This window comes from Ostrea edulis, chromosome 3, assembly GCF_947568905.1.
Source record: "Ostrea edulis chromosome 3, xbOstEdul1.1, whole genome shotgun sequence".
NCBI lineage: Eukaryota > Metazoa > Mollusca > Bivalvia > Ostreida > Ostreidae > Ostrea > Ostrea edulis.
In genome coordinates, this window is record NC_079166.1 from 68678298 (window position 1) to 68750386 (window position 72089).

At 35.0% G+C, this 72089-nt stretch overlaps 3 protein-coding genes and 1 long non-coding RNA gene across 6 annotated transcripts; all 4 read left to right on the forward strand.

Annotated features, from left to right (window-relative positions):
• The first annotated feature begins 15564 nt into the window (after positions 1-15564).
• On the forward strand, positions 15565-21232 carry LOC125674006 (uncharacterized). The gene is made up of 6 exons (XM_056158681.1): positions 15565-15645; positions 15933-16026; positions 16241-16437; positions 19789-19949; positions 20289-20464; positions 21103-21232. Exons 2-6 carry the CDS (start codon positions 15945-15947, stop codon positions 21147-21149), a joined length of 663 nt encoding a protein of 220 aa, XP_056014656.1. The 5' UTR covers positions 15565-15645; positions 15933-15944; the 3' UTR covers positions 21150-21232.
• A 7191-nt stretch (positions 21233-28423) lies between these two features.
• Positions 28424-31603, forward strand: LOC125657003 (uncharacterized). The gene is made up of 3 exons (XR_008801162.1): positions 28424-28737; positions 30683-30721; positions 31505-31603. It is a non-coding gene; the product is annotated as an uncharacterized LOC125657003 (long non-coding RNA).
• A 4538-nt stretch (positions 31604-36141) lies between these two features.
• On the forward strand, positions 36142-53096 carry LOC130052756 (uncharacterized). Of its 3 annotated transcripts, XM_056158671.1 has the most exons (9): positions 36144-36653; positions 42526-42597; positions 43561-43618; positions 43722-44392; positions 46461-46556; positions 48507-48557; positions 48863-48961; positions 50604-50702; positions 51335-53096. In XM_056158671.1, the coding sequence occupies exons 4-9, from the start codon at positions 43882-43884 to the stop codon at positions 51448-51450; spliced, it is 972 nt and encodes a 323-aa protein (XP_056014646.1). In that variant the 5' UTR covers positions 36144-36653; positions 42526-42597; positions 43561-43618; positions 43722-43881; the 3' UTR covers positions 51451-53096. The 3 variants fall into 3 exon arrangements, with proteins under 3 accessions (XP_056014648.1, XP_056014646.1, XP_056014647.1); XM_056158673.1 differs by lacking the exon at positions 50604-50702 and having other exon boundaries at positions 36142-36653; XM_056158672.1 differs by lacking the exons at positions 36144-36653; positions 42526-42597 and having other exon boundaries at positions 42852-43618.
• A 12764-nt stretch (positions 53097-65860) lies between these two features.
• LOC125667147 (uncharacterized) lies at positions 65861-71769 on the forward strand. The gene is made up of 6 exons (XM_048900507.2): positions 65861-65885; positions 66319-66409; positions 68101-68297; positions 69546-69703; positions 69811-69986; positions 71561-71769. The coding sequence occupies exons 2-6, from the start codon at positions 66328-66330 to the stop codon at positions 71605-71607; spliced, it is 660 nt and encodes a 219-aa protein (XP_048756464.2). The 5' UTR covers positions 65861-65885; positions 66319-66327; the 3' UTR covers positions 71608-71769.
• The last annotated feature ends 320 nt before the right edge of the window (positions 71770-72089 follow it).

Genomic DNA, 72089 nt, shown 5'->3' on the forward strand with positions numbered 1-72089 from the left:
TGTATTGACGAACTAGATCGTTATAACGACCATAGAATTTGCGAAATGCTGACTTCAATCGAGACTGTTGAAATCCTTGTACCATCAACTTGTTTGTCAGTAGCTTACCTCGATTTAAAAACTGACTATACGCAGAACAAGCTCTTGCATATCGAATCAGTTGAGATATATAAACACCATATGCAGGTGATAATGGAATATTGCTACATAAATGTGGGAAGTTGACGATGGAGTAGTTGAAATCGTCCCGTTTGTCATACAGTTGAGTTGTTAGTTTGCCGTTAATGTCTACTTTCAATAAAATATCTAAGTATGAAGCAGAAGTGGACGACTCTGTGGTGTCCTTTATTTCGAGCTCACAGGGATATATCAAATCGACATATGAATGAAAGCTATCATTGTTAATAGACAAAACGTCATCGATATATCTAAAAGTCGAATTGAAGGTCGCAGCGAGAGATTTTTTCTTCTCACGTAGAAGTTTTTGAATAAATTCTGCTTCAGATGAATATAAAAACAGGTCAGCTAACAAAGAAGCACAATTCGTGCCCATGGGAATTCCAACAGACTGTTGGAAGACCTGATCACCAAAGACCACGAAGATATTGTCAATGAGGAACTCTAGCATATTTTTTATTTCAACTTCAGAGTACTTGTGCGTAGAATCAGAGTGGTGTTTAACAAAGTAAGTTTTTGAATGACCGATCACTAGATATGAATATTTCCGTTTTCCGTTTTTGTTGAAGAAGCAACTGTGTATGATGTCAAAAAGTCTAGTCTTTAATTTATCGTGAGGAATGGTCGTGTATAATGTTGAAAAGTCATAGGTTTTAATGCTATTGATTTGAGAAAAATTCTGTGATTTCAAGTTTACTAAAAGTCTGGTCCTTGATCGTGAGCCAAAACAGCAACCAGAACCAGAGAAAATCAGGCACAACAGCTAAAGCGTAACAACATCATCTAAAAGACAAGAAAAACAATTAATCAGAACCAGAGAAAACCATGCACAACAGCTAAAGCGTAACAACATCATCTAAAAGACAAGAAAAAAAAAATATCAATCAGAACCAGAGAAAACCATACACAACAGCTAAAGCGTAACAATATAATCTAAAATACACAATAAATAAAATAAGATTCAATGGGAAGTACATTAAATTCCTTTAGCTGAAGTCAACTGTCTAAACCTTCATCTGTAGATTTTGAGATAATTTTTGAGCGCTATTCTACGAAGCCACAATGTTTAAGAAACTGGTCTTTGAACTATCGATGAGGTTTAGAATAAAAAAAAAAATTGAGCTTGCCTCTGACATAGCCACTGGTTTAAAATAAAGTCACCTTGTTGTACATGTATTTGTACGAATCGTATAGTTTGTCGGAAACAATGTCCTTACTTATATAGACTAATATGTTGACTCCACCTACTCAGAAGTCAGTCCAATTTCCAAAATCTACAATGCAATCTGATGCAATTACCACCCCTTGAATAAGATCAAAAGCTTCAATCATTTCCATCTTTCTGATTAATTTCTTATATCTAATCAATGTATTGTGGGACATAAAGACCTTTAATGAAGACTCGGGCGATAGTTTATTATTGATGTATGTAGTAAAGTGATGAACATTAGCGAGTAAAACAGTAGGCAGCCACTCTTTTGTAACACCTGAGCCGCAGATGGAAACATTAATTCTGATTTCATAAATTGTCCCCCCCCCCAATTTTTTCCCCATATGTTTAAAAGAGAGATGGTCCATTCATGGGAGGGCATGATTATTTATCCCCACAAATGAGTACATGTCAGATATTTTCAGATATTTTGGAACATTTTGCACAGATAACGCTGTCTTTAATGAAAACAGGATTCCAAAATATCAGACCTATTCACCGGTCATGATGGCTCAATGATATAGCTTTCGATTTTTAATCAGGAGTTCGAGTCTCGCACTAGTCTGGTCGTGTCAAACCTTTGACATAAGCAAAGGCTTTTGCTAAATCCTCGGCACTTAGAAATGAGATTCATGACAGAAAACCTCACTGCTATGGCCATGAGAGCTTCGTATATGTCTAAATTTGTGGCATTTCACCTAAAACTGGTGACTTCTGAATATGAAAGAAAAATTATGAAATGAACGTACAACAAACGGCGAAGATAATGGAAAGTTAATAATCTCATAACTCCTATAAGCAATGCAAAATAAAGGGTTGGGCGAACACGGACCCCTGGATATACCAGAGGTAGGACCAGGTGCCTAGACAAACAACTTCATACAAAGAAACGAGACCTATGCGGAAGAGCTATGAATCATTACAATGACTGAATGCTGCCTCTCTTATCAACAGCAGAATCAACAGTAAACAGACAAAAACAAATAAAACCAAGGTACCCTTCTCAACCAAGTTGTTCTGGTCAAACTTAATAGCGACCAAAAACGGGTACTGCTCATGGACAGTTGTACACGATCAGGCTCGCGCTTTTCATCTACTATAAAACAATAAGTATCAGTACTATTTTGCTTTTGGAAATATTTTGAAATATTTCCACGAGGAATCGACAAATCCACTTTCATCATGAAGAATGAAGAATGAACTTTTATACATATTTTAGTGTCCGATAACATGAAATAAATTCTAAAAAAAATAATGAGTTTGTTTATTTAAGATACACACTACTTGTGTTTAAAACGTAGGTATACATGTTGTGGGTATTCAAAGTGATAAAACTGTGGAGGTGAATTTTAGAATTCCTCGTTTTTCAGTATCAACACTGTTTATGCTCAGGTGAGCTAAAAATCCACACCATACGATGAGTACATTCTCGCTACAGGGTCATGGCTTTTCGGGATTTTATTACTTTGTTGCAGGAAAGTGGCTTCCATATAGATTTTTATAAGAAATTTAGGCATACCTGTATTTTGAATTATGACTTATATATAGATGCAATACTATTCTTAGTCCAAATTGTGAATGTGCACTTAAAGAGGATGCCCAAAATGTCTTTTTCGTTTGTAATAAATACATAAATGCATTCTTTTCCATGATGGATAATCTATTGTGAAGAAGTTTCTTATTATGAAGCTAATATATTTTTACTATTTCTTAATTTTCCCCCTCTTTGGAAAGTATGTTACCCTTCAATTGAACAGTTTGGAATCCCCGTCAAACAGGGATGTTTTATGGCAAGTTTGGTTGAAATTGAATTTGTAGCCCAGGAGAAAAAGCAAAAATGTGTTTTACCGATGGATGCCAAAAATAGGCGATAAGAAACTTTTACTTGACCTTATACATGTAGCCCAAGGGGGGTAAAACCGTAAGTAGATTAAGCGAGTTATGTGAGGTGCAAGTACTAGATATCAGTCTTAATTTGCTGTCAACAAACGGGTAGCGATTTCTATTATTTATAACCTGAAAGAAATTGCGTCTTGTTAAATACTCCTAGAGCGTAGGCTTGTACATGTACATGTATATCAGCTATTGCTATATCTCAAAACCTTTTCTTCCATTTTTATTGCTTATTCGTGGTATAATATGTGTTTAAATAGTTTTATTCCTTTAATTCCGTATGATTTTCAAAACATTTGATTTGTGTTCAATGTAGATAGTTTAATAACGTAGGAGAAAAATGAAATTGATTTTTAAAACATTTTTTTACATATCGTATGACGGTTTATTTAAAGATTCTAATCTATATAATATAAGTATACAAATTTATCTTTGTATATTCTATAGGCTGTGTCTGCAATAAACAAATTCATAAATTTGGTTTTACGACATTGGTCCTGAAAAAAGAAACACCACAGCATTGTGTTTACCTTGAATTGTGAAAGAGATGTACTTGCTAACAGTATTCCATATGTCAGACACATTATGTCTAGTACCTATTAACAGTGTACCCTATGTCAGACACATTATGTCTAGTACCTGTTAACAGTATTCCATATGTCAGACACATTATGTCTATTACCTGTTAACAGTATTCCCTATATCAGACACATTATGTCTAGTACCTGTTAACAGTATTCCAAATGTCAGACACATTATGTCTAGTACCTGTTAACAGTATTCCATATGTCAGACACATTATGTCTAGTACCTGTTAACAGTATTCCCTATGTCAGACACATTATGTCTAGTACCTGTTAACAGTATTCCATATGTCAGACACATTATGTCTGGTACCTGTTAACAGTATTCCCTATGTCAGACACATTATGTCTAGTACCTGTTAACAGTATTCCAAATGTCAGACACATTATGTCTGGTACCTGTTAACAATATTCCCTATGTCAGACACATTATGTCTGGTATATCCAGTGTTCTATGTTTGTCCTACCCTTCATATTGTATATGTTATATGTTTTATGGGATTGGTCACTGTTTGCAATGTTCACCTTTTCAGTATCATATTTCTAAACCAAATGTTGCATATTTCTTTACAATACACCCACTGCACTCTTCATAACTCTCTCACACCTACAATAATACGTTTTATTACATACTTAGTAATAAATACAGGTTTTTTGCATATGCAATACAGCCTACTTTACAATAGCCGTATCAGCCCCCGGGGCTGATATCCGTATCAGCCCTGCAGATCCGTATCAGACCCCCTTGCGGAACCCCTCTATCCGGAACTCCTCTGGTTTTTTCCACTTCAATATTTTGCAGACGAACATAAACAACATGAAGATGGACGAACGTGAAGGAAGAGAAAATACTTTTGAATCGCGGGCAAACAGATTAATCGAACTCAAATATATGTGTGGATTAAATATCGCTGATGTTGGTGAAAATTCTTACTGTATTAAATGCAAACACAAGTAGGAAAACTGATTCGGACTTAAGGAAATTTACTACTTACCTAAGGAAGAGTAACGAATTGAGAAAACCAGAGGAAATCCCGGTCGGGGAATTAGTTATGCATCTTGCGAGATATTTTATGAATGTAAAGAAATCAAATGGGGAGAGATATAAACCTGATACACTGAAGTCAATTCAAGGGATTGTAAATTGTCAATGTTGATTACGTTTTATTTGTTCAAGTAGACATATTTTGTATGTTATTACTAAGTATGTAATAAACATAATAAAACATACCCATTTCCATACCACACCCTGTATCAACCTTCGACCAATATCAGCCCTCGGGCCTTTGGCCCTCTGGCTGATATTGGTGTCTCGGGCTGATACAGGGTGTGATATGGAAATGGGTATGTGTTATTCTCTATGTATATTGTACAGTGACGTATATAGCTGATTTCCCCTCCCAGTTTGTCTTTAATGTATCTAATTTTACATACATGTTTTTTCTCCAGATTCACTCCTTGTATATTTCATATTCGCTAGATAGTGATACTTGAAAACAAGATTCGCAGATCTTTTTTTTAATAAGATTTGTGTAGAAAAGGGTAGTGTTTTCTTAGAGGGAAGGTGAAATCTATGATACATGTACTTTGTTTAATATGAATATTTGAATAATGAGGATAGAAGGCACATTCATTGTGAAATTAATCATAAATCAAAAGCTCTGAACAAGAAAAAAAGCCAACATTGACATCTTAATTACACTTTTTGTCACTCAATTTATTGATATTATCAAAGTTCAAGAAACAAACAAAATAACAATTACAGCACCATATGTGTTGTTATACATTTGAATATTATCTTTCCAATCAAATTTCAAAGGACGATGATCTCGGGATACGGGACCATGCAATACATCCTTGTGTTTATCATTACATGCGTCATGAAATTCTTGAATAATTACATGTATTGAGATGTAGCATTGAATACCTAACACGAAGGTAAAGGGACTGTGACAACAGATACAAAAACGTGTAAATGTTTATGTATGATATTTGTTTCTTATTCCAGAATAGTTAAAGGACAGTTAAGAGATCTTTCACTAAATATTACTTTTTCTAAATCCCAAAGGAGAGAAAAGAGAACAAAATATTTTCTGTGTTTTTCAAAGGACTGCCTCATTTAGTCGCCTCTTAAGACAATCAAGATGTACTGAAGACCTAGTCTAAACCGGATTCCCATGGGAGCTGATAATTATGATAATGATAATAATAAAGATAATAATGTCGATATGACCTTTATTTATACAGCATAACATAATTAGTTCCAAAGATATATACAGACAACAGCATTATAAAGATATTATATCAACTAGTATATACATTATGTTACAAAGATACATACAACTGAGAACAACAGTAACTCTAGATAATTTTATTTCCAAGGTTTGAAAAATTGGAGCAACACAGTATTCTATGCACATGTAAACAAAAATGAATTCCAAATTTCACTTCAAAATGTTATAATGGCTAGCTATTTTTGTTCAATTAGAGAATAAGCACATGTAAGCAATTCTATTTTTTGTAAACTTTGTGTTTTAAAGCGCACGAATCCATACAAAAGTAAAATGATGTTCATAAATTTCATTAATAATCTTTGGCAGTTACCGGTGCATATATCAAAATTTTATCTTTTAGGCTCGATTGAAATTTTTGTAAAATTTTTCTCCTTTGAGTCACTATGACATTTCATTGTCTCTGCAAATTTAAATATATTTTCCATTTAGGAAAAATTTAAAACACAGTATCGGTATCTCAATTTGATATTAACATATTTAAACATATCGTACTGAGGATTTAGTCAGACTATAAAATCACGAATATTTTTAAATGAAAGTTTTGAGTTAGCAGTACATGATGTTGTTATTAGCTATCTGTACTAGAACAGAAGCTATTCCAATTGGCATGATACTAATGCTTTGTGCGTGCTTTCAATCAAAATTTCAGAATTGTGAGATGGACCACGAGGGTTGAATTTCTTTTAAAGGTTGACAATGTTTGCTTAAAACAAAGATCTGAGTTTTATAATACAGTCAACTCTCGATAAACCGCCACCTTTTGTTCTTATGAAATTATGGCATTATAACGAATTTGGCGATGAATTGAATTACTGCCATCTTGAAGAAATAGAGTTACTGTTCTTTTATATGTAAGAGTTATCTTTCCTCTATTTACAATACTTATGTAAGTGAGCGATCCTTTGCTGCTAAGATGTCGCCGACTGTCCCTCTTTTTATATAGCCTTTCCCCATAAAACAGAAAAATAATTTGCAATATCCTGATGGGTACATTTTTGATGATGTCCTTGGTACGTAATGGTTTGCCTTTTCTCATCGAAATTTAACAGGACCCTCTTACGAGGCGAAGCCATAGTTAAATTGAAATGTGTTTCTTTGATGAAAAAACAACTTGACTACAGTTCATCTCGAGTATTTTTCTTGTTTATTCAATGCAACAGAAGGTCCAGGTGTATGCCGGAGATTGATAATGACCAATTTACTGCTTCACTGACCACGTGCACCCATGGCGGTTTATCGAGATAATTAACACGTTGAAATAGACTTTTGTAATGAAAACACTGTGGCAAATGGCGATAGCGAATTTGGCGTTTTAACGAGAGTTTTAAGTAACAGGAAAAATGTTCCTAGAAAAATGCGGCGTTATAACGAAAATGGCGATGAATTGAGTGGCGATAATTCGAGAGTTACCTGTATGTTATGGTGCAAAACGACACTAGTTCACGTGACTGGAAACTGTATAGAAACAGTGAAACGGAAACGAAGAAAACAACATGGGATGTCAATTCACGCTAGTAGGGTACGGAAACTACAATACCAAAGATGCTATAAGAAATGATTAAAACAACAATTAGAGGTAGTCTATTTTTGATTTTTTTGGTTCCATAGATGGGTGAATACCACACAATTCATTGTGAGGGGTGATATAGCAACGCAACCGTTAGTGTGTGAGTGATTATGTGCTGTATGTGTGTTTGCATGTTTGTTAACAAGATTTTAGGCACTCTACATGTACATGAGCACCATGTTACTGAAGATAATTTCATTTACAATTGCCGATCGTCCGTGTTTATGATATGTATGATAATTTATTGATGAAGTTTTAATTTGTTTTCTTAATGTCCTCTACTTGATTTATCGAAAGGATTAAATCTATAAGGGTATAGCGATACTTGCCTTTGATAGATAAAATGGGTAGAATATTTGGGAGGAACAATGTGAGGCTATAAGATCTAGCAAAGGGCGAATATTCTTAGAGGGTGGAGTTATCTTTTTGTATTTCTATATAAGTTAAAGCTGTTGTGGTTTAGGAAACTGTACAGTGGATACATAGTTAAAACAAGGTGAGAGTTTTTCTTTTATTTCTTTCGAAACAAATTTGTGAAAAGGAAAACTATTCTTATAACTACAATGAGTAGATCAATAATCAACGTTGAGCTGTTCAGATTTGTCCCCATATATATATATATATATATATATATATATATATATATATATATAGGATAGCAAATGTGTCCTGTAATCAACAGTGATGACAGCACTGCATCTCTTATCTGAAATTTTGCAACTTCCATTGTTGATTGATATATTCGATACCTCCCGGAAATGATGTTTTGAATGATCTCGGTAAATTCCATTATTTTATTTAGTTCACTATGTCCTCCTCATCTGGCGTTTTACGGTTTCTCGGTTTGATGGTTTTCTCGACGAGCGTAGTGTATGGACACGGAGATAGTAAGTGACGGTTTGTTGTGCTATACACAGTTTCAGAAAGTTGAGTAATTCTATAAAAATCATATTTATGTCTTATCCTGTTTTTCTTAAGATTTATTAAATGAAAGGTGAAGATAACGGACAGTGATCAATCTCATAACTCCTATAAGCAATACTAACACAAAATACACGACTCCTGGATATATCAGAGGTGGGATCAAGTGCCTAGGTGAGTAAGTATTTCCTGTCGACCGGTCACACCCGCCGTGAACCCCATATCTTGATCAGGTAAACGGAGTTATTCGTAGTCAAAATTAGTGCCAAGGATGGCCTAACAATCGGTATGAAACACGTCAAACAGCATTTGATCCAATGATATAGGTTGTATTGGGTAACTAGATCGACAAAAAAACAGAGTTCATAATCTATGAAGATTGCGAAAGTGAAGAAAGAAATTGAAAGTATGGTATAAAAACCCAAAAGTTCAACACGTCTTATTCCGACAAATATGTTGATTGAAAATCGAGTAGTAGTGCAACGATTGATCGATTTTGGATTACTGCAAACTTTACTGCTGAGCGTCTTTGAAATTTAAATATAAACTATATGATAATGCCTCGACCACACCCATCTATCCACTTACAATGTACTCACACACTCAGTCATTTAATGTCAAACATGTACGGAAACTTTGAAAATGTTTTGTCTGTATGTTGTTTATATTTTTAAACATGTAAAGACGTCACCAGTTGTGGGTGTAGTGCCACAAAATGTTGGTTTTTTCACAACGCCTCCTCCAACCATTGCTCGTTTTCACCCTTCATTATAGACCCATAATGAGACGGAAAAACGGAGAGGCGGGATGTTGAGTGTGACTAACCACTGATGATACTCAGCCACCGTGTTCAATGAAAATGCGTTAGTGTACCATCTCGCCTAACATGACGCCCAGTTTCCGTTTTGAATTTGAGGAGCTTGACGAAACTGAGGAGCAGTCACCACTACAAAAGATAGACACATTCTGACATTTTATTGACTTTCATCATGTGGTGGTCAATTGTTCATCAGCTCTTCACTCAAATAAAGTTTGCAGTTACATTCCTGGTGTTACCAGAAGTGTATTATTGTGATTTTAACGAAAGAAGCTATGACAATAATTACCGTAATATTTTCTAAAGCGGTTCGTGTATGTTATATATGTGTTGACTGACATGTATCCAAGCTAAGAATTCGTCATTTAGAGACTACAAGTTGATATACACCATTTCAATTCTGATATTCATTTTCAGATTGGAAATTAGTTTTTCATGCAGTAAGTGGTAACGGAAAGAGTGTTCTTCACGCCTGGAACACAATGTCCCCGGCAGTATGTACAACAGACTCAGGCTGTCTCCCTCTTAAATTCAATCTGGATAACTGGAGGGACAATGTGACGCATCTCCGAAGTCCTCTAATTGACAAATGGAATTCACTCAATATTGTGAAAGTATGTTTATATATTTGCTTACCTTATTCATTTTAGACTAAGGTCTAAAATTATTAAAGTCGTCGTTCAGTCTGTTCGAAATAACGTAAAATAAAGATTGTTATGATATCATAAAAACACTTAATTCATTCATGAATTATTAATCAATATTTTGATAACGTGAAAGAAGCCTCTCGCAAACTAACGTGAATATTGTTTACTCACAAAGTATTGCTGAATTCTGCGGTACTGAAAAAGAACCCCCCCCCCAAAAAAAAAACCCAACCCCAAACAAACTTGATTTCTGCTGCATTGTATTACATAAGACATGTATTTACATGTAGTTGAATAACGCATAGATACGTTCTATGTAATGTTTCTTACTGCTGATGAGAAATGCTAGATTATATGGAAATTCCAATATGAAAATGATACACTGCACATTCTTCTGGAATTCAAATATATATATTTTTCAAAAAAATATCTTGTCCTGTTTTATTGACTACTAGGCGCTTCATTTGCACCTAGTACGCTATTATTTCTAATAAAAAGATAAAACGTTATCATTTCTTTCGTGAGGAGACATTCAGATGGAAAATGTTCTTCAATTTTCAAATTTCCAAACATCGTTAGATGTATTCGAAAAACATGAATTTTTTTTCAAGTGTCGGCAAAACAATGTACATCAAACATAAATACAAGTACTTGGGACATTCAATTGTAAATGATTGTTTTGGGTATTGCATTTACAGATTCGAGTAACATTCGGTGGGCAGGGAAACATATTTGCGTTCTTAGAATTTGATGGAAGTGGAAGCAACAAACTAAACTGGTTTAGCAAGTCCAGACTTCTCCATAGTAGTTGGTCCGATCTCAAGATATCCAACACAACCTACTTCTCTATAAAAGGGTGAATACAATATTTTAACATAATACGCCATTTTGAATTAATACATTATGCAGTTTCCATGATCAGTCTCAGAGTGTGGGAATCACTGGTGATCTAAAATGAAATTCTTTACTTGTAAAAAAGACATCACTCTGTCAACAGGGATTCCCGTGGATGTGCCAGTAATGCTGGATGGTTTTTGGTGTTAGACAGTACTGATGGAGTGTGCACCTGGGCAAACAATGGAAACCATCCGCTCTTTATCTATAATAAAGGGTCAATAATTACTCAGTGGGGTCAGGGTGAGAGAGAGAGAGAGAGAGAGAGAGAGAGAGAGAGAGAGAGAGAGAGAGAGAGAGTTGTTTTAGTAGTATCATATAATTCTATATGTACTATACCTCGGTTGAAGACTCAAATTAGCTTTTTCCGCTTGTAGTTAGTTTGTCTATCGTCTTTTTATTGTCTGTAAACATTTTCCATCGTTCTAATAAGTCTTCTTAATTGCAAGAACTATGCAGACTGACAAGTTTGAACCAGAGTACCACAACGCATCTTTGGGCAAAGAAAATTGTAATTTGTACATGTATTAGTGAGGAACCGTTCGGTTTCAGGGAAAAATGATTCAAATATCTAAAATATGATTGGGCGTTTAGAAATCTTCTAAAGAGTATTTGTACCACAAAGCTAAATCTTATACATGTATATCAACTTCCCTATATTGATATCGTGATATAGAAATAGTGTAATATTTGAAGCGAACATCAGTGTCACCTAAGTGCACATTAATTGCTAAACCAGCCGAAGCTGAAATAAAAATTTCCAGACATGAATTATAAAGGATTGCTCTGAGATTTGGTTAAATCCGTTAGTCCAAACATTCAGCCAAGCCGAATCTTTGCCGAAATTAGTCAAATTGTTACGCATCGTAATTGTAAATTAGATTCAAACTTTTGTTTGAAGAACAGATTCAAGTATTCCATTTGTATAATTAGAGATTCAAACATGTAGTTCAAATTCCAGATACATATATTTTATACTTTTCAGCACTAGAGAACATGTGGTACTTTGTGAGGACACATGGGAATTTCATGTTGTAGATGTACTATTATGATATTTTTTTTTCTCAGATCACGGGTACGCAGACATTATGCACGTCTACATTCAGACAGTATGAGATGTGAGGGTGAAGTCTGACCGTTTCACTGAAAGACGAAAATAGATTATTGTACACATGTGAAACCATGACCCCAAAAATAAATTCATTCCAGCAATTACTTCGTATATTCTTAATAGCAGAAATGAGAGTGTTGAGTTAAGGAATATGAGGGAATAGGGAATACGAGGTATGGAAACTCAGATATATTTTTTTTATATTTTTCTCTGTAAGATCTATTTTCCTTTATTGAACAGAACATTTCATTTCTCTGCTTTCATGTAATTCTACATCCATCGATTCAGCATTTACATAGATACACGGTAAAACCTTTCAAGCTGAGTAATGCAATGTAATCTGTATAAATATGAGGATACTACAGAACATATATTACGTGACTCCCCCCCCCCCAGTGTCTAAGATGAAGGGTGCAATGTTATCAATTTTTGATTTTACTATCTCGAAGGTCTGGTATTTTTCTGTTATAGATTTGTTTCCAGTCACTAATATCATTCAAGATTATAATTGATTTCTAACGTCATGCTGTAGATCCACTCTGTTTCTGTCATGTTGAGGAGTTTTGTAAAGTCAATAACATTATTTGTGTATCGTCTATTCATGTACATAATTTGCATACAATGTATCACCTAAACACTGGCGAATCTGCTATTCATTTTTGAGTCAAGAAATAACGTAGTGTCTGAGAGATCAGCTTTACTGTGGTAGAAGAAGGTTGCATATTATTTTGAAGTCTTTAGAAAATAAACAGAGTAAAATCAAACCATTAGAATTGATGAAAAAAAATATCTGTTGATGATGTGGCTCACAGCTTATGTGACCGGTAAATAGGGGATGCCTTCCCCACCTAGGCAACTGATCCTACTTCTGGTGTTTCTAGGGTCCATGTTTGCCCATTACTAAAATTTGAATCTTTATCAAAAATATGAGATTGATCACTGTTCGATAACTTCACCTCTTCATGAAGAAATTGAGATACCCAGTTATTTACAACACATCGTCATGAAGAAATGAAAGAAATAAAAATTATGAAATATAATGCTGGTAACAAAGTTCTAGATACACGTACAGTGCGCTATTTCAAGAAAAATGCAGGTGGGGAAAACTAGTAATTATATCTTTTGTTGCTTTTAAAAAAAATCAGAAGACTATGTATGTATGAACATGTATCTATGTATGTATGTATGCATACAGATATGTGTGTGTACACATGTTGCATTAACATTAATGAATTAAAAATCCTTTTAATTCTACCCTTAATCTTTACTAAATTACCATATTGGATGAAATTAGATTACACTTGTGAATTTTATGTTTGTTAGTTATTATGACAGGTAAATTGATTCACAATACTTAGACTCTTTCATATAATGAATATATTTCAAACCTCTAATAGCTCTAAAACATTCATGGCTTCGATTACAAATTAATGAAAAAGTTCTTGCATTTATTTGCATAAAAACATCAATATTCAAAATAAACAATGAATAGTAAAACATTTAAATTCAATTTAGTAACCCTCCAAGATTACGACATTTTATAAATACTTTATATAATACTTCATAATTTCATATCGAGCCATTAACACATGTTCGCTGTAAGCCAACAATGAAAAATATAGATTATAATTTATTAGGATACACTAGATGCATGAAAAATGCAGGTGTGAGACGATAAAGATCCATTCCTGTTTAACGGCCGTAAGCGCCAAACATATGCCTTAAATATGCAGCCTGCGTTTGCATTGATATCCTTAAAACAACTACGCCGTTTCCCAATCTAAATCAGTAGCTTGTATGTCTACCTCCGGCTTCAGGCTGCTCTTACTCTTCTTAACATTGACCCCATCAAATTGTTTATTGACATCTGAGTGATATTATTCCACTCCTGAATAAAGACCTGCGTGAGTTGAGCGACGTTATGTGGGACGTTAACGCGCCCCCTAACCATTCTATCCGGCTCGTCCCACAAACGCTCGATTGGGGACAAATCGGGGGTGTATGCTGGTCAATAAAGAATTGGGACGTTATTTTGAACTTGAAACTCATGACAGACCCTAGCAACATGCGGTTTCGTGTTGTTCTGCTGCAACGTAAGGTTGCGTTGATGGATAAAAGGACGTGCTGTCCCAAGACCTCGATTTGGTACTGCTGTAACATTGCTGTGGATGACCATGTGAGGTGTGAGATAACCGTGCCCATACCATAACATATCATACCCCCAATTTTGTCGCTTTCCGTTACGAAAGCATAGAATATTGCTCACCGTGATGTTGATAGACACGTCGTGGTCCCTCTGATCTATAAAGTGTAAAGATATACCTGTCAATGAAGATCACGCGTCTCCAATGGGCCAAACAAAACCGATTACGTGCATGTGCAAGCAGGCACTGCATTTCATAGTGGCGTTGCCTTTGCGTAAGTGGCGGACCAACATAGTGCCGAGAACTTGGCGTGTAATCTCTGTCGCCGTATGAAATAGATTACGTGGGTGCTAGAGATATATGTCTCTATCTTGACGTCGCGACGTAACACACGGACGTTCTCTCCTAGGGCGATAACCCGATCTCTCTGTGGCTCTGAGACGCCCAACTAAACGGTATAGTGTTGTCTCATGTACACAATATTACTGAGCTATATGACGTTGTAAATGCCCCTGTATTATCAGAAGAATGACTCTATCCCAATCGACTTCATTCAGTCTCGGCAGTGTTCCAGTGGTTCGATTTGTAATGATTTACCAGCACATAATGGTGAAAGAGTACCCGTCATGTATGCTTTCTTGAAAAAAGAATGCTGATTGCACGCAACGGCGAGTGGGGTCACGGTCGGCTGAATTTCAACTAAATCCATGAAAGTAACATCAGTGTCAAATTTAATCAAATTCTGTCCTCGTGTATAAACATATTACACAAAACGAACTTTTTCTTTTTACTGATAGTACATCATATGAAATACATGATGTAAACAAGAAACCTGAAATATGATTAAATATATATAAAATAAAAAAAGATACGACCTAAAATTTTGTTTATGTTGACGGGATAACGTCTCATTGTTAGTAATATAATTTTAAGGAATCGACGACAGGATTTGAAAGGGTTTTTATTTGGTTTAAAGAGGATATTGTATGCAGAACGTCAAGAATCACAAAACGCAGGCTGTATCCCAGTTTTGAAAAATCTAATCATGAAGAACATTAATAGATTGATAGGTTGATTGATCCGATAACATACTGCATGTGACAGATTGTTTTAAATAATTAGATTGTGTACAAGTCGCTTTTAGAAGTTTGGTGCATCCGCTTTTGTCTTCAGAAACAAGTGTGTCACAGCATTTACTGGATATGAAATTGGACCTGTTTTACGAAATTCTATAAAACGTTTATGATAATCGAAACATTGAAACAATAAAATGTGTTTTAAATAATCACAGGTGTTTTCGATTACAGATACTTTATTTTGTATATAAGAAATCATTTTGAGTTACTCGAATTAACAGTTGACAGAGGAATCTTCTGAGCATACTAGGTAAGTGATATGGTTGTAATTGTTTGATAATATGATCTCATATGTGGCAGGTTTCTAACAATGTTATTTTCATTTAATTTGATATACTTAGATAGTGTTAGATTAAACATGATATCAATGTGTGGGGCTCGCGGCAGGTGACTGGTCGGTGGGGATGCGATGTCCTCCAGGCCACCTAATTCACTTCTGGTATTTCCAGGGGTCCGTGTCTACCCTACCCTTGATTAAGTATTCCTTATATGATTGATGAGATTGTTCACTCGTTTTTTAATATTGTTATGTTATAGGGTTAAATCGACATGATCTGGTTTTCATGGATGTTGGTTTGCGTGCTCTTTGCACATGATCTTTCCGGTAGTTATGGCATATCTGAAGAAGATGGTAAGTTTTAATTGATGATCAAAACGTTTTCAATTTCATTTTGTGAAATAATAATGTGTCCTTTTTGTAGTGTCAAATGTTCTATGAAATGTTGATATTTTCATACTTTACTTACTAAGTTTTTCTAAACAGTAAATTAATTGTTCGACTCTCAAAAGTAGTACATATATCTTAACAATCCGATAACATAAACTGATATCTACATCCATTTCAGACTGGCAGCTAGTTTTCCATGCTGTGAAAGGTAACAGACAGGATGTTCGTGCGGCATGGTGCAGGAGATCACCTTCAAGATGCACACCAGCTGTTGGTTGCATTCCGGACGGTTTTGATCTCGATAATTGGAGAGATACTAGAAAGCATCTTCGAAGTCCTCTAATTGATAAATGGAGATCTCTCAGCATTTTGAAGGTACGCACTTACACAGGTTTTGAATGCATGTAGAACAATTTGCACTATTTATAATTCCACCCTTGTAAAAGAATTAAACTTACACGTGTAGTTGAAATCATTACAGATAACACTATAGAAAACCATAAGCTCGATTACAATTAAAGATCAATGCGTTATGTTAATCTATATATCTCCAAAGACATCTGGGTGGAAAATGCAACTTGTGTGTGTGTGTAAGTGTAAAATTTGATAAGATGTACGGAAGTTCGAACGCTAAACATGGGGTGCACATTATTGTCCTCTTGCGTCCTAACAGTACCTTGTACATTATATTTGCTCTGGTTAATCAATGTTATCCTCACACACCATGGGAAAATCTAAGAGTTGACGTTCTTCTAACTTTGCTATTTATTTCAAAGTAATACAATCTATCTCCTAATGGAAAGTTATGTGGATCGGAACTGGAGGGCAGAATATATAGTATACCTGTATTCAGGTTTCTTTTCAGTTTTGGGGCAAACCTCGCCGCCAGTCACGTTCTACAGCGCACCACCTTTTAGTTAAACTGAAGATATGGTGTGAATATTTCCGTGTATATCTACCACTGTTACTGTTGGTCAACTTCAAGGTTTTTATTTGTTTGAAAAGCTACGAGGACAATAACTCCCTTGGTAATAACTGTTCTCCAAGATGCAGCCGAGAAGATTAGTTAATGTCTTTGAGGCATGAACTTGCCGTAGTATTTCTCCGATATGCCCCATAATCGGTATTTTAGTAACACCGAACATGAATTAAACGACAAAATAATAGAAACGTTAATTTTCTTCGTAGGAGAGTGATACAAAAGATGATGTGGCTATTGGATAAATTTGGCATGTTTTGCTTTACCTGTTCAACTGAACATAAATTATCTATAGAATAAAAAACTTCAGGTATATACATATAGCGAGCTTGAATACATGAATGCTACATACTTTAAATAATGATGCATTCAAATATGCAATTATTCTCAAGCTTCTGAAGATCTTTCAAATATCTATTCTAAAAAAAGAAAAAGAAAAACAAGAAAAGTTATGAAAATGCGTAAGTTATATAGATAATGGAAAAGGTGGGCGAGGATAGTTTATTACAACATGACAGCGAAACTTTGAATGGCTTAAAACCCAAAGTTTTGCCGTATATGTGAACAAAATGTGCCTGACCAACTTATCCTTAACAAGGACTCATTTTATTTACCAGTAAACATAATTCAACAATCGATATGTTTAAGTTAATGCCTAAGTACATATACCTCTCCATTTCTTAAAATAAGTAACGGAACAGAGGCCCTAAGTGGGCCACGATCTATTGTTTTAAGGAATAGAGAGGCATGAGACTATTGAATTACTTACAATACATCCTCAGACTAAATTTAACGATGATTTACTGATATTGGAAATATATTTGATTCTTTACAAATTATAAGAATGATTAAATATCCCATATAGAATATTAGTATAGAGTTTTGTCATATAAAACAGTGTTTAATTTTTACAACATTTCTCATCAGCCTACGTGAATTCAGTGAAAAGAGCTTCTGACCTTCATGAATGCGAAATGTCTTAGGTTCGAAGCAGTTTATGTCTTTGGATTTTAATTTCGAAAATTTCAAGACATTTTTTGATACAGTTTTAAAAAGCTCTATAATAAAATAACAATATGAATAGAGAATTTGTACATTAAAATAATAAAGATTGAACTCAAGCTACTCAATATATTATAAAGTAGTTGTCTGGAATTTTGTGTTCCTTACAAATAATAGGGCGCTTAAACAAAAGAATGACGGCACATAGATGGCCGTTACCAACACCCTTACCGATTTGATGACAAAAACAAACACGTTTATATAGTTTATACACTATTTTTGATAAGTTTATTCCAATAATTGCAATTCGTTACAATAGTTATGAGATTGATCAATCTTCTGTACCTTTACGTTTTTATCAAACTCGCTACGGTTACAGCGTGTCTCGTAAGATTTAGAAATATGCATATAGCAACATTCTATTATCACCTATATATGGTGTTAATATCTCTCAACTGATTCGATACGCAAGAGTTTGTTCTGCATATCGTCAGTTTTTTAATCGAAGCAGGCTACTGACAAACAAGTTGATGATACAGGGTTTCCAAGATTAAAGTCAACATTTCGCAAACTCTATGATCATTAAAACGATCTAGTTTGCCAATACAACCTATCATTGAGTCAAATGCGGTCTGACATGTTTCATGACAATACTGGTCATTTTTGCCACACTGGTTTTTACTACGGATAACTCCGATTACCTGATCAAGATATAGGGCTCACGGTGAATGTGACCGGTCAACACGGGGTGCTTACTCCTCCCAGGCACTATATCCCACCTCTGGTATATTCAGGGGTCCGTGTTTGCCCAACTCTCTATTTTGTATTGCTTATGGAATTTATGAGATTGATCAATGTTCGTTATTTTCATCTCCCATACAAACAATTCAATTTTCACAGGTTAAATGACCACCTAACAGGAAATTTTATTACACTGAACATAAACTGAACTACTCCAAATTTTCACCGTTACAATGGGATGATATATGATATTACACTGACTTCTTACTGGCATATGAAATAGCCGATTTATTTGCTAAGAATTCATACATGAAAAAATAGATATTTGTGTATTTAGGGGTAGAATAATACATGTATCGTGTTTTTTTTAAAAATAGAACTATTTGTAAATGTAAGGCATCTTAATGCATAAATCCAAATATATATTTGATTAATATCATGATCGTGTTTGACCATTTAAGATTAAAAGAAAAGGATATATTACCATTTCATATGAATTAGGTGATCTAAAATACACTTTATATGTTACGGGACACATATTACAATTCCTATTCTACCGGTCTCTGTCGTCTGGTGTTAAGGGCGATCATTTTGCAATCAGGACGGCCAGTCATCGATTCTCGATCACAGTACTTCTTCCAACCTAAGACATTTAACATAAGTAGTAAATGTTTCTTTGTTTAACACATTTAATTATATGTAAAAGTGTCGGGTCTTTCCGATATGACGTTGATAAAGTACACCGCTACTGCACATGATTCGTCCGTCGCAACTAAATGTACATGGTGCACGGTAGGCGTTAACACGATAAAGAATCATAACTGCTCCAGTTTTGGGTGCCATATATAAAAATTTATGACATTTCACCTAATACTGACTAGGTCTCTATTTGAGAAAAACCTTTCTTCCACGGGACGTGTTACAGCATTCAGATACAAACGAAATTGATTCTTCTTACAATTCCAAGCCATTTCGATTGTAGCCATGGTAAATATACCTTTCAGGTCCGGGTAGTACTTGGAGGTCAAGGGAAAACGCTGGCTTACTTGGAATTTGATGGCAGTGGGAGTTCTTTCATCAACTGGTTCAGCAAATCGAGATTGTTACACAGCAGTTGGTACGACCTAAAACCGAATTCACGAACAAACTTTTTCTCCATCGCAGGGTACGTATATGTTAGCGGAGTTTTATTTTATCGAATCTTTTCTGATATTAGGGCATGAACTGCGACGTTAAAAAGTCAGCATACTTCATGAAGCATGTATCTTAGCTCTTATTGAAAAGTATTTAGACGTGAAGCGCTGTAGTTCACGTCTTCATGAATGTTCAAAATTAAAATTGATTTTTATATCTGCATGTACATTCTATTTTCATGGATATCAGAACTTCTAGTCGTTACGATGGCTGTACTGTTTATAACAAAATACTTTTAGTGATGTCATCAGATGCAATACATCTATTCCGTAGAAATCTACAACATTTATGACTATTTTGATCTTTTCAGGCACCACACTCATGTCAAAAGACACTTCTACATCAACAGATACTATGGCGGATGTCCAAGGGATGTGGGGTGGTTTGTGGTGATAGATAATAAAGATGATTGCACGTGGGCCAATAAGGGAGTCTTCCCGCTGTTCATGTACAGTAAAGGGTCAGGACTGACGAACTGGAATCGAAGTAAATGACATTATAGTAAACACATTCCTCCTATTCTATCCACAACTTATTATATGATACAATGGCTGTAAAGTTTAGTTGAAGCACTTCAGTGATTTCAGACCGAGTATGATAATGTAAAATATATCAACCTCACTATTGTACATCTTACTTTACGACTACATACACGTATGTACATGTGGATTGTGTATATCTACCCTCCTCTTCCTCCCCGTCTCTCTCTCTCTCTCTCTCTCTCTCTCTCTCTCTCTCTCTCTCTCTCTCTCTCTCTCTCTCTCTCTCTCTCTCTCTCTCTCCATGTATCTATATGGTATCATTGAGATATTTTTTCTCTCTGGAAAAAATAAGGGCATAATTTCTTTTCTTTCTATAGATCATATGATTATACTATGATCCAAAGTATGAAACTGTCATTCAGTTCGCCCAGTTTTTGTGATTTAGTCACCTTTTATTCGCCGTTCAGTAATCGTTCTGTCACCTTTCAGTAACCGTTCTGTCACCGTTCAGTAACCGTTCAATAAACTTTAAGTTACATTTCAAGCTTATTGAATGCCATAGTTTCATCCTGTGATCACTGTTTCCAAAATGAATCGGAAATAATGCAATTTTTTAAATATTATTCTGTATTTTGTTTGCAGATCCCGGTTTTGCCGATGTTATGAACGTTTACATACAGACTGTGTAAGCTTCCTGCGTGCTGCTTCTTTTTGTCGAAAAAAAAAATGGTTTCATTCGTTGCAATGGAAAACATTAAAGATGTTCAATAAAGATGATGTGTTATTTTATGTCCAATTCAAGCATATTCACAAATATAGACGTAAATGAGTGTGGGAGAAGTGCCTCGACAATTGACTTAAGAATGACGCTCTTGGATGTATCAGTAAGGGTATTGATCGTGTGAAGGCCTACCGTGACATAGGACTACCGTTTTAAAGGTCATTGAGGCATACGACATTCTTTATCCCCAGACGATTTACAAATTAACAGTCTAAGCGCTATGCACTATGGGATTGATCACTGTTCTTTATCTTCAACTTTCACTGTATACCTAATGTAGGTATATAAATATAATAAAAACGTATACTTTATAGAAACGGGGATGAAGCTGATGATAGAAATTGACCCATATTTTGATTGTTAAATCTCACCAAGAATCTAGAACACACACACACACACACACACACACACACACACACACACACACACACACACACACACACACACACACACACATATATATATAGTGCAGCTAACGCGGACCCCTTATATACCGCGTCACCGCGACGGAAAGTAAATCCTTTCCACATTACACCGTCGCGGTTTTTCATAGCGGGGAATCGCGAGACCACGCTTATACCGCGGCGGAGTAAACTACCTGTATTTGCACAGTTGATAACTGGTCTGAATACTGTATCTTTTTCCAATGACAGTTATTTCCAATGGATAGAATCAATTGAAGAGTACAATTTAAATTTCGTACATGTATGTTGTGAATTAAAATTTTCGCAGTATTTCAGAACGAATATAAACGGGCATTATCCGTATAATCGTCAATGTAAAACATAATCTACTTCAGATATTTTGGTTTCGAATTGTCAATGATGATCACGGAAAAGTTAATTAGTATTTATAAACATTTTTTTAATAAAAATTAATTTGAAAGTAGAGTTTATAAAATATTAGATAACATGTCGAAGAGATCTGTACTTTGACAGTTCTGTCTTTCCTCTCAGATCATGGCTTATAATGTAGTTTTCTAGCCAACTGAGATTAAACATGCAAATTACACGTGTATGGACAAGTATAATTCTTCTGCATACATTTCATTTAATTGAATTTCAAAATCAAAAGAAATAATTGCATCGATTTTTAAGAAAAATCATTATCTCATATTACAGTATTTAATGAATGTGTTAATCATTAAGATACACACAAAACCCAATTCTGAAACTTAGATATTTCCTTGATGATTATCGCAGGAAAAGTCATGATAAGATAAGATAAAATACTTCTATTTGTAAAATTATGATTGGGCATTGAAATGCATGTATGATAATGTTTTATTCGTTGGAAAGCGAAACCATGGCAAATACATTAAACTGGGCCTAAAATTGATGGGGCAAGCATCTTTGTTTGATACATATATTTCTTTTGTTGAGTATTGAAGTTTTAAAATAAGATTATTGACCTTAACAAAAACTCGGTCTTCAATAATACATGTGTACATGTATTTGATGAATTGAGAAAGTCGTTTGTAAAATGAAACGTAAATTTAAATTATACTTGAATCTTCTCGGTTTTGCTTAGAACATTCATCTTGTATATCGGATTATTTGTTGGGAGATGTACATTTCGGTTTACGGACGGAAAGTCACAGGACAAAAAGTCTCAAAATCGGTAGGACAAAAAGCCGCAGGCCAAAAAGTCACTATGATGATTTTTGATCAGATAGGATAAAAAGTCACGGGACAAAAAGTCACAAAAATTACTTTTGATTAGAAAAAAAAGACAAACTCATTATTTTATAAAACATAGAATGCTGATATTTATACCAATCTTTGTATTTTGTGCATGAATAAAATCATGATGTTTTTCTTGTTCTTTGACTGTTTTAACTCCATAACTTTGAACCAACTTTATTACTCTGCATGAGTTCCACTGATTATTGGCTTAGCAAATGAGACTCCATATATACTTTTAAGCTAACAATTACAGGTAAATGGTACCCAAATGCATATATAGTTTCTTAAACTTTACAAAAAGAACAGATATGTTTTCAAATATATATAAAAATCAATAATTTCTTATAACTGTGACTTTTGTCCTGTGACATTTTGTCCTACTTTCATAAAATTTCTAACTGACTTTTTGTCTTATTTTCTTATAAAACTGACTTTTTGTCCTGTGATATTTTGTCCTATTTTCATAAAAATTCTTATAGTGACATGTCCATGGTCATTTTGTCCGTGACTTTTTGTCTGTGACTTTTTGCCCTTTGACCCTTTGTCCTACATTCGTCTCTAACCTTAAACTGATCACATTTTGGGTGATGATCCCAGAGAAGCCATACTGCTTGAAAGGGACTTTTCCTCGTAAAACCCGTGCGCGAATATTTCAAAACTGGGATCCTCGGGTAGACAGGAAATATTACGCATGGATACAAGGTCAAATACAAAAAATATGCCAATCACTAAAGTGACCAACGACAAGAAGAACCACATTGTCAAATTTCCGGGACGAAAAACATCAGTTGCGATGTCTGTCAGAAGGAGACCATAGGAGAAACAACATACCTTCACAGATGGATCAACACCATTTCTCCATCAGAACCAAAAAAAGATTTTCCAGTAGCTTCACATTTCAATGGCAATAACCACCGATGGGAGGACATGACAGTAATGGTTATTGATCATGACCCAAGTTGGTCAGATACCGAAAGAAAGCAGAAGGAAAAATTCTGGATGTACAGGTTGAAGTCATTTGAACCGCATGGCATCAACAAACCTATTGACTTTATCAGGATGAATACGGGCTAAGCCCTTACTAGATGTTAAGCTTCATCTAGACCTACTCGTCTGATCATGTCCCTAACAGTGGTAATATGACCAATTTTGAAAACATTTGTTTTCTTTTCAATTCTGTTTACAATAAGCCCCCACCCTAATTACTTTGACCTTCATAACCGATTGCTTACATGTAAAACGCATTTATCAGTTTCCGTGATTCAGTTTTTTGCACGTCTACCCTAGGAATGTCTGATGTTGATTCAATTTCCCACATGTACATGTAGGCTGCTTATTCTTTGTTTTTGTTTGGAGTTGGTCCACTTCGTTTACTTATTCAAACTTGATCTTTACATTATTTTTCTCACAAATTTTGTTCATTTCTTATTTCATTTTCATAGTGTTCATTCATTTACATAGTTTATTTTTAGCTTTTTTGTGTGTGTGTTGATATTTTTTACTTATAATCTTTTATATATTCTTTATTCTTTATGCATAGTTCAAATAGAATCTCTCTGAGTACGAGTTAGCTTTACTATTTGTCAACGTAATAGGGTTACTCGTTCCACTTGAGATTAATTAAGTCTATTTTTATCACTTCGTACATTTTGGATCAGCTCTTCGGACAAATAAGGCATGTCCTAATTTCGCTCCACTTTTAACATTGACTGGCAAGCATAAAGACCAAAAACATATAGTCTGCGTTGTAAATACGTTTGTAGATTAGTGTAGTTGTAGTGCTAGATGTATTTATGCAAGGTGAAAATAACGCACAGTGATCAATCTCATAACTCCTATAAGCAATACAAAATAGATAGTTGGACAAACACGGACCCCTGGACACACCAGAGATGTGATCAGGTGCCTAGGAGGAGTATGCATCCCCTGTTGACCGGTCACACCCGCCGTGAACCCTATATCCTGATCAGGTAAACGGAGTTATCCGCAGTCAAAATCGGTGTACCAAGAACGGCTTAACAATCGGTATGGAACACGTCAGACAGCATTTGACCCAATGCGAGGTTATATTGACGAACTAGATCGTTATAACAAATCGTTATAGAATTTGCGAAATGCTGACTTCAATCGAGACTGTTGAAATCCCTGTACCATCAACTTGTTTGTCAGTATCTTACCTCGATTTAAAAACTGACTATACCCAGAACAAGCTCTTGCATATCAAATCAGTTGAGATATATAAACACCATATGCAGGTGATAATGAAATATTGCTACACAAATATGAGAAGTTGACGATGAAGAAGCTGAAATCATTCCGTTTGTCATACAGGTGAGTTGTCAGTTTGCCGTTAATGTCTACCTTCAATAAAATATCTAAGTATGAAGCAGAACTGGACGACTTTGTGGTGTGCTTTATTTCGAGCTCACAGGGATATATCAAATCGACATATTAATGAAAGCTATCATTGTTAATAGACAAAACTTCATCGATATATCTAAAAGTCGAATTGAAGGTCACAGCGAGAAATATGTATGTATTATATATTTATATATTTTAATTTTATTATATATATATATATATATATATATATATATATATATATATATATATATGAAATCATGTTTAGATAGACCAATGGTATATAATTATCTGCATTAGGGAGACCGCAGGATTAGGGGAAAAAAATCTGGTCTCCCTAATATTTTAGCATCGTGCAGGTGCCAACTCGCTGTACTTTCAAGGATAAATCTTATGTAGTAGTATCTTTAGATTGTACTTTCATAGAATGCGTTATCAGGAGTAGGCGCTTTCAGGTTTTAAGGACAGAAAATAAATTTTAATTATAGACTTTGTATATTGAAAAATAAAGTAAACCTGCCTTAGGGAGACCATCAAAAATCGTTGTGAAAAATCAAAAATCGACTATATATTTTATTTTCGGTTTTTGAACATTGTTTCTATGACTAATAGGCACATATCTGGACACTTGCTTTATTTAAAATTTTATTATTTAAAAACTTTAAATTTTGTTGTTCGATGAGATTTTCATTTTCACGATTCCGAAATTAACGCTCGGGCTCGGAGTTTTGTGTTCCGTATCCAGTCACATTGAGGTAGCAGGGGACAATTTCGCATTATAGGCCCGGTCAACTTTTTCAAAAAATGGAATTACCCCGTATTTGAAGTGATATTACATGTGTAAAAATGTATACAATAATTTTAGGATGCATGTCAAATGTAGCTGAGTGCTTAGTAAAAATGTTGATATACAACATGTAGGTGTCACCATGATTCCTAGCATATAGATGGGTGCAAATACGAAACTAAGACACGTGGTCAGTTGCTGAAGAAATTCCGGTGAAAACATGCAGGGTCTAGCAAAAGGTCTGTAGCTGTGAGGGAAGGTGGATGGCCCCATATGAGAGGTAGATTTTTGAGAAGGGCAGATAGGGTTCTTGATTGTGCACAGTGTCTAAATCCCCATGTTTGGTACTGTGATGGTGTGGGGGTGGTTCGGATTAGCCCAAATGAGGGAAAATCAAAGCAAAAAAGGGGAACTTGCTCAGAGCATGTTTTGTGCACCAGCACCAGTATTTATAGATTACATGTAAGTTAGGGTCATAATTTATTAACTACACTAATATGAAATACAAGTATTGACATAAAAGGGAAATATGATTTTTCATTAGTCTGTCATAATCTGACTTTGGTGTATACCCCCTATCCACATGTTTCAAAACCAAAGAAACTGTCCCCTGCCACCTTTAAGAGAATGGCATTTTTTGAAACCCATGGAATTCAGTCCATTTCATTAATATTATCAAGATAAATGTATTAGATATGTAATACAACCCTTTATTTCAATAGATGTATCACATTAGTGTCACAATGGTAGACAACAGAGTCAAGGGGGGTAAGCTATGCTTTAGTACTATGGAAAACCAGAATCTGGTCAAGTATCATAGTGACATGTAAATAAGCTTAGTGGTTAAAATAATGTTATTTGGGGTACTTCATATACTGTGTATTCTTTTTACATAGATTACATGTAGTATTACATGTTCTACATGTAATTAACAAATTGTACTGATTGACAGGTCTCAGGTACAGTAGATCACATTTCTTCTCAGCACCATGATACATATTTATGAAAAAATACTTGCAGATAGAGAAACAAGTCATTTTAGAGACATTTTGTACACAAAAAACACAGTTAACACCATTTTCTCATTTATGGGTGGTACTTGTAAACAAGCCACCTCCCCTTTGACATTTGGCTGAATTGCATGAATCTTTAGTTTTCACTATTAGGATGGCATAGAATAGAATGTAAGAAGAGAACAGGTATTCAAAATCTTGTTGGGGAGTTGTTTACTTAATTAGAGCATATTTCAGGTTAATACATATACAGTATGTAAAGAAGTAGACAGTGAAGTGGGAAATTTTCTTGATTTTAAGAGCAGTTATGTCCCTTTATCTCTCTCTAATCCATCATTTTCTACATAGGTTATCATGATTACATGTTCAGCATGTAGCACCACATATAAGGTCACTTTTACCATAGATACAATATACTTGTAATATTATTTGTTAGGCACAGGGATCTTACTCGAACACTCTCATCACTCTAAAATGACAACATCATACACAGAAATGTAGGGTTTTTAAATAATTTTATTGCGTACACATTTAGGGCGGTCGACATGATGTATTGGTGTAGTTTCACTCAGAATAAGTCAGATTTGTCAAAAATGGGAGTTGACGTCAATGACATGAGATGTCAGAATTCTTAAAGGTAGCAGGGGACAGTTTCGCACTATAGGCCCGGTCAACTTTTTCAAAAAATGGAATTACCCCGTATTTGAAGTGATATTACATGTGTAAAAATGTATACAATAATTTTAGGATGCATGTCAAATGTAGCTGAGTGCTTAGTAAAAATGTTGATATACAACATGTAGGTGTCACCATGATTCCTAGCATATAGATGGGTGCAAATACGAAACTAAGACACGTGGTCAGTTGCTGAAGAAATTCCGGTGAAAACATGCAGGGTCTAGCAAAAGGTCTGTAGCTGTGAGGGAAGGTGGATGGCCCCATATGAGAGGTAGATTTTTGAGAAGGGCAGATAGGGTTCTTGATTGTGCACAGTGTCTAAATCCCCATGTTTGGTACTGTGATGGTGTGGGGGTGGTTCGGATTAGCCCAAATGAGGGAAAATCAAAGCAAAAAAGGGGAACTTGCTCAGAGCATGTTTTGTGCACCAGCACCAGTATTTATAAATTACATGTAAGTTAGGGTCATAATTTATTAACTACACTAATATGAAATACAAGTATTGACATAAAAGGGAAACATGATTTTTCATTAGTCTGTCATAATCTGACTTTGGTGTATACCCCCTATCCACATGTTTCAAAACCAAAGAAACTGTCCCCTGCCACCTGAGCGGAAAATGGCGAATTTATCTTACGGGAAACGCATGGTAAGTTTACAAGGATAAACAAATCAACTATTATTCTTTTATAGTGCAGATTAAAACACAGCTATATTTCTGTCGGCTTTAATAAGTATCAATGCGTTCAATGATCAGCTTTTCAAAAAAGCTTGCTGTCTTTTAGCCAAATTTTAAATATGCAACCCAAAGCAACTCTTCAAGAGCAGTAATAATTATAGAATGTTTTCATTATGCATAACTCCACGGTTTTTTTTTTTTTTTTTTTTTGTACGTTTCACCAAATCCAGAAATCTCAAGTTTATAGCTAGCACAGCAAGCGTTTATGGTAACGCGAGAAAATTCGGGATGAGGTCAGTACTATGACACAAAAGTTGAACATAGTCTTATATAGGAAAAGATCTCAGATGTATCTGACTGTAGATAAACACTATTAATTACTTTTTTATTATAATATTTTCCAAATCATTAGTTGATTAAATGAAAATTGATATTGCTTAAATTTGTTATTCATTATTGAGGTTCTAACTCTGCACCCAAAATAATCATACATATGTATAATACTTGAGTTACATGTATACTTAGTTATACTTATTGCATATTTAGTGTATTATTTTACATACATACATGTTAATCCTACACAATATGTATAGGAATTTTCGCCGAAGCGTACTGCGACGTCACGATTCAGGCATGTGTGTAAACTGGTTGGCAGAACCAAAAATTGATAATGGCACTTAGTATGAAGAAGTCTACCGATAACGATATTTTATCAACATATGCGAACTCTTTGTCAGAAGAAGCGAAAAGGAGATATACGGTAAAGTTACTGTACAACCGTGGTACCTGTTCTCTGCATGATCCTTACCATTTAACGTGAATTGGAGCCAAAGCCCAGGTACCTGGCCAGATCTGACGTTCGGTGATATTTACCTGTACCTGATCGACACACCATCTTTGTTTACAAAGGAGTCTATGAAGGCCTACAAATCATTAGATGCTTACAAGTATGGGACAATATAAATGCATAATTACGATAGTTGTTCTTGTAAATAATTCCTAATGGAATTCATGACTAACGTACTAGTACAGAAGATGTCCGCTGGTTCCCATGATTTACCACTGATGTGTTGACGCTTAATTGCAGATATCCAGAGCTCTCATCTTGATTCTTGCTTCTTGGGTATGCGGTAAAAGCTTTTCGGACTACTCTTATCAAATTTATTAGCACAGCCTATTACACAACATGACACAACCATCGTTTTGCTTGTGTTTACTCAGCATTCGGCCATTAAACTTTCAAATGTTTTGCCAACCAGTAAGTCATGTGACTGATTTCTGACGTCACGGCGAAAATTCCTATTTATAGAATATTATAATTATGTATGTCAGTTGTATATCGTATGTAGTTATGGTTATAACCTTAAGCAACTGTTATCAGATTAAGGGCATACACAACAGTTTTTTCCTACAATGATATTTTCTTTAAAATTACACCACGTATCATTGAAGATATGAATATTAGATATATGCAAAGAAAATTACCTCATAATGCGCGATTTACAGAGCTATGGGGCCGCCATAAGGGGGCATTTTTGAAAATACATGAAAAACAGTTTAATCATGTTAATGTTAAATAAAAACTTAAATTTCTTGCAAAGTAAAAGTCAGAACTGCCTTGTTTGAGGTTCATTGTTGAGAGCATTCATTAAATTTATTTTCTTGTAAAAAAATCATTGTGAACTGAATTTCCAATTTTTATGGGGTAAAATTGCAGTTTTTATCATTATTTATACCCTTTTATACAATACATAATCATGATAATGGCAAATTAAAATTTTTCCTCATGATGACAATTTGTTCATAATTTCATATGCTGTAAATGATAATACACGTATATTTATGCTCTTTTCAAAACATGGGGTCAATGCACTTGTTGGTTTTTTTTTTTTTTTTTTTTTTTTTTTTTTTTTTTTTTTTAGATATTTGGCATTATTTAACACTTTTTTCATCTTATTTTTGCCCATGCCAATGAATGGCGCGTTATTTGGCGGACGGTAGCATTGCCATTTACATGCAATTATGATGTACGTTTCCTGCTTTTATTAAATCACTGTGACATTAAAAATGAACTATGATGTTTACCTATTGTTACGCACTGGCGTTTGTTTACATGCCTGTTATGGCTTTGATTGTCCATATATTGTGACGCCATGGCCTTAGTGATAGAAAAACAGAGTTATTTCCCCCTGTAACTATTGTGTATGCCTTTAAGTGGACTCATCTGTACTTTTTCAGTTAAAAGCTGGACTTGAAAGTCAAGGCATTTTGCAAAAGGTGGGTACAATCTTGCATTAAAAGATGATTCCAATGTTCAATCACTTTCATTCTTTGACACCAGAGATATTGTAACTTTTTCTGTCAACTCGTCATTATGTGGGGGTGGGGATATGGTACATGTAATGTAAACAAAGAAAGGAGGCTAACACAAATGCAGAGCCCCCTCTCCCCCCCCCCCCCACACACACACACCACACACACACACAATTCGCAACATGTTTTTCACAGTATGGATAATTAAATATGTATTACTATATATAGATCTCTTTAGCAAGGCCCTTCTTTGAAACTGTATACATGTACATCTCTTTTCAATATTCAACATTTATCTCGGGGGGGGGGGGGTGTATTGTGATTGGTCAGCAGGTTGGGCAAGTGATTTTTGACATAGCTACTTGCCCTTTGGCAAGTGCATTAAAATTGTATTTGTCAGTCCTTGTGACACTTTTTGTCAACTTTCCTATGCACTCTGACTCTGCACCCATATGAATGAAATGATACAATTCATGTCATGACCTACCCTCTAGGTCATATCTTTAAGGTCACTAGATCATTTTTTGTTAATTTCTTGTGTGTTCTATATCTCCAACTTATTTAGGATATTTAAAACTTATGTCAACACGATGTGTCATGACTTGCACTATAATCTACTTTGAGACAGTGCACACCTTTTTATATCCCAATTTATTGAGTGACTTTCTTGAGATATTAAAAGATGGTTAGATGACCAAGTGTTGACTGATATATGATGTTTTCATTTTATGTTTTTATTTGTAACAGAAAGTAAAACGCCTGAAGCCTGAGGAAGATGCCAAATGGTGGTGTCAGGCTGGTCTTGACAAAGATGGGTTCAAAGTAAAATATATATCTGACTATAAAGGTGAGACTAAACCATATTTATATCATCTTTGCTTGCTCATTTGTTCCTATATTCCTACAAGGCTGAATTCATGCAGGAACAACTCCGCATAAGAAACAAGATCTTAGCCTCAAAATCTAATCTAACGTTCAGATACATAGATGACATCTTATCTACATGTATTAACCAGTCTTCACGAAAAACTCTGTAAAGCACAGGCCCTTCGGGCTTCCCAGTATAATAATTGTGCAAGCCCGAACAATATTTTACAGGCCCAAAATGTTTTTTTTCTAATTTGACCTCTTGTTATCTACTGATTCTACTCTATAGACACATGCACAGTTCTACTGTAGGAAAATACAGGTCAAGATGATCATAGTTAGAGAACAACTGACATTAAAAGGATTATATTATTTTTCAACATATTAATCCAGTGTATGCGAAAGTTTTTGGACCACACAGGACATTCGGTCCAGTGTAATCAATGAACACACCGGACCGAACCAAATTTTGTCAGACCGAAAAACCTAATGTAAAAAAGTGAAACACATGAAAATGCAAAACCAAGGGAATCTTATTTATTATACTAGTAATACTATACCAGGAATCCCTCCCGTATAATACTTTAGACAGTCCATGCGGTTTTAATCAATTCATTTACGAATTTGGATGTGTGCTATTTTTTTTTTACTTATAACAAACTCCGCATCAAGATAGTAAAGCTCAAAACCGGACATTGAGACATCGGACATTCTGGTCCGGTGTAAAAAATGATGCATCGGACCTGAGGCACTGCACATCGGTCAGGTCCGACGGTCCGATGTCTTTCGCATAGACTGATTAATCTTGCAGATACATCAGCAGCTTATGTTCAACTCTGTTTTGTATACACCATGTACAAAACATTTTGTTTTCTCCAGAATCACTTAAATGTTAGCCAAGGCCCACCCTCGCAGTGTTCGAAATTGGTTTAAAATTTGGTATAGACCACAGGTCTATGCCAAAATAAAATGACTTAGACCTCATCGAATTGGCATCTAGACCATAACATTGAAAAAATAATAACACAAATTTAAAACATTTTCATTTACTTCTAATATACTTAGAAAGTGTATTTTCTTTCCATTTCTGTAATATCCTTTCCTCATAATGTTTATCAGACATCGACTGACCATGCAAGGCCCTCTTGGATAACTTTATTGCTTTAAATCTAGAAAATTGGCATAGACAATTTGGTCTATCTCAATTACAGTTGGCATAGACCAGTGCCATTTGACATAGACTCGGTCTATGGTTAATTTCGAACACTGCCCTCGGTCCAATGGGGCATGAATTTTCGTTTTTTTTCTCCTCGTACGACAGGGTTTTTGGGTTTTTTTTTTATCGGATGGTTGTGATTGTGAAATACGCTTGGGTGGTTTTGAATTTCCCGGACGAGCCCCCTCCCTATACTTCAGAAAAGGCAGCATGGTTGATAATTTTTCTATGCGAAATTTGACTACTAAGTCATGACATTTAGTCTGAGTCAATCTCACGCTTTATTTGTAATATATACAGAACATATAAGAAAACATTTACAGGCCCACCAGACTCCAGGGTTTAATATTTTAAGAAGCCCGATCCCGATTTTACTGGCCTCGGGCATCGGGCCGCTGGTTAACGTCGAAGACTGATTAACAATGATACTGTTTCTAAGTATCTGCATATCATTTATCCTCCTGAACTTGAGATTAACTCGACTACATGTATGGAGTCGCATTGTTCTGCCTCATATTTAGACCTTTTTTTTTAATTTGACAGGCAAGGAAAATTAAACACGAAGATATATGATAAACGTGATGATTACAATTTCCCTATTGTCAACTTTCCACACTTGTCAAGCAACATTCCATCTTTTCCCGCGTACGGTGTATTTGTTTCCCAGTTGATTCGCTACGCTAGACATGCTAGAGGAAGCTCTTTGTATAAAGACTTCTTGAACAGATCTGTGTTGCTTGCCAAAAAACTGTTGACACAGGGATACCAAATGCCCAAGCTTATATCATCAATGAAAAAGTTTTAAGGGCGACACCACAAACTCGTTAACAGATACAGCATCAGTGTTTCAAAATTGTCTCGTGATATACTCTGCGCTACATAACTAATTTTTCTGGTCTCTTACCTGATTTGACTTTGAGAAATGCATGACGAGTGACACATGTGGAGCACTCACTCATGAAGTGCTCACTCTTCTGGAACACCTGGCCTCACCCAGGATGATTCTAGGGTTCATGCGTTTCCTTGTTTTTTGTGTGTTTTTATGTGTCGATCGTATTTATTTTCAATTTTGTCCCTGGTCTTTCCATTTTGATTGCCACATTTGTACCCTTTCTTGAATATACTTTAAATATAGATATTTTTAGGAGGTTTTTAGAAGGTTTGAAATAAGAATTTATCTGCTTGCTTGTGCTATTATAAATGCTCACCTACATGTAGTAGATTTTGAAAAATCATATTGATATTTTTTGGCACTATTGTGTGTTTGACCCATCAACTCAGACACACATAAGCTTGTAATTGCATGGTATTGTACATGTATGTGATCCTAATAAGTACTTGTATCACCAAATATTGAATCACTGAAATTGAGTGCAAATGAGAAAGAAATGTTATTGCTATACATACAGTGTACTGTTTACTTTAGGTGAACTAATGCTGAGTTGCTTGTGCTCTATTTGTATGAATGCACTTGTTCTTGCATTATGCAGGATTTGGTGTATTTGCCGAAAAAGACTTCAGAGCAGGGGATTTTCTTCTAGAATATGTTGGAGAAATAATTACTGAAGAAGAGGCATTTGAAAGGCAGAGAAAATGTGATGAAAATAATTTTTTTTTTACAAGAACAAAGGAAAAAGTATGTGGTAAGTTTTATACATGAATGATGGTAGACATCAGAAAGTGTTTTGTTTTCAGTTTGCAAAGCTCATTGTTGTTTTCTAAATTAAACGACATGTACATGTAAGAACATTATTGATCTTTATTTGGTTAATGCATAATTGAAATAGTTTTTTGTACCGGACTTGACAAAGTCGGGGTAATGTGATACCTGTACATGTATTTGCTTTGTGCCTGACTGTCTGTCAGCGTGTGTGCCTACTTGCTTATTGCGTGTCTGCCTGATAGTTTTTTATACGCCCGTCGAAGACGGGACGTATTATGGTATGGCGTCGTCCATCTGTCTGTCCGGACCTTGTGGGCAGGATACAGACTGAACCATAAGCCCTAGGACTTTACAACTTGGTACATTTGATCACCATGATGAGAGGAAGATACCTATTGTTTTTCAAGGTCAAAGGTCAAGGTCGTAGTATCACTTTTTAGGAAAACCTTGTGGGCAGGATACAAACCGAACCGTAAGCTCCAGGATATTATAACTTGTATATTTGATCACCATGATGAGAGGAAGATGCCTATTGTTTTTCAAGGTCAAGGTCGTAGTATCACTTTATAGGAAAACCTTGTGGGCAGGATACAAACCAAACCGTAAGCTCCAGGATATTATAACTTGGTATATTTGATCATCATGATGAGAGGAAGGTGCCTATTGTTTTTCAAAGTCAGAGGTCAAGGTTCTAAGGCTATCCCTCTTTATATCTTGATATCCATTTCTACAAGCATAATAATGAATTAGCTCACAGAGGACAGTGCTAACTTCACTAAAATATGAATCCCACTAAAATATGTTTTCCTTGAGCAAAATCTACGGGCGTATTATGCCACATTGGCGTTGCTCTTGTTGGTTTATTTTTCCTCAACTATTTTGTGCAGGATGTTCATGCTGTGTACATACTTTGTTACATGTAATACTCTGTCACATACCAAAATTAGGTCACTGCCTTTTGTATTTTGACCTTAACCAATTAAAGAAATTGGGTTTTTGGGAAATATCTCCTCAACTAGTTCAATCAGGATATTCATATTTGGTACATGAGTAGGTATATTGTGTAATATACCATAGTGTTCAATCTAAAGCAATTTAGCATGGCGCGGTGTCATGCCCTTTTCCTGATGCCATGTCCTTTTTTTCCGGCGCCATGCCCTTTTTCTCATTCAAACCTATCGACAACAGAGCGCCATTTATTTCTTTTTGGTAAAAGTAATCTTAAAACTACATTAGACCACTGGTCGTCTCTAACGAAAAAAGAAAGATACAACGAGTTAAGTTCATTGTATGAAATTTAAATTGAGGAAATTTTACATGACCTGAAGTTATGAAATAATGCCCCCCTCCCCCCTATATACTAGTATATTAAATATTGTTTTTTCTGAATCTGTGTAATTTTTTTTGCAAGGCAAGTACATGAAGATGCATATAACACTTTCTCAAAAAGAGAAAGTATATACATGTAGGATGTATTGCAAAGTTATATATATTACTAAATATTGTTGCCTTTAAAATCAAATAATTACGATAACAAAGTGCCCTAAAAATCCGAAAATTGCATAACGTGTGCCCTTTTAAGGCAAAATTTTGTGTGCCTTGTTTCTTTCTATACCAAAAGTAGGTCACCGCCACCTATATTTTCCATTGTTTTTTTTTTTTACAGAGTTTACAGCCCTTGACACTTAGAATATCTCCAGAATAGTAGATTAATTTTTTCATCGCAACTCCTCTTCAATGGTTTGAGGGAAAATGTTTTGAAACTTTGTAAAACGTAAAGGCATGATATGAAGATGCACATGGAGGAGGGGCATTATGGTCCATTGTTTTTAATTTTTTTTAAAGAGTTACAACCCTTACCACTTTCAATTTTAGTCAAAATATAGGTTAATCTCATAACTTTGCCATTTCTGCTGACTTGCTACCACTTTGAGATACATCTATTTGTTATTTTCAGTATTGATGCTTCATCAACTCAAGATCATATATGCCAGTATGTCAATGATGGGAACAAGATGGCTAATGCTGTCATGAAACTTTTGACTTTTGAGAGGCCTTGTCTATGCTTGTTTGCTGTCAGAGATATTCAAGAGAAAGAAGAAATACTGTATAACTATGGAGATACTCAGAATCTCTGGTGGAGAAATAAGGTACAGATATTGAAGAAAGCATAATAATTTCTCAATCTACTGTGATTGACTTGATCCACGATATCAAATGTTCAATGAACTGGATTAAATTTCTTTAGATATAAAGTTATATAATGATTTACCCTTGAATTGAGGCATTAATACAAATTTGAAATTTGATAACCATGAAGATGAATAGTTTCAGTTTACATTGTATTTTGAGTTTTTCACCTCTCAACCTATACTTGAAGTTTATGGCTTTTCTCATCCCATGGAAGGAAATGATATACAGTGGAGCCTCGTTAATCCGGACACTTTGGTTCCCAGCAAAATCGTCCGGATAAATGAAGCGTCCGGATAATTGAATCGCATATTTTCTAGCTTTGCATAAGTAACCGATATGTGCCTACTTTATTGATGCATAGTGAATTAAACATATTCTATCATTGGATTTAACCATTTGCATTAGTAAATAAATTATGATAATGTTAACATTTACATGTATTTCAAAGCACTAAAATTTAATGTACGTGTTCAGAGTATTTGTCTGTGCTTACATTGTACATACATATGATCCCTACAAATAAATATACAAAACTGTGTACCGTATGCACTAAAACAAATAACGAAGCACTTTATGTAACTATAAGTAAATAAATCATTAGTAACTAACATAATCATTTACACTTCAAACATTTCATCACACTTTTACTTCTTAAAGAGGCCGGTAATTTCCATCTGTCACGATTCACGGGTTCGGCGGTCTGTTAAAACAATCTTCATCGTCCAAAGTTGATATAAGAATTTCGTGATTATCATGTCAGTTGACAACATTCTTTAACCAAAATTCAATCTGCCAGAGTTTATATTTCTTATTCTATAATTATCCAAGACAATATCGGGAGAACAAAATCATTTAAGCTCGTAATATCAAGACCTACTACTGCTTTGATCTAGTCACGCGCACCTATTATTTTCATGATGCAATAATAACGGAACAAAACTCGGGTGAAACAAACATTACAGGTACATACAGAATTTAATTGTCATTTTCCTTAAAATGGTAATTTTCTCACTTCTACCCAGAGTTTAAAAATTCGAAAGCAATAAAGCTCTTCAACATCGTAACAAGAATCAATCGTACACAGGTACATTCTCCATGCGTGACATTCTAAACATTAAAAACTTACTACATATATATGTGCATGAACATACATGTATATTTCACGCCAATCAACAGTATCAAATCCAGAATCTAGAAGTATAATCTACACTCTTTAGATTTGAATAAGCCGATATCAATTTACGAATCAGTACAACTGATATGTGTAGCAGTTAAAAAATATCATTACGGCATGATGTTTAATTTATTAATACTATTAGGGTATTGATCAAGACTATAAAACGATATGCTACAGATTTATTTACAAAATTCAACACTACACGCAATAAAGATCTTATGTGCGAAAATTGGCAATACAATGTCTCGATCGGCACGTGCTATCTAACGGACTTATCATTACACACCACCTAATTGGAGGGAGGTGTTGACAGGGTACAGGTAATCACTTCAATTAGACAGTTGGCTTGTTTTCTTTATAATTTACGCCTTGCTAAACTTGTCCGACACAGACCTTCCCTAAACAAAATTACCGTCCGGATTAACGGTACGATTTTCTTTGCATTATAACGTTTTGTAGTAAAAAGTGACCGTCCGGATCTGGAACGCAAATTTCCGGATTAATGATGCAAAATAATGTATAAAAATTCTGTTCCCTAGAAAAATCGTCCGGAAGGTGAAGCGTCTGGATTAATGGCGTCCGAATTACTGAGGCTCCACTGTATATTTTTATGGGTGGTCAAGTAATAAGAAGTCATGGATTTTCCTTGCTCTCCTAGGGGGCTTTATAATTTTTTAAAGAATCTTCTATCATTCTGAATTTTCAGAGAGTTACTAGGGATGAATATGATTATGGTAAAGGGAAGAATTATTTGTTTTCGTTTTCATAGTCATTATGAACATACTTGTACATGTCAAATTTAATTAATAAGTGTAACTGAGAAATTGCATTGTTCATTTTTTTTTTATCACAAATAATCTTTTTCTGATCTACATCAGAGTTCTTGAAAACTTCTACCAATTAGCCGGACAACAGGTCCTGCTAGTATGAAATTGTTACAGGACCTATCAACAACATCTTGCAGGACCCACTGTTATTTGTCCTAAAAAAGTACACAGTGTATAATAACATTATACACTTTTTGTGTGTGGGGGTGGGGGTGGTGGTATTCGTCTTGTAGCTGACATACACATAAATTATTATCCTAACTTCATTTTATTCAGGTAGGAAAAAATGGTACTTTTCAGATGATGCAGATTATAAAAATGTTAGTTTTTAAAAATGGCAAAATATTAGTTCATGTATGCTGTCATGTTGAGTTTTAAATCTTTGTTTTTTCCAGAAATTTTACCATATAGCTTTATTGGCATCAATCATAATACGGATGGCCGCTTTCGACTAGGAAGCTTTAGATCACTAGTGTTTGTGTAATTACAAAGTTATCTGTTTAACTTGGTAATGGTATGACAAATTTTTTTAAAATTAGGTAATCAACAGTTAAGGGCATGATATGCAATCAATCAGAGGTGTTGCATTTCCACTAAAAATAACATACATTTACATGATGTAGGTGGTCAGCGCATGACGAGTACAATCTCTGGAATTACGTGAAACTCGTGAAATTCCAGGTCTTAATTTGTTTGCCTAGTACAATTACACATTTATTTCTCTTCAAAGAAACCAAAAAAAATCCTAAAGATATTGTATCATTCGGGAATGCCAAATAAAATAATTTTAAAGAAAATGTTAGAGAGTAACCTGTGACATCCGGGCATAATTTAATGGTGTGCCTTTAATATTTTCACGTGGAGAGAAAAAGAATATATATTAAATCCCAGCAGAATACTGCGCCAATGAGAGATGTTAATATATCTTCTTGTGATATTAACATACTGTTACAATAATGGAATAAAAATTCACAGGAATTTTCTATCTCATGTTGAAACTATCGTAAGAATAACAAATATTTGTCTGCATTTTTTGTCGGACAATAGGACCAACAATTATCAGAATTTTGCCAGATCCTATGAAAACTTACCAGTCAAGACTAGAGGTCCGGTGGTTTTCAAGAACTCTTCTACATCAAATTTAACTTGTCTGTCTGTCCTTCATTAAACAACTTATCACAGTTTCAACTGATCTGAAATTGATGGGCCAGTTTCAACATGGCATGAAATATGGGGATACCATTGTTATAAAAGAGGTGCTGTTAACGAGGTCCTTGCATTTCCATGATTTAAGTTTGTTGATGAGAAATAATTCCACAGGCAAGTCTATACTAATATCTCACTTTCCCAAATCAATTTTTCACTCACCCCAGGCAATGGGAAAGCACAATTCTAGACCCCTGAGTATGGGTATGGATTCATAATGACTATGGCCAATATTTCTTATTTATACTTCAAGCTTCAAGGAAGTGGTAATAGAGTTATTAATACTGCCCCAGACTTCTGAAAGTGTAGTGTAAATGAAAAAAAGGAGGTGATGTCCAAATAGGTTCTACCTTGCAAGAGCTGGGAACATGGCTTAAAATCTTCTCTCTTTCTTGAAGCTTGAATTTTTATTTCTACTTCATTGCTTAGTTTAATGCACGTTCTTTTTTTTTTATTAGTTAAATGCATGTTCTTTTTTTTAAAGTTTTTTCTTTAAATGAAATAATTATGTCTCCCCTTCATTGAAGGGAGACATATTGTTATTGTGCCCAGTTCTTTTATCAAGGTCATTCGACTTTAGGTCGGGTGACCTTATATTGATTCTGTAGATTTTTCTTGTTATTTTTCTTCTTCGACGAAGTGTTTTTTGTCGGAGCCATAACTCGAAAAGGCTGAAAGGATTTATCTCAAATTTTCAGAGAGTATTACTTCCAAAAAATTGTTGTTGATAATTTTTCTCAATTTTTAAAGATTCCTTTTCCTTCTAGAGTTATACCCCTTTTTTAGCTCACCTGAGCTGAAAGCTCAAGTGAGCTATTCTGATCACATTTTGTCTGACATCCGTCCGTCCGTCTGTAAACTTTTCACATTTTCGACTTCTTCTCTGAAACTGCTGGGCCAATTTCAACCAAACTTGGCAGGAAGTATCATTGCGGGATGGGGATTCAAAATTGTTCAAATGGTGCCCCTGACCCCTAGGGTTTTGTACTTAGGGGCCAAAAAAGGTGAAAATGTACCATTTCTTAAAAAATCTTCTTGTCAGAAGGCACTGGAGAGAATGATTTGATATTATGCATGAAGCATCTTGGGGACCACAAGATTTACATTTGTTCAAGAGAAATTGATCGGCCGACTTAGGGGCCCATAAAGGGGGTTCAAAGTTTGACATGGACTTATATAGAAAATAATACGAAAAAATCTTTTTCTGTAAAAATACATGGCAGAATGACTTGATATTATGCATGAAGCTTCCTAGCAACAACAAAAATCAAGTTTGTTAAAGGGAAATTGGTCTGTCGATTGACCTAGGGGGCGTAAAGGGGGTAAAAGTTTAACATAGGCTGATATAGGAAAATGTATTTTAAAAAAATCAACAAGTTTCAGGTGAGCGTTGTGGCCCATGGGCCTCTTCTTTTGATTTTCATCACCAGTTTTGTCCGCACAATATCTCTGTTACCATTCATGCTAAAAAGTCGTGATATTTTTCATTATGTAGGAAAATGTATGTACTTTTGCTGATGCTGTATCAAACATATTCTATCTGGTCCCAGAAAAATGCTCAGTAGGGAATGAATGCAAGGGGTAATTTTGTAGCATCAAAATCACAGTTTTCTCTCTATATAACTTTTTAACTAGAAATATTTAAGTTGACATAAATGGATAAGTTGTTAGAAATGAGAAGTTACATCATCTGAAAGTATTGGAAATTGCTAGCCCCTTTCTTGAGGGATCTGTAGCCCCTAAACTCTGAAATTCTGAGCCTTAAAATTACTATTTTTCTTGTGCTGGAGGAGAGGGTTCGATACTCCATGGTGCCAAACCAAAAGCGTTGAAAATGAAATTCGTGAAAAAATAAGTACAGTGTGTGAACATTTAGCCGAAGAGTTCAGTAAGCAAGTGCATAAATAATTGAATTATAGTTTGTTTTTTCGAATATAAAATAAGCAAGTTGTCCCAATCATAGGATCAAATGGATTTTAGTTTCATTTAGTTTTGTACATGAATCATTCTCTGAGGTCACTCCTATAAAAGTTCAAATTTGAAGTGAGCTATTTTAAGCTCATGGGCCTCTTTTAATTGTTTGGTGTGTTCAGGTGTGCTATTCAAACCTGTAATTTTTTATGTATTTGTTTTCATGAAAATATTTTTGTTTTTTTTCTAGAGAGTGTCAGCAGTCTGAGAATTTAACTTTCCCAGTAGCATAGACAATCGGTCTATGCCAAATACTTGTGGCATAGACCTACAATATTTTGTTATAGACCTGATGTGAAAAGCAAAATGTGTTTACTTCCTACTCAATACAATTACATCCAATGTCTTTAAAATTATTTTAAACAATAAATATCCATCAGAAAAGCAATATAGAATAACTCCCTAAAATGCAATACTATTTTAACTGAGACAAATTCAGGAGAAATGAATTAAATATGCCATACTAAGACAAATATAGTCTAGCTTAATCACAAGTGGTATAGACCTGATCCATTTGGCATATACTCGGTCTATAGGTCTACTACTAAATTCTCACACTGTGTCACAATTAACAGCGTCTTCATTAGAAATTAATGAAATATGTACTATACATTTGACATACTGTATCTTGTTTTTCATGTATTGAAGATTTGGAATTTCAACTACCCTATCCATCATGTCTGTCAGACATTGTTGAAGATTCCAACATACCTGAAATAGGTATGAATATTAGCTGTATTTAATCTCAATTGATGCTTCTTTGAATTACTGTCCTGAGTTCAATAAATTTTCTCTTTAGATATGGTAGAAGCTGGGCAATTTGTTTCATACTACACACATAGAATTTTTATACACCAAATTGAAAAACGGGGAAGTATTATTGTATGGTGTTATACCTCCATCTGTCTATGTCTGTCTTTAATTAGATCACACATTTATGTCTTTGTCTTACACATGACTGGATTGAATTTATGAAACTTGGTAGAAATTATCCCCAATGTAAGATTTATATGAAATTGGTCTTTCTAATATAACATTTTGTAAAATTTATCTCTCTAATGGTTGGTATATATATGTAAAATTGGTCTCGATAATGTTATGTATATTTATATAAAATTGGTCCCCCTAATGTTTGGTGTATATATATAATATTGCTCTCCCTAATATTATATATATTTATATAAATTTGGTCCCCCTAATGTTTGGTGTATATATATAATATTGGTCTCCCTAATGTACATATAAGATTAGTCTCCCTAATTTTAGATATGTAGAAAAGTTGTCTCCCGTATTGTTAGGTATATGAAAGTGATTTAATGTTACTAGTACATATAGAATATTTTCAACATTAAGTGTAAATGTTGGTTAAGGAATTATACCATAATGCATACTGAGTTAACTTCCTATTTTAGTAAATTCAGGGAGCATTATCATATGGCAAACATCTGTTTTACCCACTAAATTTTCATGGCAACTTAATATATTGCCCCAGTCTTGCAGTAGAAGATAGTTATACATGAAGCTGACTTCTACACATCATTTATACCAAAAAAAATAGACAGTATTGTTTGCTTTTAATATACACATCACATGTAACACTGAATATGTAAGGACATGTAGTGGATGGAAAATTATCAAAATGCCAACTCTTAATTTTTGTATAATTTTTTTTTTCAATTTCAGTGCCACTCCAGTGTCCAATCTCATCAATCAGACATTTGCATTCTGAGACAGCTCATGGGTAATAAGTTTCTCTTTTCTTTATGTTCCACCCCTTAAATACCAAATTATTTTTGCAAAAAGATGTACATCTGTCATGTTCATAATTTATAGATGATTTTTAGTTGTACAGGTGAAGATCTTAGGAAACTAAAAGCATACATATCAGCAGAGATTTCATGCATTCTGCAGAACTATACACTTAAGAGTTATGTTTGGCTTAGAAGTCTTGTCGTTGCAAGACTTACACTATTCAATGCAAGAAGAGGTGAGGAAGCATCAAGGATGCTTACAAACGAATGGGAAGATGCAAAGAAAGGTGTTTGGATTCAAGAGGATGAAGTAGAAAAAATTTCTGATCCAGCAGAACAATATCTTGTAGACAATTTCAAGATGGCCTACTTGAAAGGAAAGGGCAGAAAATATGTACCTGTGCTGATTCCTGTTGACCTTATCCAAGCAATAGACAGGATAAGCAATGATAGACGGGATTTTGGCATAAGAAAAGAAAATCCCTTCTTGTTTGCAACAAAAAATGGATTTTCACATTGTTCTGGATGGCATGCTGTAGCAGAAGTTAGTGAAAGGGCTGAGATCAGCATTCCTGTAACAGCAACCAAGATAAGACATAGATTGTCGTCAATCTATGCCAGTTTGGAGATGAAACCAGAGGACAGGAAAGTTATCCTAGAGTACATGGGGCACGAAGAAAATATAAACAGAGAAAATTACCAATGTCCCCCTGCAGTTAGAACAGCACGTGTGATGGGGAAAATGCTGACAACCATTGATGGAGGTATATATTATTACTCATTACTTGACTTCACCTAAGCCATGAATTGATTGCTTTGTCATTTCATAGAAAATTCAGTATTATGGACCATTTTATCTCACGTGGAACAGCAGTTTTATGTGAGCTTTTCTGATCACAATTTTTCCGTTGTCTGTCCTTCGTAAATTTTTTAAGTGTTAGACTTCTTCTCTGAAATTGCTAGGCAAATTTCAACCAAACATGGCAGGAAACATTATTGCGCGGTGGGGATTCAAATTTGTTCAAATGGTGCTCTTGGCACCTAGGGTTCTGTACTTAAGGGCCAAAAAGGGTGAAAATGTACCATTTCTGAAAAAATCTTCTTTTCAGAAGGCACTGGAAAGAATGATAAGATTTTATGCATGGGACATCTAAAGGACCATGAGATTCAAGTTCATTCAAGAGAAAACGATCTGCAAACTTTGGGGGCCCATATAGGGGGTTCAAAGTTTGACGTAGGCTTATATAGGAAATAAGATTAAAAAAATTGTGAAAGTACATGGCAGAACCACTTGATATTTTGCATGAAGCTTCCTAGCAACAAAAATTGTTAAAGTGATATTGGTTTGTCAACTTGTCGACTGCCCATAAGGGGATGGGTGGGGATGGGGTGGTGGTTTCAAATTTTACCCATGGGGGTAGGTTCAAAGTTAAACATATGCTTATATAGGTAAAGATATAAAAAAAAATATTCTGCGAAAGTACTAATAAGACTGGACATGAGAAGCCTCATGATTAAAAATGTGATCCCATAACCACTTTGACATGGAGGCCCCTATACAGTAAAAGATATAAAAATGTTCTTCTGTGAAAGTACATGTACTAAGCAGAATGATTAGATATTTTGCATGAACTTCCCAGCAACAAGAGGAGTCAAATTATTCAAGGGAAATCAATCCATTGACTTAAGCATGTTAAGGGCCTGCAAGTGGATGAAAGTTTAACAAAGTCTTATACTGGAAAAGATATAAATTGTCTTTAGTGGAAGTACTGAGCAGAATGACTTGGTATATTGCATAAAGCTTTCTAGCAACTTTTATGTTTAGGTGAGCATTGTAGGCCATTGGCCTCTTGTTTATATATAGCTGTATTATAGGTAGTTACAAATTGTAAATTTCCAATTTTTCTGCTGAAGTGGGGCAATGGTGTCACTTGGACATATCTAATACTATCTTTGCAGTTAGATTTCTTAATTTTTTACCCCTCTGCCAATTTTGGCCTAAGGGTATTGTCAACACAAAGTCAGATGGGAGTGTATTAGTGTTTGTGTGTGTGTGCATTAGACTATTGTTTCCAGGCCATACATCCTTTGATTTTGGAGTAAGACCACTGAATCTTACTAGGATGTTCACTTACATAGGGTAGATGTGCATTTCAGGGTCAAATGTCAGGTTGACATTTGGGGAGGTTACTATAACTTAAAATAGCAAAATTGTTTTAGGAAAATATTTCCTAAACTATAAAAGATGGATCATTGAACTTTGGTAGGATGTTTACTCAGAGAGAGTAGATATGCCTTTTGGGGTCAAAGTATCAATTTGACCTTTGGGGAGGTCAATGTAAATTAAAATAGAAAAATCTTAAGTATAGGAGATGGATCATTGAAACTTGGTAGGATCTTTACTGATATAGTTTATATTTGTTTTTTGGGGTTAAAATGTAAATTTGACCTTTGGAGAGATCACTATTATTAAAAATAACAAATTTGTTTACTAAAAATAGCAAATTAGCTATCTCCTAAACTATAGAAGATGGATCATTGAACTTTCTCAGGATGTTTACTCAGATAAGGTAGATGTTGGGGTCAAAATGTGAATTTGACCTTTGGGGAGGTCACTGTTACATGTACTGAAAATATAAAAAAGTCTTAAATTTAGAAGATTATTGAAACTTGGTAGGATGTTAATCAGATATGGTAGATTAGCCTTTTTGTGTCAATATGTCAAAATGCTGAGGGTTAATCTGCAAGTTTGGAGAACCTATTTTTATTTTACTCATGACCGTTCATTCCTTACCATGAGTTGGCATTGTATCATTTTGTACTCTTTTTCAGTGGAACATACATGTAATGGAAACACAGAAAATGATGAAAATGGACAGGGTGACTATGAGGGAAGCAGTAGCTGCAGCAACCAAAGGAACAAGTCAGGTAAAGCTGTTAATCAATTATGTCTCCCCCAGCAAAAGGAGTACAACAATATACCATGGTGTTATAAATTGTGATACAGAAGTTTCGGTTTGATTCATGATACATGTATGTTAATCCACCCAAATGATATGGCTCCATTTCATTTTTAACTCACTATAGCTGAAAGCTCATGTGAGATTTTTTGATTAGTTTGTCTGTCATCCGTCAGTCGGTAAACTTTCCACATTTTCAATTTCTTCTCCAGGCCAATTTCAACCAAACTTGGCAAAACGTATCATTGCGCGATGGGGATTCAAGTGTGTTCAAATGGTGCCCCTAGGCACAGGGTTCTGTGCTTATGGGCCCAAATGGTTAAAAAGGTACCATTCTTAAAAAATCATCTTGTCATAAAGCACTGGAGAGAATGATTTGATATTATGCACGGGGCATATAAGTGACCATGAGATTCAAGTATATTGTTACTGGTTCTATCCTCCACCAATAAAAACTGGACACCATTGTATGATGGAAAATTGTTGAGTGTGGCAAAAAAAAACAAACAAACAATATCAGGTAATGAAAAAAGGTGTCATCAATGTATGGTAAGACAGTAAAAGATGTCTCTTGCAGATGTGAATATGGCATTTTCCCATAAAATAAAGCATCCCACATGACTATGCTATCTTCACTTGAGGGCACAAAAAGCAACATGATCATCCTTGCACTTCCAAACTTGGATTTTAACATTTTTTTGCATGAGAAGCAAAAAAAAAATTAACAGTAAAGAATTTAAGAATATGTGAGGTAACCATAAATGCATCAACAACTAGTGCAGATGTTGCAAATTGAATTAATTTTAGTAGATTTGGCCGATGTGGTACTTAGGTTTAAGTATATCGGGGCACCTATTAATACTAGCTAGTGGGTTCAAACTTTTTTTTTTGGTAGGGCACTGGCTTTTAAATCTGAAGGTTGTATTTGAGACTTAGTGATACTTCCTAACAATTACACTTCATTTCTTTCACAGTAAAGTGGTAATTGGAGGACACACAGCTTTTGCAGGAGCAATTTTAGGATTTAGCATAAATTCATTCATGCTTCGCTCAAATTTTTGCTAGGAAGAAGTTTTGCTTTTGTAGCATGATACAAAAATGATGATCAAATAGATTTTGAGTGTATTTTACAACTAATTTAATCTCCTTATGATGTTGAATGTTTGGCCGGGTTGCAGAACCTGCATTCAGCTTTGAAGTATGGTGAATGCCAGGTGATCAGCTGGCTGAGCAGACCAATTGTGCATGCAATGTACTTTGTGTAATCAAATCATCTCATGGCACCTCTAACTTGACATCCTTCAAACTTTGTACAATTGTATGGAGACATTAAAGATGTATTTTTGACTTTTTGGAAGCGCTCTGACATTTTTCCAAAATTTACATTTAGTTGAACTTTGTCACTTTCACAACTTGTTTTGAATAGACAGTACCTACTTTGTAAAATTGACTCCTCTCATAGCATTTACTTCACATTGTTCAGACCTTGCTTGTACAGTTGTAATGAACACATTGAAGATATGTATGTGATTTTTAGGAAGTGTTCAGACATTTTTTGGAAAAGTTTACATGTAGTTGAACTTTGTATTTTTCTCAGTATGTTTTGTATAAATGGTACCTGCACAATGTTATTAACTCCTCTCACAGCTTTTATTTGATATTCTTCAGACCATGTACAGTTGTAATGAACACGAAGAAAATCTGCATGTGGCACTTTAGAAGTGTGCTACATGTTCATATCTTTGTAATTTTCCCAGCATGATATCTAAAGGCATGGCCTAAAATATTTCATTTTATGTCAGTGAATAATGTATTAAATCAACCATGCCATTTTGGCCAATTTTAGTATTTCTTGAAACCAACCCTAACCTTAACGTCTATACCTGTAGTCTGTAATGCATATTTAAATATATTTCAGGTTCTGTTCAGGAGTCCCTAAATGGTATTCAATGTTCTGCAATGCTTCCAGGTATAGTTATGCTTTCATTGTTCTTTCGAATAATTTAATCAGTGCTTTAACATGAAGATGTTTAATAAGCTCTGTTTTAATGTGATGAAACTTTGAAACTTGAACACAAGGATTGTAAAAACTGTATTCTCAGATATTTGAGTCATCTGTTTTTCTCTCTTGATCATTTCTTTTTACCTCATTTTGGGTATTGATCTACATAACATTCTAAGTTACATTTCCGGAAATATTGCCTTTTACAATTTACTGACTTCTTAATTTCCTAATGAATAAGTAGACTACTGATGAATTCCATTCAATTTTAGAGGAAACTTGTTATGTTAATGAAGAAGATACTAACGGTGATGATGAACAGGTGGAATCAGTTCAAAAGAATGTTCCTAGGACATCTAGAAAATGCTCAGGCAAGAATTAAGTTTCATATTATATTTGCTCTACTGTTCTTAAACAATTGGATTATGCAATTTAATCAACTTTTGCTTGTAAACCGAAGCCATTGAGGTGTCATTCCATGTTCTGTCATCTTTTAACTGTCCATTCATCCAGAACTGTATTACTTTTGTTACTGCTTCTCAAAGGGCAAGGTCTCTGGCTTGAGTACAACTGCAGTTAACATTTTTATACGCCCGTCTTAAGACGGGACGTATTTGGTATGGCGTTCATGTCCGTCCGTCTGTTAGCTTTTTCGTGTCCGACCCGTAACTTACATGTAAATATTACAAGGCCTAGAATCATCAAACTTTGTCTGTAGATACATCTTGGGTAGAAGGTGTGTCGCACATTAAAACCAGGTCACTGTGACTTTTCATTAAGAAGATATGGCCATATATGGCAAAAACTTGTCCGGCTCATAACTTGAAAACTATTAGACCTAGAATCACCAAAATTGGTCAACTAATGCATCTTAGGTAGAAGGTGTGTCGCATCCTACTTTAAGGTCACTGTGACATTTAATTAAGGTGATATAAAAAAAGAATGTTTTAATGGGTACAATCTATACTGTTAACAATATGTGACGGGCGTATCATGTGCCGTGGCGGTGCACTTTATTAAATGTGTAAATAAGGCATCACACCTTCATTTAAATTAGAACATGGATATATTTAACATAGATGACATTATGTGAGAATACCAATAAAAACATGGATGCCATTATATACATGTAGGTGAAAAATTGTTGAGTGTGGAGATAAACAATCAATAATCTCATAAAAACAAAGCAAATACAGAGGACAAGTTTGACTTTGATGACATATTATGCTAGAAATACTGCCCTTGAAAATTTTAATTCCACCACTTTTAACTTCAGATGAAATATCAGAATGTGATATGTTGGATTTACATTTAGTGCAAAAGTATATTGAGCAAAGATGAAGGTCAAAATTGTTGTAAAGTTGATGGTATTTGTCTTTTCAAAGTTACTGTCCTTGAATTGTTAGATTTTAATAATCATTGTTAAAGTGAATGATAATTGTATTATGGGTCAGTACAAGGAATTCTTGAGGAGATGAGCAGTAGGGAAACAAACAAATTGTCTTCTCAGAAAGACTTACTGTAGTTTCATCATTTTTTGTCGATCATCAATTTTCGTGGATTTTGTTGTTGACTTCATACATGAATTCAAATGTTCAACGAAATGTTATAATTACCTATATATGTTAAATATAAAACATTCATCCATGAATTCAAATATCCTAGAATCTAAGCATCTTTGCTTGAACCGAAGCACCTACTGAAAACCATGGAATTCCATGACCGGGAATATTAATGAAACCAAAGTAACTATTTTCAGTAAAGCTTCTCAAGGAAATACAGCTTTGCCCCATCCATCTCACTGTGTTTTACTGTTATTGCTTCTTGCTGGTTTACACCAGTAAAATCAACACAACCACCAACAGCCATAAAACAGATTTGTAATGTTAGACAAGCTAGATGGCAACATTTAAAAAGACATAACTTTCATATTTTGGAAGACACATTATTTCGTTTTGGTGTTCAAATTATAATGAATTTACAGTTAATATAAAATCATACTTTTTGTTGTAGTGAAATGGTCAAGAGAAGATAGCATTATTGTAAGAAATCATTTTAGGGACTTTGTATATCAGACTGCCATCTGCTTCACAAATGAGAGACCACTGCAAAGTAAGCATTTGTAATGAATACATGTAATGTAAATATATATAGAATGGAAATGATTACATGAAGGTTGTGAGATAAGATCGTAATGAATTTTATTATGATCTCCCTTAGTTTACCAAGGTTGTGATTAAGGGCTAATTATACCCCCACAAGGATAGGGGGTATACTGTTTTACCCTTGTGTGTCATCCCATCCGTCTGTCCATCATTCCATCTGTAACACCTTTCTGTTTGCCATATCTCAAAAATTATACAACTTAACATCTTAGAATTTTGTACATAGCTTTATATGGATGAGATGTATTGTGGGATGCAATTTCAGATCCATCGGACATCTACTTCCTGTTTGCCGAAAACTTAGAATTTTTCGTATGCAGTGGTCAGATACAACATTTTTCGTAACATATTTCTCAGCAACTATACATCACAGGCTACTGATATTTTGCATGAAGATTTATATAGGTATGATGTATTTAGGGATGCATTTTCAGATCCATTGGACAACTTCCTGTTTGCTGAGAACTTGGACGTTTAGAGCGGAGTATCACTAGTGAGCATTGGCTCACAGATTCCTTGTTTTCATTAAAAATAATTTGGAATTAAATGTTTATAGGACATCTTTGGTTTCTTTTGTAGGCAAAGAGGCCATTCTTCAATTTCTCGCAACAACTAACTTACAGAGCATCAGAGGTTTAACTGCACATGAACAATACACCAAAGTCAGAACAAAGCTATTTAATGACAGACTGTGAGAACAAAAACAGCAACATCCATGACAAAAATGTCAGGAACAAAGTAAAAGCAATAAACAGATTTTAGATCTACAGTTGAAGCTGATACATTACCCTATTGTCTGTCCATCTGTTGTCATTTCTTGTCATCACATTTCCTTCTAAGTTAACGAGAAGATTTGCATGAGACTTTACCGGAATGATTTCCTAGTGATTTAGTTGGTTCTAATGAATTTTATGGAGTTCAACCCCTAAGGAGCCATGACTTAAAAAGTCATCACATTTCCTCCTAGGTCATTGATTGGAATTTGATGAAACTGAACAAGAATGATCCCCTAGTTTCCAAGATTTCTGAATGTCACTTTCCTTTTTATTCTTTGAGCATAAGGGTTAAAGCTTGAATTGAGACATGGTCTATGTCTTTGAGGTCAAAAGGTCAAGGTCACTGGCCTGAATGAATACTTATATTTCACAGTTTATAGCTCTACTGAGCTTATGTGATACCCTGTCGTCTATCCATCTGTAAACTTAAGGTTCTTTGCATGGAACAGATTTTGATAAAACTCATAAAATGAGCTGGTAGTGGTCTAGATGGTACAAATCCAATTTTATTGGGTTCTGACCCCTAGGGGTCGAATAAGGGGCCACACCCTTAAAACTTGTAATACCATCTCCTGAGGTAATGAATGGATTTTGATCAAACCTACCTAGAATGATTCCCTAGTAGTTTAGTTGATCTTAAATTTTCATAGGGGTCTGACCCTCAGGGGCCCAGTTAACTGCAACATCCCAAAAAGTTTGTTATTTGCCTCTCCTCCTAGGTTATAAGTTGCATTTTGAGGAAACTTACTATGAATGATACCTGACTAGTGTGATTGGTTCAAATAAGCTCTCGTGGTGGTCCTACCCCTAAGGGCTTAGTAAGGGTGAACCCTAAAAAATTGTTATTGCATCTCTTCCTACATTATTGGTTGATATTGATAAAACTTACTCAGAATAATCCCCAAGTGGTCTAGTTGGTTTTATAAATTTTTATGGGGGTCAGAACTCCAGTTCCCACTTAGGGGCCAAGCCCTAAAAAGTTTGGTATCACAACTTCTCCTAGGTTTTTGGTTGTGTTTTGATGAAACATACCCAGAATTTTCCCTTATTGGTCTAATTAGACCATATAAATTTTCATGGGGGTCCGTTCCCTATGGGCCTATTTAAGGGCCACCCCAAAAGTTCTCCTAAGGCAATGGATGGATGTTGATAAAACATACAGCATGATCCTCTAATGGTGTAGTTGGTCCTAATGAATTTTTATCGGGGTCAGACCTCTAGGGATCCCATTAGGCACTTCAAGTTTGTTGTCCCATCTCCTACTCCTAGGTATTTGGTTCGATTTTGATGAAACTTATGCAAATTGATCCCCTAGAAGATTATTTGTTCTTATGAATTTCATAGGAATTGACCCAGTTAATGGCCATCCCCCAAAAAGATTATTATTGCATCTCCTCCTATGTCATTGGCTGGATTTTGATAAAACTTTCGCAGAATAATCCCCTAGTGGTGTAGTTTGTCCTTATGAATTTTCATGGGGCTCTTGACCCAGTCTGACAAAGTAAGAGGCAACCCCTTAATAAGTCTGTCATTGAATCTTTTCTCAGGTTTTTGGTTGGATTTTGGAGAAACTTTCCCAGATTGATCATCTGGTGGTCTAGTTGATCCTTATGAATTTTCATAGGTGTCTGACTGTAGGGGCCAAGTAAGGGAAATCACATCTCCCAGGTTATTAGTTGGAATTTGATGAAACTTACTCAGAATAATCGTCTAGTGCTTTAGTTGGTGCTAATGAATTATCATGGGTGTCCTACCCCTACAAGCCCAATCAGGGACCACACCCAAAAAGTAATGATGGCATCCTCCTATGTTATTGGTTGGATTTTGTTGAAACTGACCAAGAATGATCCCCTAGTGTTGTAGTTGGTCCTAAAAAAAAATCCATCCTTAGGGACCCAGTAAGAGGTCACATCCAAAAGACTATGTTATTGCATTTTCTCCTAAGATACCAGCTGGATTTTGATGAAACTTGCCCTCAATGATCCCCTGATGTAGTTTGTCCCAATTCTTATGTGGACAAGTCCCAAGGAACAAAGTTAAGGCTATGCCTAAGTATATTTTAAGAATTTAATTATTTCTGCATATGTCAGTAGAGCATCAGGTCCTCTTGGACCTTTCATGAACATGCTGTAACCTACCTACAGGTGGGGATACTCATTTAAATTTCACTTTAAATAATGTAATCATGTTGTCATGAATTCTTAAAATGCTTTATGTACATCTCTGAGAAATCATAGTTACTGTTTAAATTGCAATGTCTTAAATACTGGGAGATTGTTTCAATAAATGTTAAAATGTTGCTGTATGATTTGTTTTCTGTCAACTTATGTAGATTAACCTGAGGAAACTAGGTTCTGTTAAAGGAAAAATCTAGATTTAAATTTAGTTTTGCTCAACAACTTCTCCTGTGGTTTGTCTTGTTTTTCAACAGAAGTCATCATTTTATGATTGGTTTTCAGAATTATTGTACATGAATTAGAAATACTAGGTAAGGTCAAATATTCAACAGAAATATTTTTGAAGTGAAATAGGACTGCAAATGAAGTCTGAAAGATTCATGAAAGAGAAAACTTGTGTGCACTAAGACCAAGAATCTTACTGAAGCTGCCTTGATGAGAGGCCAATATACATTGTATATATCACAAGGCCAGGCACTCCTATATTCAATTTTCAAGGGGAAGACATTGTTTTTTGTACTTTCTGTCCACCTGTCTGTCATAAAATCTTGTAAACACTTCTTCTTCTATATGGCTTATTTATAGGATAGACTTGAAACTTTGCAAAATGCTTCATTGCCATTTGAAGATATGCATATTATCTAGACGTGAGGATCCAATTATTTTCCTAAAAGTTACAATGGATCTAAGCGGGGTGGAAGGTGTAAAATAGCTTGTGAACACTCCTCCTCCAATATTGCTTATCCGATAGATTTGAAACCTTGTACAATGCTTCATTTCCATTTGAAGATGTGCATATCGTCAGGATATGAGGATCCAATTATTTTTGTGCAAGTTATAGTAAATCTAAGAGGTGGAAGGTATGAAATAGATTGTGTAGGCTTATCATATAGCCTTGAAACTTTGTACAATGCTTCATTACCATTAGAAGATGTAACTACCATCAGCATTTGATGATTCAATTATTTTTGTCTAAGATATAGTGGATCTAAGAGGGGTGAAAGGTAAAAAATCTCTTGCGAACTCTTCTCCTCATACATCACTTGTCACATAGCCTTGAAAACCTTGTAAGATGCTTCATTACCTTTTGAAGATTTGTATGGTGTCAGTATATGAGGATCCATATATTTTTGTACACTTATAGTGGATCCAAGAGGAGTAGAAGGTATAAACTAGCTTGTAAACACTTCTCGTACATCAATTATTGCATAGCCTTGAAATATTGTACAATGCTTCATTACCTTTGTAATGCCCATATCATCAGTATATGAGGATGGAATTATTTTTGTACAAATTATATTGGATCTAAAAGGGGTGGTAGCTTATGAATGCTTCTCCTCATAAATCACTTAACGCATAACCTTGAAACTTTGTACAATGTTTCATTGCTAATTGAAAATGTGCATATTATAAGGGAATGAAGATCCATTAATTTTTTAAAACGTTATAGTGGATCTAAGAGTGGTGGAGGATATAAAATAGCTTGTGAATGCCTTTCCTCCTATATTGCTAGTTGCATCACCCTGAAACTTTGTACAATGCTTCATTTCCACTTGAAAATGTGCATTTCATCAGGATCTGAAGTCCATTAAAAGTTTCACTGGATTTAGTGGGATCAAGGACGTAGAATTGCTTATCAATACTTCTCTTAGAAGGCTTATTACATAGCCTTGAAATTAAATTTTACAATGATTCATTACCATATGAAGATATGCATATTGTCAGGATATGAGGATCCAGTTATTTTTGGACATTATATAATTGTTGTAAGAGGGGTGGAGATTGCAAAACTTCTCCTACATGGCTCATCACTTAACCTTGAATCTTTGTATGTTGCCTCATTACCACTTGGAGATGTGCCTATCATCAGGATATATGATAATCCAAACATTTTTGTAAATGTTACAGTAGAAATATTCTGAATCTGTATAATATTAATTTGGGGAACAAGGGAGACATTTGTTTTTACTAAAAACAAGATCTAGTTTACATTATATATGATGCAACTATGAAAATTAAGCACATAACCATTCGTTCTGTCTCTGTGTTAAACTGAAATGGTAAAAACTGCAAGGAAACAATGGTCAACTTAAATCACAAAAATATATATTGGTCTCCCTAAACTATGCAGAAAGATTACAAATGAAGGTCCACTTAAGCCATATATTGCAAATTATATATAAGGTCCACTTAAGCCATATATTGCAAATTATATATACTGGTCTCCCTAAAGAATACGTAAGGATTACACATTATTAGGGAGACCGATTTTTTTGTATATTTTTTATGCGCACCGTTATGTGGAATTCATTGGCACAAGGGCAAATTTGGTACTCTTTTACTAAAAGAAATGCTATTTGTTTCTTGAAATGTGCAAGGATTAGAGAAATGTATATTGTCCCCTTAAGCCATATTTTATAGGATGGTCTACCTAATGTAGAAATCAGATATATTAATATATATATATATATATATATATATATATATATATATATATATATCTCAGAACAGTGTATCAATGAACAGAAAATAAATATATGAATACTTTTAATTTTATTATGGCGTTTATGGGCACGGCTGTATTTACAACACAAAGGAAACGGGCCGCCAGTATGATCAAGGGCAGGCCCCAACAAACAACAAAAGCATCATCAAAAGCAAATTCAACATCAACATATTATCTTGCAAAGTCAACATTCAAAGTTCAAAAATATCAACATTCACAGTTCAAATCATACCAAAGAGTGCTTGACCCTGGGAGGTGCAGAGGTCAAACATCTCATGACCTTGACCCTGGGAAATACAGAGGTAGATTTTCACATTTCATGATAAGTTCTGACAGTGCCGCTCGTAAGCGCCACAAGTTTCCTACCTTGAAGGACAGTACTGGCAACCATGGCAGGAAACTCCGCCACACTGGTGGTGGGGGAAGAGTGGCATTTTGTTATAATTAAGCCGTGCCCATAAGGACTACTGCGGAAAGTATACAACATTGTGGCATAGTATAGCTTCTAGACCCCCTTGTAGTGTGTTTGATAGAATGGATTTCCCTAGTTTGGATAGATGAACCCCATCACTGTGTAAAAATGTGGGTTGTGGTTTGATATCTGGATATGAAATGACAGCCCCCCTTCCGACTTGATTAAAGCGCTTGCAAATGAATTAAGGTGCCGGCGTGTTTCCTCCATTTTGGCCCTATTGTGGGAATATTTCCATTCAATGCACGGTAGAACGCAAGACCATATAATCCTAGCATTGGGAAAATTTGTTTTTATAAATGTTGTAACTTTTTTTAGTCTGTAACCTCAATTTTCTTATGGATGTATGGCCTAAATCATTCCCACCGCAATGTAGTAGAATGGCGCTTGGGTGCGGACCAAATCTACTTAAGTATTTTAATTTATTGACGACCTATATAAGGGCTAGACCGCTGTAACCCTGCCACCATAAAAATATATTTACCCTACCGAGATTCAAACCGCAACCACCAGGCCTAAGTAGAGCTTCTGTTTGTACCCACTTTAATATTGAGGAGCCCACCAACCAAACGATTTGTCTCTCTACAAATAAATGAACTTGAAAAGTACAACTTTGGTATACAGATGTATGATTTATAACAGCTAGATCGCCATCTACCAGATTTCTTAATGACATCAGATGAAAACCCCTTGATTGCTAGTTCCGTACTCGCCCCAATCCTAAAAGAATGAGTTTTATACTTGAATGGCAATTGAAGTACTTTAATTGCTTTTGACAAAATAGCAGTAAATTGGTATCTGGTCAATGGGGACGAATCAAAATGGCAGAAAAGGGGGCCCGAGTCATTAGGACGAACATTCAGAAAAACAGCCATATGATAAAATGGGCATGTCAAATCTCCTACCCTAGGAATGTTAAGTACTGAACCCTTGCCCACCTGGTCAGTCTTAGAATATGTAATGGTTAAACTTATTGAGTCATTTGCTCTGTCTAGTTTAATATCACTTCTTTGTACAACTCTTGCTGTTGAACTGCGATCGCTAACTAATTCGCCTACCCTGAGCAGCCCGTGAAAAGCTAATGAGAATGCAGCGGAAAACAAAGCAGACTCGTAGACATTACTACAAATACATGGAAGCACCTGAAATATTCTAGCTAAGATATGTTTTGTTATTGGAAGCCTGCTATCTGGAGTATGCCTCAAACGTTTCATACCTTGCAAAAGTTTAACAACCAAACATTCAGAAGTAGGATCATAAATTCCTTGCAATTTGCAATGATATGACAAGGCAGCCATGTATGAGCGGGCTGTGGAAAAAGCTAAACCCCTGATAGATAAATTTAACATGAATTGAACTATTGAAGCTAAGTTGGGTGGCCAATTTGGACTGATCCGGTTTTCTGAACAAAACTTGTAATACGCCTGGAGACTTGCATTGTGAGCTCTGTGTGTGTTTTGTGATAATGAAGCTTCTAATAATTTGTTGAATTCAAACTGGAGATGAGGTTTGTGAAGGAGGAGGGGATTGTCAATGGAACTGGATCTGCTATCGGCGCTGCATAACGAAATCTTTCCCACTGCTTGCGAGAAATAGAATCGGCAATGATGTTAAGTTTTGTGGGAATATATTCTGCACGGAATACAATGATATACTTAATGCATTTCAAAACAAGGGGTCGAATCAGGGACATAACCAATTTGGATTTTGAGGACTGCTTATTCAAAATTGCTACAAGGGCTTAATTGTAAAACTTATACGGTACCAATTTTGATGCACCAGATGCGCATTTCGACAAATAATGTCTCTTCAGTGATGCTCAACCGAAATGTTTGAAATCCGAAATAACTATGAAGTTTTATGTTTCTCAAAGTTTCAATAAACTGACTAACATATCCAATCTGTATGAAAAATACTCCAGTGTGAAGCGTTGCAGTTCATACCCTCATGAATATTGTGTTGAGAGTTCAAGAACACGTCACTATAACAATGCTATTTACCTAAGAGACATTATTTGTCGAAATGCGCATCTGGTGCATCAAAATTGGTACCGAATAAGTTTTACATCTCATTGATATGGTACAGTTACGTGTATATAATAATCAAGGAACAATATACTAGCGAGTATAATCATGTGAAAAGCATCATGTGAAAAGAAACGTGTGACCAAATATGGAGGAATGGCAAACATGATATTTTATAAGTTTCTTAGGCTGAGTGCCTTTATCAAAAATCTTGCTAAATTACATAATGCTTTTCTGTTTCTTATTGAAAAAAGTTGCAAAGGTTTGAACACGGATAGACGAGTAAAATAATATCGTTTGATGTATGTTTTTCTTAAATCGGAATAATAGGGACATGACAGAACAAAAAGCGGTGTAGTCCATACCCCCGTGTATTTGCATGTTTGTCATGTTGTTATGATACAAAATGTTGTCATGTAAACAACCAAAATAGTTTTTAAAAGTTAGTAGCTCCCTTTCTCTGTGTAAGACAGATTTGAAAATGATGCAGTTTACGTGCATAAATGAAGCATGACCTGTCTTAACATACCCGCGTAAAAGATATTGATTCCGTAACTCGTGTTTGTCAGAATCACTAGCCGTTAAAATAGACGTTCTACATGTATATATATATATATATGTTTCTATATTTCCTACATTCATTTTTCCTCAGAATTCTTAGACGTTAAAGTAGGCGTACTATGATTATATGTTTCAGAGACGCATTGCTCACAACTGTAACGCGTTCACGAGGTAATGGATATATATGTGATATAATGGTGACCGATCGACAGGGGATGCATACTCCTCCTAGGCACCGGATTTCACCTTTGGTGTGTATAGAGGTATTTGTCCAACTCTCTAGTTTTCGCTTATAGAAATTGAGATTGATCACTGTTGGTTATATTCAACTTTCATATTGTAAACTTTGGATAAGTAGTGATAATATGATTTACGACGACTATATAGCTAATTGTCTGTATCATAGAATTAAAAGCTATACAATTGGTGGTTGGTTTACCATCCACAGAAATCAATTAAAACCAAATTAACAACTAAACGCATTATATCTTGAATTTATCCGTTGTGCGATAGTTCCCATCCCGAATCCACCATACGGTGTTTTTTGTTTTTTTTTTAATTTTTTTTAAACAATCTGTATATATCATAATATATGTTCAATATATGTATACCAAGGATCATGTAGGAATACAGACAAGTTTTTTTTTTTATATGTGAGACACACACACAGAGAGAGGAAGAGAAAGAGAGAGAGAAAGAGAGAGAGAGAGTTAAGTAAAGATCAGGCTCCATCTGTTCCACTGGGTATCAAATTTTTCGCTATCACCATTTTTGTAAAATAGGAATTTTTGTGTTTCATAAAAGAGTTTTAAGTAGGATATTGCAAAACGAATGTTCAATGATTTATCATGATACGGTGTTAGTATCGGAGTACATCTTCTATGAACACCAGGATAATGACAAAAAACAAGATTCAGAGTCATTGCAATGAAAGGTGAAGATAAATAATAGTGATCAAACCTATTACCAATACAAAATAGATAGTTGGGCAAACAAGGTCTACTGGATATACCAGAGATAAAATCACATGTCTAGTAAGAGTAAGCATCCCCAGTCATACCCGCCGTGAGCCCTGTATCGCGATCAGGTATATGGACTTATTCATAGTCAAAACCAATGTGCTAGGAACGGCCTACCAATCGTAATGAAGCATGTTAGACAGCATTTGACCCAATGGAAGGTTGTATCTGCAAATTAAATTGTTATATTGACCTTAGAATCCATTGAACATTTCAAAATTCCCATATTTGTTTGAATAATCTGAACGCTTCCATGCTTTGAAATGTCCATAAAATCACAGAAACCATTGCCACAATCGTTCTCTAGCTTAGATAGGGATTCAAATGATTAAATTTGCATTATACGTTACTTTTTCATGAAAATGAGCCAAAAATCTGTCAAGGGTTAGGGGTGATGGAAGCGACTTCAGAAAATAAGGTCAAGTAAATCCTGACTATTCAACGATACAAAAAGGTAATTTACAGTAACATATGTGTTAGACATATACTGTATAGGGGATTAATCTGACGGGTTGTAATTTTAGCGTGTTTTTCATTTTAGACACATTCGCGGGTTCATAAATTCGCAGATTCGAATCTCTATAAGCCCCATTTTAAAAACAAATTGTGTGGGAAAGAATGATATTAATATTCACGGTTTCTTAAATTTGCGAATTTGTCTAGACCGCGAATACAGCAAAAAAATTTCCACCGTGATTTATTTCCCCCTATAGAGTACACGGGGAAGTTGGTTGGGTCTTGTACTTGAACTCAGCGTTACTATCTTGATATTTTCAATTGCAAAATCCTATATGAATGTATCTAAATAACACATTTGGATTTGTTCCAGTTTAGATTTACGTTAAATCATTCTTTGTTTTCGTATTTAATACGTGGAGCTGGTCACAAAGTTCAACACACTTGAACAACTTCAAGGTATGTACTTTAATTTAAATGGAGTTGTAGTACTATAATAATCATTTCAAAGAAGCGGTAAATGTTTTGTTTCATTAGATGGGCCGTAAAATAATGACATCATTAACATAGTCTTAAAAAATGCGGGAGGGGCCTCCGTTGCCGTGTGGTTAGAGCATTGCTCCCAAAATCACACGGCCCTCTCACCTCTGTCGGCGCGGGTTCGAATCCCGCTCGCACTGGTAAGTGAGAAACTTTCCCAGTTTACTTTCGGAAGGTCGGTGGTCTCTTCCCAGTTACATTGTATCTGGGTTCTCTCTTCCAACAATAAAAACTGGGCGCCACCATATAACTGAAAAATTGTTGAGTGTGGCGGAAAACATCCCAAACAAACAAATGCGGGTTTGTAAATCGCTATCTGAATTATTGTACACGTGGTTATGTCCGTCCTGTGTTATTTTTATCATTCTATACTTGCTGACGATTCCAGTTGTGTTAAAAGATAAAAGAAATAGGGTTTTCCATTTTCTTAAATTTACCCGCTGACAAGGAAATGGGCGAAATAAAACGGGGATGAATATTTGATAAAAGAAATAGGGTTTTCCATTTTCTTAAATTTACCCGCTGACAAGGAAATGGGCGAAACTAAAACGGGGATGAATATTTCCATGTATACAGGAATAGTTTTGCTTTAGTTACAATCTCTAAAGTAGATAAGAACTGTTCCTTTTGTGAATTTATATGATTTAATGAATCGAAACTTCGGAAATATCGAGCAGAGTTAGTTTATTTTGTACTGATATCGACTTGAAATATAATAATCATGAATCTAGCGATACAGGATCTAATTAAACGAACAGATGCCCCTTCATTTCTACAATTACTGAGACTTTTATGCTATTTTGATAGTTTTGTACATATTGTGGACATAAACCAAGAAATGAAACCCACTCACCTTAATACAGGTATTTCCATCTACATGTATGAGGATCATTTTTGCATGTTTGCAATGTTCTTGTAATGGTATGAAATTTTCTCAGAGATCGTAATACACTATATAAGTTTTCTTATCAATGGAATCTTATCACATGTATAATGAAATCGGTATCTGTTGTAATCGTTTTCTTGATTAACCACAATTTACATCTTAGGATATGTCATCACACCGGTCCTCAACTTTTGGAAGGCATGGGTTTACAGATTGTGTCTGAGGCACCAATGTCCAACTTTCATAAAGACCAGATTTCCCCTTTGTACAAAGGTGAAGTAATTTAATGTATTATTAATATTTTGTGTTTATCGAGTAGGTTGATGGCCGATGTTCATTGCTTTTAAGGAATGGAGGGATACAAGTATATTGACATATTCAAAATATACCCCTATTTTAAATTGAACTATAATTTACTGATATTAAATAAAAGTTTTATCATCTTATGATAAATAAAAATACAATTAAATACCATGCATAGTATTAGTCAAGAGTTTTCTCATATAAAACATATATTGTTTAAATTTGCCAACAGTTGCCACCCGCCTCAGTAGCTCAGTTGATACAGCCTCTGACTGCCATGCGGATTCTCTTGGGGCTTTGCATACCGTCTATGCTTTTGAATTTTAATTTGAAATTCATTTAGATATTTTCAAATTGTTAAAACGTAAACACCTTATAGTGACAAAGTGGCAAACTACATGTAGGAGGACATCGCAGAGAATAAATTAATAGAATTGAACCACATGATATAACTAAGTAGTTGTCTGAATCTCTTCACTCCTTTAAGATAAATACTAGAAAGACATCTCAAATGGATTTTAATACTGGCTAACTCAATGAGTAACGAGTGCATCATTTCATGTTTGAAATATTTCTAAACTTGTTCGATATGGTAAACTTCATTTGACTTATTTTACACTCAAACATTTCTTCCCATTAACTTATATCAGCACTTCGCCAAACTTTATTCTGTGTAATCGCTGGTCAAGATTCGGCATATAATCAAAGGCAATGCTCAAAATTAAGCATGGTGATTTATAACATGAGCTGGGCAAGAACATGTATCAACGCTTCGCTATACTCAAATTAGTTTTGATGAGACTCTCATAAAGCGTAGACGTATACGAAATGATCATGTTTCTTTAAGTCGTATAGTCATATAGTACAAACAGCGTCAGATGCCTTTTTGTAGTTTCAATTACATGCACTACCATTTTTCTGTTAGTAAAAAGAACAAAATGTTGCTTGCTTTAAATGTATTTTAATGCAATCGGTTCTATTTATTCAGATTTAGGTTTAGTAATATCGAATATAGCGTCTCCGTCGGTCTCGGAAAAGAATAAACTGATGCATCATTGATCAGTCATTGCAGGTGTTTGTCAAATGATCTCACGAATAGACATGCCGATAATGTCATTTTATATATGATTTTAATAATTAAAAAACCCCACACAGTTCAACATTATTAACACATTGTCCCTCAGATACATGTAATTACAAATCAAATTCACATTTATTATGTCCTTGCTTTTCTTGCCTCCATCAAACATGTAAAGGCGTGGGATGGGGGTTCTCTAGTATACTTGTGTTCTAGTGAGAATGTAAAATGCAATATTTGATAAAATATGAAATATTTCAGAGACATATATGTATCATGGACATTTACCTGGAACACTCCCATAAAATTTGAAGTTAGGGCTAATTCAAGAGAGTACCTAGCTCTCTGTTTCATTATATGTTCTCCAAACGGTAACTTGTGTCACAGTCCTGCGTTGAAACACCCTTCGGATGTTTACATCCAAAACATATGTCAATTTTGTTCCTGGTTGATGTATTACAACGAATTCTGACTCCTCCGGGGCTATGTGAATTAGAGAGTTTTGTTAATGTTGTTGTTTTACATATATGTAATACATTTTGACTACAGTTAATTTGCAGCTGATATTTCAAGCATTAGCACAGTATATTGCATACATGTTAAAAGCACAGGTCCCTATAGTCCCCTGAATAAATATAAAAAAGTGGAAACTATTTGACGGATTGTCACCTATTTTCTTTTGTACACTAAGTGAAAACTCATTCATACCGGCTTGTAATTGAGAAATCGATACAAAATAGAGAAATTTTCCAAACATCTAACTTGTGATAAATTTGGACACAATAAAAACGACATCGTTTCAATTGGTAACAACTGGAGCTGCGTATTCCACTCTGAAGGATGCAGAATGTCTGCAGGATAATTGTGTAGGTAAATCATAATCCATTTAGTTTCACATAACAATAACATATATCTCAGAAATTATTAATGGTTTCAGCTTTTAATTCATCATATTGATTGAAATTTTGTAAAATGAAACAGATGGAGATATCCCAAGGCGTATCTGGATTTTGAAATAATTCTTTGTCAAGGACCTGTGGATTATCCTCAACAACGTACACGTTACAGGACGTTAAAATAAGAATTTAACATCGACATCACCAGTCTTCTCCTATTTCTTAATATATTATTTCTTGATGGTACAACAAGACGGGTATTTCATTGAAGTTATCCAATATATGCAAGCGATAGCAACGAAGGGTGGATAATGGGTGTATGCCTCTCACGTTATGCTTATTACATACAAAGTTGGTTAAATGTACAGTCTCGATTGAAGTCAGCATTTCGCAAATTCTATGGTCGTTATAACGATCTAGTTCGTCAATACAACCTCGCATTGGGTCAAATGCTGTCTGACGTGTTTCATACCAATTGTTAAGCCGTTCTTGGCACACTGATTTTGACTGCGGATAACTCCGTTTACCTGATCTGGATATGGGGTTCACGGCGGGTGTGACCGGTCAATAGGGGATGCTTATTCCTCCTAGGCACCTGATCCCACCTCTGGTGTGTCCAGGGGTCCGTGTTTGCCCAATTCTCTATTTTGTATTGCTTGTAGGAGTTATGAGATTGATCACTGTTCGTTATCTTCACTTTGCATTGATCACTGTTTGTTATCTTCACCTTGCATATATATATATATATATAGTGTATACGTGTAAAACATTTAAATTATATCATTTAATGTTATTGATACTAAATAGATTTTGAGAAGTAGTAGGTAGTCCTTTTGCCAATATTGGGAATTTCATGATCCTAGGGATAAGGGTTGGGATTCCAGGGTTGAGCCAAAACTTTGAGAGTGATTAATTTCTTTATCATTTGAAAAAAAAAACTTCTTTAAGTTTGCTGATACGGTATAAAATAACTGCATATCTAGGACGGATCGAAATTAGTCATATCGTGTCAATGTTAATGTTACATATATTATCATGTGATGACTTTCATCAATATAGGCACTATCGTGGGCAATTAAAGTTTAAGAACATACATGTACCTTGTTTTATACTGTTGTTGAATATTAGAATTTAGTTCAGATATTTAGAACATGATTTTTCCCCTAAATGTTATAGCCCTTGGGACAAGAGATGCTTTTAGCTAAACTCAGGTGACAGATAAGGCATGTGGGCCTCTTGTTTTGTTTTATCAGAAATGAGTAATCTACTACTGTTTTTAATTGACGACTTTGTCATTTATTTTTCCAGTTCGTTTATCTTCACGTCGATAATTTTCTATCGAATGGGCTGAAAGGGGTGGGGTCAGCATCATTTTATTTTTGTATATATATTTCCATTCAGTAGTCTACTTGATTCCTGCGTGCATATAGAAAAAGGTAACAGTTGTATTTCAATTGAGTAAGGATATTTGTTTTTCGTTAAAACCTATAGTTTACATATTACTATGAAGTCAGTTAATGATTTGATTTGTTTGTTTCTTTGCTGGTTTCGTGCTTTTAATTTTAATTCGTTGATTTTATCATGTTGAAATATTTTCTTTTGTAAGTGAAATGCCACATTTTTTCACATATTCATGACCATATTTTTTAAAAAAATATTAATATGATTTTTATTTCCAAAGTCGAACTTTAGGCGTTTAAACGAAGGGATATCCATGATATGTTTATCAATCGGCTTAGTTGCGATGCTGTGCTAGAATTGGGAATCGAATCCAGGATATGATGGTTGCCAGGCGACTACCCAAACCAAATTGTCTACAGTACAGGGATTCACGCTTTTAATATTCTTTTATGATCTATCATAATTTAGGTTCCCAACATGTTTTGCTTTCCTCGTGCGATGTTTCCTATGGCACTGATTTTTGTCTTGATAATAAGGTCAACACATGGGCTCCAAGACGGTGAGTTTTGATTCATAATGGTATTTTTAGAAAATATTCTGATATCTGAAATAAAGCTATATTATCTTAGTTTCTTGTGAAGTGGATCATCGGAAGTATCTTTTAAAAGTATGCGATCCATAAAAACATTTATTTTGAGAAAAAAATTCTATGAACAGGGAAATTTAACAACACCCTTTATAATATTGGACGTAAAAGATACAAAGCCAATGAAAAAAATATAGTAGCACTAAAAAGGTTACTAATTGTAATTCAATCTGAGAGGGGTTAAACATAAATAAATTGGATATCACAAAACTTTTCCAAAATCAGGAGTCCCCTACGCGTATGATCTGTCAACAGTTCATATCGCCATTTTTCACGATAAATCGAGGCCTCTGCTGGTGGGCTGTTAGTCCCCGAGGCTCTCTACAGCCCAGTAGCTAAGTACTTCGTTACTAGCTTGAAAATGCGGATGTATATTTAATTGTTGTTATAAAATTTAGAAATTCATTTCAAAATTAAGGATTATCTCCCTCACGCATAGCTCTTAACCTTAGACGATTTTGACTCCACTTTTTAGCACACTCTTTTTCCCTATAATAGTTCTTAAACTTCATTGTTATTTCGGATTTCAAATATTTCGGTTGAGCATCACTGAATATACATTATTTGTCGAAATGTGCATCTGGTGCATCAAAATTGGTACCGTATAAGTTTTTACATTGGATACTAGTCTTTTTGAGATCATAGTTAGCTGCTTCGTTAATAGAAATGGAACTTTGGAAATATTCATATGTTGTGATCAGTCATCAAAATACGCTGTTAAGCACCACACTGATTCTACACACAAGTTACGTTGAAGTTGATGTAAAATGCCAATATTTTTCATTGACAAGATCTACGTGGTCTTTGGTGATCTGGTCTTCCCCCGCGTCTGTTGTGCTATTCTATTAACTGACCTGGTTTTTTGGTATTATTGAGAGGTACATTTCTTTTCTTCAAAAGCTTGTCCATTGTTTTGCTGTGACCTCCATTTAAACATTTTGATACCTCTACGACATGTTATCTAGCTATAGCAATATTTACTTTGTGTCAGTTGTCAATTCGATATATCCCGATGAAAACACAACAGTCTTCCATATCGGCCTCATATTTGGATCTTTATCTAACATAGACTCTACTGGCAAATTAATAATCCATCCTAATGATATATGGGGTGATTTCAGATTCTCCATCTTGAACTTCCCATATTTATATTACAATATTCCCTTATCACCAGCAAATGGGGTTTATGTCTCTCATCTTGTTCGATATGCAAAAGCATATTCCACGTATGGTAATTTTACATGGATTTCAACAGTATTGTAAAGTCAGCTTTTCATTAATTCAATAGTCGTTATAATTATTCAGTTTGCAAATACAACTGTCATTAGGTGGAATGGTGTTTGGCATGTTTCTCCCAAATGTTAAGCCGTTCTATGTATTTTAATGTTGACTATAGATTACTCCGTGTACTGGGTTACAAAGGATGTGGCCGGTAAACAGATATTTACTTCTCCTAGACGCCTGATCCCAACTCTTTTATATTTCCAGATTTCCGCGTTTAAAACGTAACGATCATCCTTCGAACTAAACAAGTTTATCTTACTACGTGTGTGAACAAGAACGGATTACTGGTGTTTTATTTCAATTACGTTTCCTTCTTTCAGATTGGCAATTAGTATTTCAGGCGGTAACAGGGAATGGTGAAAATGTCCTTAATGCCTGGAACTCAAGGTCACCTTCAATATGCACGATACAAGCTGGCTGTATTCCTGCTGGTTTTAAATTAGACAACCAGAGGGATAACACGAAACATCTTCGAAGTCCTTTAATCGACAAGTGGAACTCGCTCAATATTCTAAAAGTGTGTTGAAATTGTTGTTATTCAATGGCTTTAAAGGGGATAATTAGGTTGCCTAGTATTAAGTCGTTGAATTTCATGGAAAGTACGATATATACTCACATTGCGAGAAATTGTCACGCTTTTGCTTAGCTCTAATCTTAAAGACTTCTTACGATCACACCAAAGACTCTAATTCTGCACTAGAACATCCCGCACAAAAGAATTGTTTTAAATAGTTGAATTCATTATGACCGTTACGTGTGACCGTACACCCGTCACCCGTTTAAGTTCGTTTGTTGATTTTTTATTTTCGCTTTGGGGAATCTTTATTTGAAACACCATTCTATTCTTTTGGTACAGGTTTTACGACCCTTCGAGAATATCACGGATATTCAAGACATTACAAGCTGTATATGAACTACCACAAATTAGAACTACGCTTCGCGTTCATGACCGTACCAGCGATAATTTGTTAATGCAGCAAACGTTTGCCGCGTTTGGGATCTCTGTTTCTAAGGACATAGTAAAAAAAAACCACTTGATTATCCCATCTACCTGTCAAGCGATTGGCAAAGGATCAATCGGTACATATGTTTACGTTTTTTGTTTGATGTGATCATGCCATAAGCGGGATTAGGACTCACGAGTTACCGGTTATGAAGAAAACGCTCTGAATCATTGAACTACTGCCACTGGAAAGTCTTCAAGTTAAAGTTAAAGTATTTGAATCAATTCATTTTAAAGTCACGCGTTTCATTTCCTTTTGTTTTTACATTAACGATGGTTGCTTATTTGCTTTACGTCCGGTCGAGGATTTTTCACTCCTATTGAGACGTCGCTAGATGTGAATGAAATACAACAAATTTAGACCTATGTTCATTGCTTACGACCGTGGCAGTGAATGTTCCATGACGTAAAAACGCCTGCCGTGACCCGGGACCTCCGATTTAAAAGTCATATCCGAAAGATCCGTGATTTGCACTTCTAAATGCCAAACGTTTGGCGAAGGAGCAATCACTACTTATATCTACGTCTTAGGTTTGACGCGGCCATGACAAAAGCAGGACTCGAACTCACGACCTACAGTTACGAAGCGAACGCTTCACCTCCGTGACCAGTTACAATAACGGTGGAAATGTGTAATGCTGAATGCGATTCAAATTTGAAGTGTTCGTAAATGTAAAATTGCGAATGTCAATTCTGAGAAATGTATCAGCATATTGAATTTTACATAGAACTATTATTTACATATGATGCGTGTCTTTACAGATCCGTGTAGTATTTGGGGGCCAGGGGAAAACATTAGCGTATTTAGAATTTGATGGAAGTGGAAGCACCAAGAATGATTGGTTCAGCAAAGCTAGACTTCTGCATAGTAGTTGGTCTGATCTCAAGACCTCCAAAACTAACTACTTCTCCATGTTGGGGTACCTGATTTCGAATGAACCCTTTCAAAACCTAGTTTAAGATTCGTGATTGGTCGTTTCACTATATGTAGAAATAGCAATTCAGCTGTTGATAATTCTGATTTTAGTGACAAATCACGGGTCACTAGACATTTCTTCATCAACAAGAGTTATGCTGGATGCCCTAAGGACATCGGATGGTTTGTGGTGGTGGATAAGAGAGACGTCTGTGCATGGGCAAGGCAGGGAAACGTTCCAGTGTTTTTGTACAACAAAAGTTCTAAAGCTGCAAATTGGAACCGGAGTAAGTTTATTTATCGTGTAATATATACTGTGTAATCGATTATTGGATGTGCTTCATATACACATAAAATTTCCGCACTGATCTTAGATCTTGACACCCCCCCCCGACAAAATCTTGTCGCTGACAGTATCCTCAATATTAGATTTTCTAGAAATAAAAAAATATTTGTTGTCAATAATGTTTTCCCTAAGTGAAGAATTGATATTGTCACCCAAAGTAATATGTGCTGAATTTCTTTGGGGTGGAATGTAGCCCTCGGTATCAATAATTTTCCCGAATATAGTACCTGACAATGTTGACACTATTGAAACTGAATTGTCAGAGTTGTCTGTGCATTCCGGGGCTGTCTAAAAATAAACTGGCTGAGTCACCACTGGGACTTTGTCATGGCTTTGTATGTGCAGATGATCATCCACATTCATTTCTGCGAGCTTTAGCCTGCTAACTTCTCTTAATTTGACTTCGGTGGACCTTTAGCATGTTCCCACAAATATATGCAAAATTAGTTGCACACTGGAAAAGTAAACTACATTTACTATTTAAAATTTTAAGAATATAGTATTTTTAGATATATACATTGATAATACAACCTACCATTGGGTCAAATGCTGTCTGGCGTGTTTCATATAGGAATGTTAGACCGTTCGTGGCACGCTGATTTTGACTACGGATAACTCCGTTTACCTGATCAAGATATAGGGCGCACGGCTGGTGTGACTGGTCGACGGGGGATGCTTACACCTCCTAGGCACCTGGTCCTACCTCTGATGTGTCTAGGGGTTCATATTTGCCCAACTATCTATTTTGTATTGCTTATGGGAGTTTTGAGATTGATCGCTGTTCGTTATCTTCACCTTTCATACTACCATTGTTGTTTCTAATATAAGCTATATCCCATATCCAGCACAATAATTCTAACAATCTATCAAAATCGAACATAAGAAATTGTCATCGTGCGACACAAATGGTATTGCTTGTATGAATGTTTCTTATCTAAAGTGGAAAATAGCCTAAGACTCACTGATTGTAACAAATTATTTTAAATTTGCAAATTAAGCTAAGATACTTTCATCATCCACCTTTGTTTTCACCGAATCATCGGAAAAGGGAGATATCTCGCATAGAAAGAGCATAGGTGCCAATACTATTATGATGGAAATTACTCAGAATAATCAATAAAATCCTGACATTTACTTTAATAGTTTATAATGTACTGCATTTTATAAAAGCAACTAATAACTACATTAAGTTTTGATAACGGTACGCATATTACGAGACAAAGCTAAAATATTGATAATTATATATCAAATTTGCCAAAGGATAAAATAATAATAATATAATGATTTATTTTGGAATAACCATTTGTTTAGACGTATAATGATGAATTAAGTAAACATTTTCTAGATTCCTAATAGTAATAAGGCATTCAACTCTTTATCAATTCTCAAGAATTTTGGTAGCAAGAATTTGCATTCTTGAATCAATTTAAACACTGTCGGTGATGATTGTGTTCGTGTATGTATGTATGTGTGTATGTATGTAAAAACCAATTGTTATAATGCTTTCTTCTTCAGACATCGGAGTTGCAGACTTGATGAATGTCTATATCCAGACTTTGTAGCTGCAAGAATTTTAACTTATGTACATGTACAGTCATTCCGATATTCAAAATGAATTTATTCAAAAAATATTATGTACACATGTACTCGTGTTCAGAAAGGTATTTCCTTTTAGCAGGAAATATTTCTTTTAATTCAATAAATAAATAATCTTTATTTCAAAAGACTTAGTTATATGTCGACGTTACAAGCCTAGCCGTATATCGCACTGATGTTGGATTGTGGAAATAAAAATCGGGCAGAATAACAAGTGTGACTTTTCCTTTGTGTTCACAAAACGATAATGTTCAAATACTAGTAAGCCCAAAAGCAGAACCCGTTTTGTTTTTCCCTTAAGGAAGGATAATTACCTCATTAATTGATCCCAAATTATTTAGCATGTAAATGACGCAATAAAAGCACACAAAATAGGCATATGAGTTAAGGCTACACACAGGGATTCTATGCAAATAAGATTATTGAAAGGCATGCTATCCATTAAAAC

Coding starts and splice junctions, on each gene's coding strand:
- LOC125674006 (XM_056158681.1), top strand. CDS start 15,945: ATGATCTGGTTTTCATGGATGTTGGTTTGCGTGCTCTTTGCACATGAT. Junction 16,438..19,788: donor GATCTCTCAGCATTTTGAAG/GTACGCACTTAC, acceptor TATACCTTTCAG/GTCCGGGTAGTACTTGGAGG. Junction 19,950..20,288: donor AACTTTTTCTCCATCGCAGG/GTACGTATATGT, acceptor TGATCTTTTCAG/GCACCACACTCATGTCAAAA.
- LOC130052756 (XM_056158671.1), top strand. CDS start 43,882: ATGCTTACAAACGAATGGGAAGATGCAAAGAAAGGTGTTTGGATTCAA. Junction 44,393..46,460: donor GCTGACAACCATTGATGGAG/GTATATATTATT, acceptor ACTCTTTTTCAG/TGGAACATACATGTAATGGA. Junction 48,962..50,603: donor GACATCTAGAAAATGCTCAG/GCAAGAATTAAG, acceptor TTTTTGTTGTAG/TGAAATGGTCAAGAGAAGAT.
- LOC125667147 (XM_048900507.2), top strand. CDS start 66,328: ATGTTTTGCTTTCCTCGTGCGATGTTTCCTATGGCACTGATTTTTGTC. Junction 66,410..68,100: donor AACACATGGGCTCCAAGACG/GTGAGTTTTGAT, acceptor TCCTTCTTTCAG/ATTGGCAATTAGTATTTCAG. Junction 69,704..69,810: donor AACTACTTCTCCATGTTGGG/GTACCTGATTTC, acceptor TTCTGATTTTAG/TGACAAATCACGGGTCACTA.